The sequence below is a fragment of the Macrobrachium nipponense genome, chromosome 45 (assembly GCF_015104395.2).
Source record: "Macrobrachium nipponense isolate FS-2020 chromosome 45, ASM1510439v2, whole genome shotgun sequence".
Lineage (NCBI taxonomy): Eukaryota > Metazoa > Arthropoda > Malacostraca > Decapoda > Palaemonidae > Macrobrachium > Macrobrachium nipponense.
The window spans coordinates 10070749-10142058 of NC_061105.1; the positions used below are offsets into that span (position 1 = coordinate 10070749).

The window sequence follows — 71310 nt, forward strand, 5'->3', positions numbered from 1 at the left end:
AGCCAAACAAAGACTCAAGCAGCAACAACAAAACCAGGATGTGAATAAGTATAAGAAACAAACTCAAGTAGCTTTTAAACTCACCCTGGGCCACACGGTTGCCAGCATAAGAACCCCATACAGAGATTCCAAGAATAATGTGATGCCTGGCCAGCATGGGGAAGTCATGCTTATTGCTGAACAGGGCACTATATTTGCAGCTATTGGGTACAAAGGTGATCCTGATCTAGGATATACTTGTATCTGGGCAGATAAGGGTCATTTGTATCACAAAGCTTCGAATATCACTTCTGACATGCCGGTGATTTTAGATCCTTCTCTGCCGCTCTCTACTTCACGTTTAGATGCCATTTTCTATCCGAATGATCCCGGAGTCGTTACAAAACTAGGTGCGGGTGCCTCTAAATCGGAAGAGGCCCAGGATCAGATCATGATTTCCCTGCAGATGGAGTTCGACGTGATTCGTAACATGAAGACCATTATCCTGGCCGGGTGTGTGAGGGGAGCCACTTTGCGCCATTATATGTCAGCTAGCCCAGAAAGCTGGGTTACACAATTAGGAGATATGTTTGATGTCCAAGATTATCCCATCGCTGGCTATGTTTTGCCTGATGTCGTCACTGAAATGAATTTTCACCTTTGGGGCTGTGCCTTGGATTACAGGCCACTTTATCTTCCCATCAGAACAATGCTGACAGTTGATGCTTTTTCAATATCTAGCAATCTGACGATATCAAGTGATACTAATGTTCTTCATTTTATCATTGAGGATGCTGCTCTCTTTTTATCTGACAAGTTGTCATTGCACACTGTTGATCTGAAGAAAAATTATGTTTGTGTTGCAGATATTGGAGTTTTTGAGTTGTGTTTAAGAATGGTAGAAGATTTGAAGGAAAAGAAACCCAAGATTGATCTTGTGGCATCAAATAATATCATCCACATTCGCACGTGTGCAGACTCATGCAAGGCATTATTGGAACTCTTGATTTATCTTGCAAGTGATGGAGACCTTACGAAAGAAGCATCATCATCTAATGCTAGTTTAGCAGCACCAAGTGTCCTGACTCCTGGTACTTCAAGCGCAGCATCTTCACCATCAAATGAATGTGCCACAATGAAGCCGACGGAAACTCAGGAAACTCTGTTCAACCCAAGGATCCGGGAACGGGATAGTCAGCAGCTGGAGATGGTTCGTGGCATGATGGATGATGCTATGGTTGAATCAACTCACTCATCATCCTCATGTGAAGAGGATGAGAATGACCCATCCCTCTATTTAAAGAAAGGTGTCGAAGTATTCTTCTTTCCTGATGATAACTTGAAGCAAAAATTAGCATCTGCTACCACGGGCCAAAAAGATGTAGCTAAGGCTGAAGAGACAGGTGGAGAGAACACCCTAACAGATACAGAATGTGCATTAAAGGAAGCATTAAAAGAACCCCTAGATAGTCATTTTGAAGAATATAGCTCTGGTACAGATGAAGAGTTTTGCATTTTAGATGATGCCCCAGGCACAGGTATAAAGTCACCATCAGGGGAACCCCAGGTGCGTGTGTTGACGGAAGACCCCGTTGTTATAGTTGATAACCATTTTTCAGTACCTCTTGGGAAGGTTGACCAGCTAAGGGCACCAAAGCACTTCCCTGCTGCTGTTCTAAAGTACACGCTACAAGAGTTGACCATTGTCTGGCACATGTTTGGAGGGGCAGATTTCAGGCCTTCACAACCAGGGCCAGTGTCTGCTCGTAAAGTAACCATTCGAGATTCAAATGCCAACGCGGACTACGATTATCCAGCAAGTTCTTTAGTGTCACCTAAAATGGCGTATATTCCCAAAGAACCATCAGTTACATTAAGAAGTGGTGATGTCCACTATTCTTCAGGGCATATATCTCCTACAGTTTTCAAGAAGTCTCCTCCCCAAAGCCCCCAGCAGCGAGCTCATTCTGTGTGGCAGGGAGTTGGTGGGCCAGGCCGTCAGCATGATACACTTCTTGAGTTGCAACTCAGTAAAGTCCGTTTCCAACACGAGATTTACCCGGAAAGTGCTCGGCAAGCCTCGAGGAATGTCCTCCTTATTCATGATGTAGAAATTCGAGATAGACTTTCATCATCAAAGATCAACAAATTTCTTTATCAGTTTTCGTCGGAGTCGTGCCCTCGCCAGGCCCATGCTAACATGGTTCAGGTGAAAGCTTTAACAGCACGACCTGATGGTCTTCATGGCCCTCAGGAAACAAGTCTCAAGATATCCCTGCAGCCCATAAGACTTCACATAGATCAAGATGCTTTGCTGTTCCTTTTCCAGTTCTTTGAGGAATTACTTTCTTCCGACAGAGAGGGAGAGTTTGGAGAGGAAGAGAAGCCACAGTCTGCTACTCAGGTTCAAGCTCCCATAATGACTGTGAATCTAAATCAAGCTGCTCAGCTCTCTCTATCAGAAGACCAGCAGCTTCTGGTCAATTTAGAAGAAAGATCTTCCTTGTCTGAGGCCAAAGAGTGCAGTTCAATGGATGAAAATGCTCCAGTTTACTTCAAGTCATTTGTATTTTCTCCAGATGTTCCAATAAAGATTGATTACCACGGTAAACACGTTGACATTAATTCTCAGTATGGACCACTTGCTGGTATATTGATAGGCATGGGTCAGCTTAACCACTCAGAGTTGACTCTGAAAAGAATAGTGCATAAGTCTGGACTGTTGGGTGTGGACCGGCTAATTCAGTATGTGAGTAATGAGTGGATTAATGATATTCGCCGCAATCAGTTACCATCTGTTCTCGGGGGCGTTGGACCAATGCATTCTCTAGGAAAACTGCTGGGTGGGATAAGGGATCTGTTTTTGCTACCCATCGAGCAGTACCAGAAGGACGGCAGAGTAGTGAGGGGCATTCAGCGTGGCGCAGCAGCATTTACTACGTCGTCGGCACACGCTGCCCTCGACCTGACGGGACGTTTTGTCGGGTGCATTCAGTCGGCTGCCGAGACCATGTACGACATGGTTTCGTCCGGGCCGAGAGTGAGGCATAGGTATAGGCTGCGTTGTGGGCAGCCCCAGGATATTAGGGAAGGTGTTGCAACTGCGTATGGGTTGGTTTGGGACGGTCTCGGCGACACAGCCACAGCTATCTTTCAAGCAGCTTCGGAAGAACATCAGCATAAAGGTGTGTCTGGTGCCATTGGAGGGGTACTCCGCCAGATTCCCCCGACTGTGGTGCAGCCCATAATTTTGGCGTCGGAAGCCGCCGGAACTGTTCTCGGTGGCATGAAAAACCAGTTAGTACCTGATGCACGCAAAGAAGCAGCTGACAAGTGGAAAGCATGAGGGAATGGGCGTTATAGATATTAAGTGATATTGTATATAAATGGTAATGCGAGCTAATTGCTTTCTTTTCATTTTGTGATATATATAAAAGAATTTTATATATTTTTGTTCATTTTTCTTGCACTTGAGAGATGTCCCCTATTTGGGGTTAGTGAATCTTTTATCAACTTGAAGCCATGTAAAATGACCCTTCCAAGAAGTAGAAAGGATCAACTGCTCTATTTAACGTGATATTTTGAGAAAGTCCTCATTAAGGATTACAATAGCAGTGGTATACATGCAAATTGTGCCTCACTTTAACTGTAAGATTAGGATTAATTGGGTGTTGACAGATTACTGAATATAAATGATTATGGTACCACATTATTTTCTCATGTAAACAATATAGTACTGTATTGTGAATTTGTATAGGGAAAATATGCTTTCTGTTACATGTGTGGTGCTTTGTAGGCATCCTCAACACTTCCTTTCCTTTTTTTTTTTACTCGAGACCATTATTTTATACTGTATGTCTGTTCGTATGTCAAGTAGCAGTATTGATAAGATGCTAAATGATCTCATCTTTGGAGCCTGGTTCAAGGAATGGATTGTGAATTGCCTTTTAGTAATTTAATTTTTCTCTTGTCAATGGAACGAGTTTGCCTTGTGTTCCACTGATAAATTTTGCTTTTAAATGCATTGATATTTTTGCCTCAACAAATTGTTCTGACAGTATTTTGATGTTACCGTTTATTCTTTATTTGTGAAATGCAGTTAACGTCTTTACATTGGATCGAATGTTTAAAATTATAAGACATTATTTCACTTTGTACATGTTATGTGGTTGGTTTGATTGCTGTTTATTGGCACATACTGTATTGTGGAAAGTCACAGATAGTGGAACAGTTTGAAACAAGACCCCATCAGGCCTGCCAGAGTTTGAAGACAAAAACATTGTTGGATCTGGTGGGAGATTCACTCCTGAGGTGTTAACGTAAGTTTCTGTTTTGTAATCTTTTGTTTTAGTTGAAAATGTATGATTTAGGAAAAGGTATTTGGTGTGTAATATATATATTTTTTTTTTCATACAACAAACAGAACTCTTGTTATGGTTTAGCCATAAAGTTTACGCAGCTCAGGAGAATGGTGATATTCTGTTATGTATTGCAGTGCTGTCTAAGCGTATTATAGATCAATAAAATGAAAAGTATATTGTAGTAACTTTTCCTATCACGTAAATTTAATTCTCGGACTGTACATTTTGTTTTACATTTACTAATTGTGCTATTTTATGTGGCTATTTGAATATTTTTATCTCTCTTTACAGGTTAAATCAAAATGCAACAGAGGCTTCTTTCACAAGTGATTTGTCATGCCCACAAACATTATTGGAAAGTTTGTAGATGCAGCAGCATTGGTTCTGAAAAGACGATAAATATTGATAGACGAAGGTGAGGTAGTTGTTGATCGTTGTCATCATTAATGATTTTATGTCAGCATTTCCATCGTGGACTTAGATGTGAAATGAGATTGAGAAACTGTAAATTAAGTCAGATTTATATATATATTTCTTTTGGTACTTGCAGGCTTCACAGTTCCAGTTTGCTTTGCCGTAAACAAAGTAATGTTGTGAACGTATTTGATCGCCACACAAAATTGCTCCAGAGGGAAAGAGCTGCAAAGAATCCAGATGTTGCTGTGTACGACTATTTGAAAGAAGAGGTGATTATGCAATATCAGTGACAAACTCTTTAGTGTTAAGGTTATGTTTTATGTACTGTGCTGCGTGTGTAGTTTGAAATGTAAGTGTCTTTCATTTAATTAACTCTTCAAGATAGTACCATGCTTTGACTTTCTCTGTATATTTTATGAAAAGATAATATGTAATTACTGTACCATATTTGATGCCATGTAATATGCACATCAATTTTAGTAAGGTATTTGGGGACAAAAACTTTTAATGTACTATGGCAATAAAGCATCAGACCATACATGTTAGTTTGTACATCTGACCCTGGATGGTGTACTTTCATATCTTTGCACAATGTTTATTGGAAGTTTTTATTTTCTTTGTATTAGAGATTAGCACTATAACATTAGTGTGATTTATTTTTATATTTTGATGGAGTATTTTTGTGAATGTTGTGTAATGTATGTATTCATTTATTACAGGTGGGATATCGTCTTTCTGACAGAATCTTAGATATCAAAAGAGAATTGAAAGTGGGTCTGGATCTTGGTACTGGTCGAGGACACGTTGCTAAAAACATAATCCATGTGAGTACTGAGTACTGTCAAGTCTGTAGCTCTCCCCCCTGTAGGGGGTTAGTTCTGTCTGTGCACTGTAGGCATTACTTCAGATTCTTTGCAGCTACCCTTCAACCTCTTAGCTGGAACCCCTTTCATTCCTTTTACTGTACCTCCATTCACATTCTCTTTCTTCCCTCTTACTTTTCACTTTCTCCTAACATTTTTTTCATAGTGCAACTGTGAGGTTTTCTCTTGTTACACCTTTCAATTTCTTATACAGCGCTGAATGGCCTCATATGTCCAAGCGCCCTGTCTTTGGCCTAAATTTTATACGTTTTCCATTCCTGTAGCTCTTGTCTCATTTTTTATGCTTTCTGCTTTATATCACAGTGATATCAAACTCTGTCACTGTACATGACTTGGATGGGTTGAATGTTTAAGATATGTTATAGTTGGCTAGCATAATTTGGCATTGCCCATACTCCTTGTGGGTATAGTTTGGTTCAGAATATATTATTATGATGACTTCTTAAATTGTAATGTACTGTAGACACATATTTGCTTGGTTTGTTTTAATTTATACACATTTGCTATGTCTGGTAATGAAATTTACGGCATAATTCTTCGTTTGAAGGTTCTGTATTATTTTCAGGGTACTTTAGAATATCTGTACATGAGTGATATGTCCCCGGCTATGGTAGAGAGTGCACAAACTCCAGAAGATGTCACTTTCAAGAAAATGGTCTTTGACGAGGAAGAGACCTTTCCATTTGATACGGAGTCCTTAGATCTCGTTATATCCAATCTGAAGTAAGTAATAGGTTCTCAACTAGCTGCGCATGATTGATGAGGTACCAAAAAGCATTAAATTATAATAGATCATTGTTTTTATTATTATTCAGAAGATGAACCTTATTCATATGGAACAAGCTCAAATGGGCCATTGACTTGAAGTTCAAGCTTTCAAAGAATATGAAAGTAGAAAGAGAAGGTAATAGGGAATACAGAAAGAGGCGGTCAGTTGTTAGAAAAGAAAAGATTCAGGTAAAGAAATAATGTTAGTAACAGATATTGTCTCCATTGGTTTAGAAACATTTTCCTGATGCCAGCACAGTATAGGAAAAGATGACCGAGTTTGGAAGTGCCTGTAATTAATGTTGCAATGTGTGGCATGTTTTTGTATTTTACAGCCTTCATTGGGTCAATAATTTACCTGGGTGTTTGAGGGAAATCAACCGAGTGCTGAAGAAAGATGGTGTATTCTTGGCTTCTGTTTTTGGTGGGGACACGCTGTACGAGCTGCGGTCGTCCTTGGTCCTTGCAGAGTTGGAAAGAGAAGGGGTGAGTAGCAGTGACAGTACTTTAAAGTAATTCTGGTTTGTAGTTTAGTTGTGGTAACAAATTCACACAATTTTAGCGTCCTCTCCTTGTTTTATAAAACCTTTTATAAATATTTTGCTGCTAGTTCGTTTTTGTGTTCACTCTTTATCATCAAGGCGAAGATATATGTTGGGTTCATATTTTTGTTTGCCTGACACTGACAATTGTTAATTTGATATGATTTAAGGCTACCTACTTTTAAGTTTATTTCTTTAGACAATTAAAAACCTCTCTTATGTATTCAATGGGTAAATAGCGATGTTGCTAAAATGTTTGATTTTGTCATTGAGATATTAGTATTAATCCAACATTGAGTAGTTTTTGCTTTAAATTCAATTTCTTGGTGAAAGTTTATTATGAATTGTATTTTACTGCTTTAAAGCCTTTTTCTAGTGAAATCATTACATATTAAGATACATTTCTATTACAGGGTTTCGCTCCACATATATCGCCATTTACCGAGATACAGGATATTGGAGCGCTGCTGAGTTCGTGTGGCTTCACAATGCTTACCATAGTAAGACCCTGAGTGTGAATGATGGTTTATAATATGTGTAAATATTGTGAACATTCAGTTTACTAATATTGAAAGTGGATTGATTTCGTGATGCAGAAGAGCATGGCTTGCTACGTGACTTTCATTAGTCATGTCCTCAAGATTTCATGTAGTAGTCCTGAAGGTTGATCATACTGTATTGCCTTTACTGACGCAATTGATAATCATGTACTTCTGCTCTTCCGTGAATCCTTTGACTTCACAGGAAAACATCAAACCAATTGTCATAATCCTTTTAGTAATTTTGCACAGGTTCAGTATTGTTATGCAGATAGTAAGAGTTTTTGTTATCCTTGGTACAGGACACGGATGAAATTGTAGTGGGATACCCATCCGTCTTTGAACTGATGTTTGATCTTCAGGGAATGGCAGAAAGCAATGCCAACATTAAAAGGAAGGCTCTGATTCATCGAGACACCCTCCTTGCTGCAAGTGCTATTTATCAAGGTAGGAAACGCATTTTGGTCTATTTGTTTATGAAAGGACCACTGGTTACTGATTGTGTTGTATGGAGCAATGTAGACAGCACTATCTTTTCAGCATTCATCCTGTTTCACTTTTGTCTCTGTCAAAACCACATTTTGTGCCAACCACCTTCTCATTGATGACCATTTCTTTATGAATTATTATGGTACTGAATGGCCTTTTCATCCCCATATCCATACAAGTAGATTTCAGTAACATATGGAGGTTCTGCTTTGCAGTACAGAAACATTTGGACTCTTACTGTGATACAAGAAACATTATGTTGTCTTGTAATTTGCTCTTAATGTATGATTAATTGCAATTACAGTAACTTGAAAACTATAATCTCCCGTTAGTGGCAAACTCTGTCGAGTAAATGATGTAATAATAGAAAATTGAAAAAGAAAGCCACATTGAAATGGTACTTGTATGTATTATGCTGTCTTAAGTTGGTTACATTTGCTGACAGTGACTTCAAGGAATTTAGGTCAGCCCTGTGGGAGTTTGATTTTAACTTGGTGGTCTGGTCAAGCTATTTTTTTTCCTAAATGAAAATAATGTTAACTTTTTCAGAAATGTATGGGAATCAAGATGGAATACCAGCAACATTTCAAGTTATATACATGATTGGTTGGAAGCCGGATCCTAGCCAGGTAAAGATGAATATGTATCCAGCACTTGTCTCGTATGTTTTGTGGGATAAATGGTTTTGAATAGCATTATTTTAGTTGTTTTATATTTGTGTTATGTGTAGTATCAGTTTTATTGGAGCTAAAGACATTTATTATAGTAGGCTGTAATTTTATCCCCTTTTGCAAAGATTTTTTTAGATGTTTTAGCAGACAGTTAGAGTTGTGAAAATTGTAGACTAGTGATGGGGTCTTTGTTTAGGCCCAAAAGATGAGAATACTATTCTTGTGTTAGTTATGGTGTTATGAAGCTAATGATAACAAACATAAATAAAGTTTGTGAAATAGTATATTAGTGAAGTACAATACAAAACAAAAACCTTGTTCTGAACAAAGTACTATTTGAAATATAATTTCTTACTGTCATACTAGCTACACTTTTCTGTATATTCTTTGGTACAGCTTTGCTACACTAGAGTTGCTTAGGTTTGATGTGACAAATGCAACACCTCGACTAAATATATACCAGGAGATATGACTTGATATCTTGAGGAATCTCATTTTCAGGTTGTTTCTCAAGCAGAGCGTGGATCAGGACAAGTGTCGCTCAAAGACTTGAACAGATTGAACGAAATGGTGAAGGAAGCAGGGATGGAAGGTCGAATAAAATTCATGGAAGAACTGACTGGAGACAAGGATAAGTAAAGTGAATAAAAAAGTACAAAAATCTCCATTGTTTACTACTATGAAAAGTGTGAATTTGACTTAATTTTGATGGCATTTTGAGTTTTGAAACTACTATCTGCATTTCACAAATAAGAAAAATAGTCCGGTAAAAACAATATGATTTCGGAAATTGTAATTTAAAAGCTTCTAATACCAGGCAATTTTAATTTAAAAGCTTCTAATACAGGCATTTTTTTTCTCTTTTTGCAATGCTGAAAAATATATATATGGCATGAAACAGATCATGGAGACTGACTGGAACTGTTGTATCATATTGTTGTATTTAGTACTTTGTACGCCACATGTCTGATGTGTGTAGTGGTTGTAAAAGTCCTCTGTAAATACAGTATATTTTATGTGCATGTGTAAAAAAAACATTGTGTACAAATGAACAAGGCTTTACATTTTTTTTTAAATACGAAACTTATACATTACGTGTAGCTTTGTTGTACTGTATAGCACAATGTAACTTTTCTCACTATAAAAAAGTTTTCAATTACGTATTTAACTGAAGTTTTTTATGTAGGATTTTCAGACATTGTTAAGACTCCTATTTTTTCTCCTTTTTCTGTAGGTACCTACGTAATGTATATTTTTGCTCTATACAGTCCATTGATTTTTTTACGGAAAAATAAAACTGTTGAATTATTAGCGTATTTTCTGAGTGTGTCCTAAATATTTTGGAATTTAATCCTCCTGACATCTTGTGGTCCCGTGTCTCCAGTTATAAAAAATCCAACTATAAAGTCACTGACGCTTTATTTTCAGCACTATAACTTGTCAATCTCTCGCTTTGTTTTAGTGGTTTGCTTTTTTGAACATACCATAATAAAGTAAAAGTATTGTGATATGGTAAGATTGGTAACTACAGACTTCCTAAAAGTACAATCTTGGTGATCACATCATGTCTTTGGGATAGACAGCTACCAAAGCCCTGTAGAATGAAGGGTTGTCTGGCTGTGGTGAGACAAAGGATATTTAATAAGTTAACTTGGGTCTTGCTAAACCGTGTAATAATTATAAAAACTATGTACATAGCTGGTTGATTTTGATAATAGGAAGAGTAGATGCAATTGGTTGCAATAGTACCCACTGACCTGTTAACTATTTCAGGTCCAGTCAGGTCATACTTTTCATGTCTTTTCTTTGGTATGTCTCTAGTAAAGGTATCTTTCAAAATGTAACCCGTATTATTACATAAACTGGTTATCTTACATATAAACACGCAGTACTTTCAGCACTCAAGATAGTTTCCTTTTCCTGCTGGGATAGTTCAGTAAATCCTGAATTGTCACCCACCATCATTAAGTGCCATTCTCAAATTCAAAACTGTACCTGATCTCCAGAATACGAATTACATCAAACCTAGTATAGGTTGTTGACAGTTTCATGAATGTATTGAATGTTCTTGAAAATTGTCAAACATTTTCTCCAGTTTTGAATTAAACTGTGTTTCAACCTGTCACTTTTATTAGTTTCTTGACTGACATTCCCTTTGGGCATTGCTTAGGTTTTTTTGCAGTATCCCCTCAGCCCCTAGCTGCAACCTCGTTCATTCCTTTTCTGTACGTGTGTTCATATTCACGCTTTTCCATCTGACTTTCCACCCTCTACCAAAGTTGGTCCATAGTGCAACTGCAAGGTTTTCCTCCTGTTACACCTTTCAGACCTTTGTGTCAAATTTACTTTTCAGCACTGAATGACCTCACAGCTCCCAGTGCTTGACCTCTGGCCTAAATTTTATAATCCATCCATCCATCCTTACAAATCCTGTCTACGGCCTTCCATTGAAGAGACTTCTAAAACATAGGCAAGAAAAATGTAACGAAAGTCCTTTGGACGACCTCCAACTTGTATGACACTTGCATGTTAGGCCATCAGAGAGTATTTTATCTAAATCTGATTTATATAACCAAGTATTTACAGATAAACAGATTCAGATTAGTTATAGAAAAAGTGTTCAGTAGAGGTTCCCACAAACAAAGAATTGTCCAATTTATTTTCGCGCGAAAATAAAAAGTATTGCAAGCTGATGCAGGGAGGAAGAACCTATAGGGTGGAACCAAACCAGTTGTCAGAAATTTGATTGATTTCCATCAAGTAAAGGTATGACCACGCACAAAGGATGGGAAGAGGCATCTGGACCCAAAAGTATATTGCCAAAATTTGCTTTTGGAATAAAATCTCTAGGTCCAACTAAAGAACACTTTACACTCCACCAAGCCAAGAATGTGTGGATTATTAAATTAGCTAATTCTGTTAGGCTAGAATAGTTGGACAATGTTGGCCCTTGTGTCTCGAAGGAAACCCGGAGACGTATTCAACTGTTTATCGGTTTGAAGCTGGAGTATACTATTTTATGTGGTTCTTTTAATCAAGGAATATTCAATGCAGTTATACGCGAAGAAAGAAGTATACAGACAAAGCACTGAATAGCTGTATATCAGTCGAAAGTGTGAGCGTAGGCTACCACTATGGTGTCATTGTCTGTAACATGCTTGGATGACCATGTGACATATTTTTCAATATATAATGTATAACGTGTGTGTGTGCAACCATACTGATTGCAAGAATGAAACAATTTCCTATTTAAGCCTTTACTTGAAAAACAACATATGTAAAAAAGCATCAACAACAATTCCAGAACATTTTGTTGCAAAAACAAGCACGCGTATCATTTAAATACGCAGACCATGCTTTTATAATCTGTATATCAAGAACATGCTTCTGCATTCTATATATCAACAGAGAAATCACAGCTTTTGAGTTTGAAAATCGAGCCATTTTCACTTCCAAATTTAGTGTAACTATTGGCTACCATTTTCGTAAATAACTACTTATTTTATCAAAGTTTTTATCAGTTTGAAATAAAGTCTTTATGCTTTGTAATTTCCACGTAAAGAACTGGGTATGTATGACTTACACCACTTATATATGTGAGAAAAAAATCAACAATTATTTTCGGTTTTCACTTGAAAATGGTTTCTGTTTTTTCGTAAACTTCCTCTATCACAGTTTTATTTTTTTTAGTTTGAAATACAGCTTATATATGCGTTATAATTTCCTTATAACGAACTGACTTTATTTGGTTTACATAACGCAATTTGTTCTGTGTAAAAAAAAAAAAAAAACTTATTTTCACCGGAAAATGGTGTTCCACTATCACAGATTTATTTCTAGTTTCAAATACAACGTATATATGCGTTATAATTTCCACACAAAGAACTGTCTATATCTGATTTACATAAAACACGCTTTGTTGTATATTGAAAAAGTTTTTTTTTTTCATCTGAAAATAAAATAGTTGTAATTTTCGTACATTAAGCGACTTGTTCTTCCTCCACTTCTTCTTCTATCACGTTTGCGTATTCGATCGGGTCTCGTGGACGTCGTGCAGACACAGGGCTTCAGAATCCATGTCGATCAGATACAGGACGTCGTCGGCCGACGGCGCGTTGTCGGATCTCCTTCCATTTTGAAGGGGTTCGACTTCGATCGCCGCCCGCTTTTCAGAAGACTGTTGGTGGGCGGCGCTGCTCGATGATTCCCCCGCGGAACATGTCGTAGCAGCGGAATGACGAATCATCACGCCGGAGTGATGATTATTATCATCTTCCTTCTCCATCGTTCCGAAGGGAGTGTGTGAGGTCTTCTTTCCCCTCGGAGGACGGACGTTTCGTCGTTTCGAGGGCCCGACGAAAACTGTGTCATGTCCCTGGCCTACTGAGGAAGGGGAACGATGCAATGGAGAGAGGTTGTTTCCCCCTCCCCCACCCGCCTCTCTTCCCTCCACCCCCATCTGAACCTTTGCCAAGTCCGTCGTTGCGTCTCTGTGACGTTTTTCCATGTCCGTCGTATCTTTACGGCGCCGCCGATTTCTTTTAACATCTTCTATCAAAGGGAATTAAGTCATTTCGCTAAATCTTATCGCTGCGTGACACGCGTCTTACGGTCCTCATAAAAATAGACAAAAGGGCGAACATTAATGGGACTTAATTAGAATATCCAAAAAGTCGGTTATCTATTTTTCACATTTGTTAACAAAATGGGATTTCAGTTGCTAAATATACTTTAGCTATGCGTAGGGTATGATAGGGGGACCATTGTATGCACAAACCATTTCCTTTGTCATTCGGTTTGTACCCTGAACTATATAGTTGATACAAAATATACCGCTTTATGGAGATAATATAGTAGACAGGGGTGTAATCCACGCTGCTATGTCTAATTATACAACGATTCTCCGAATAAATATTGGCCAGGGGCCAAGTTCAGGAGAGCAATTCTCTCTCTTGAGGAACGTTAAAGTTGCGTTCATCTTCCGACGGGGTAAGGGAACCTCGATTATAGGCTCTACATAGAGATTCGGCGATGTCGCCCACTGGCTGTGTATAGTACTATTTGTCGTTGCTTTTAAAAACAAGCGTTGTTGCCGTTTTCCGTTGTTGTTTTAAAGCGTCGTTGTTGCAGCATTTGTTGCATTGCGACAAGACGTTGGTGGGTGGCTTCGATTCGATGTTATTTTTGATGTTAGATCCCAAGAATGGATCTGAGCTGCATTTTTGCAGTAGTGTTTGTCATTGTTGGTAAAAAAAAAAAAATAGAAATTAATTACAATTTTCCATTGTTATTAACGGCTTTATTTTTTAATATTTGTTAGGATGTACTATTTGTTGTTGACTAGACCATATTAGAGGCTTTCAGTCGATGTTATTTGTCAATTATGTTAAATACCATGAATGGACTTGAACATTGTGCTGTTTTGTTGTTAGGCATAATGCCTGAATGTTGACTATGCTTCGATGTTGCCATCTTTTCTTGTTAAATTGACAATAATGGCTTTCTTTGAGTTACATGATTTGTTGTTATTGAAACTAATGACTTTGATGTGTGTATTCGCTGCTGCTAAGATGCCATTAATGGCTATGACCTTGGCCTCTTTCTTAAGTTAGGCCTACGGCTTTTAAAGAATCTCCGGCCATTGTTTTAGGCTTATGTGGAAAGAAGCATCCCTGAGACTGAATGTACCACGAGGAAATAACTTTATCACGCCATCTGTGGCCCTTTGCCTCCTTCTTTTTGACCTTCTGACCTCAATGGGTTATTTTTACCACATGTCCAAACCATCTTATACTAGTCTCGAGTCTCATCATAGAGTCTTTACCAACTGGGCATTTTTCCTAAATTGATGTAAGTCTAAACCAATTCGAGCTATAACTATTTTGTTGCCATAGGCTGTTATTGTCGCCGTTATTGTTCTATTTAAACAGTATTCCAACCAATTTGACCAATTTTTCTTGCATTTTCCACGTTCTTAAATAGCGAATGCCTTTCATCGGTCTATAAATGTTCTACAGTAGAGTTTTCTATTATCTCACAGACTTTTCCTGCAGCTCTCTCTCTCTCTCTCTCTCTCTCTCTCTCTCTCTCTCACACACACACACACACACACACACACACACACCTATATATATATATATATATATATATCTATATATTATATATATATAGATATATATATCTGATATCGACCTCCAATGGTAGTAACGAGATCATCACCGTACGTGACATGTCTTAATAACATTGACAGTAATAGTACCTAATAGTAGTTATGCTCATATTATTATCATCATTACAATTATTAGTAGTAGCAGTAATGCACTATACACAACTGCATGAATGACACCAATGCAGGACCGAAAGTCTGACCGGAGCATAAACATACAGTACAGTACACCAAACTAAAGACGAAGTGGCGATTTTCATATCTCAGCTTTAGTCCAATTCTTTCTTCTCATTCTTCTTCTTCTTCTTCTTCTTCTTTGTTTTCAGATGAACGTAAACCCCCCTCTTCCTCTCTCTCTCATATGAAAGGCGCATATTATGTCTTCTCTGTCCGAGTAGTTATTCGAAGACAGAGGATCGTAAAACGGGATATTTCTCTCTCTCTCTCTCTCTCTCTCTCTCTCTCTCTCTCTCTCTCTCTCTCTCTCTCTCTCTCTCATGAAATGGTAGGCACGGCTGATTTAATGTATGCGCATTAAGCCATTGTCACTTTAATTTTCTTACACAGTGGTCAGACGACAAGGACATATTTATACCTATAGGTCTAGTTGCTTATGAGGAGTTGCCTATTACCATTCATGCTGCATTTTCGATGCTGTGGGCAACCATTAGCTACTATACTTTTTGCCCAAATCAAGAGAATTAACAGTCCCCCTCAACAAATTGTTTCGATATTCAAAGAAATGGAAGTCAATAGACTAAGCCTCCCAAAAATTTACGATATAATTACAATTCTACAGAATAAGACAAAGAAAGTATTGGCATGATTAAAAAAAAGTAGTATAAAGAATAATTACCAGAAAGTTTTGGTATTCAAAGAAATAATTCAAAGAAAGGAAAGTCTAAATGGAACAAGCCTCCCAAAAACTGACGGCATAGTTAAAATTCTTCAGATTAAGGCAAAGAAAGTATTGATATTGTTAAAAAACAGTATATAGAGAATAAGTCCCCCAAAAGTTTGAGCAGCTATTCAAAGATCTCAAGAAAAAACCTCCCAACGTTGCGATATAAACAAAACTCTACAGAAAAAGATGAAGGAAGTATTGATATTGTAAAAAAATAGTATATGGAGAATAACCCCCGCCCCCACAAAAGTTTAGGTGAAATATAAGTCAACAAACGTCATGCCAGACCAAAAGAAAAAAAAAGAAAAAATGTTAATGAAATCCCAAAAAGACGAAACCCCCCTATAAACGCCCGAACGATGATGATGCCGTTCGTTGCCCCCTTCGACCCCAAAATAAAGTTTAGGTTAAAATATATGTCAACAGATGTCATGCCAGACCAAAAATAAATATATAATATAAAAAATGTTAATGAAATCGCAAAAAGACGAAAACCCCTATAAACGCCCGAAAGAATATAGCGTTTGGTGCCCTTCGAGCCTCCTCAATAAACGGGAGAAACGGAAAGAACGATGCTCTTTTGTCGCAGGTCTGCCCCGTCCTCCCCCCGAGGCTCAGTCGTCTATAGATCCCCTCCAATTGTTTTGGTTTTACAGCTGGACGTCGTCGTCTTCAGGAGGAGTCTCCGTGATCCGCCGAAGGAGAAGAACAAACCCCCCCAGCCCCCCCCTCAGCGCCCGTCAAAGCCCTTTACCATGAGATATGACCTCGGGGATGGATTCCTTGAAGAAGAGGGTGTACCATGCCGCTAAAGAAGGGCTGGCCATCTCCCTGTATGCCCACCTGTCCGTCAGGAACCACCAGGACTGCCAGGATCTCCTGGGCCAGGTGAGTGAGCAGCGGGACGTTTTTCTTCTTCTTCTTCTTCTTTCGTTTGTTTTGACTTCTATTCTAACCTCTTTGTCTCGTCAGAGTGATCTCCTTCTGGGACTCCTTTCTTTTTGGCTTATAACTCTTGCGCCCTTGCTTCTTTCTTCTTCTTCCGTTTTTTCTGACCTGTTTTCTGACCTGTTTTCTGACCTCTCTTCCGACCTTGCCTCGTCATATTGACCTCCTTTCTTGGGTCTTATAACTCTTGTTTTTTTTTATACGTCGCCAAAGTGACCTTTTTTAGCGTTTTTGGACCTGCCTTCCTATTTCTTTCGTTGTTTTACCTCCCTTCCTATTTCTTTCGTTGTTTTACCTGCCTTCCTATTTCTTTCGTTGTTTTACCTGCCTTCCTATTTCTTTTGTTGTTTTACCTGCCTTCCTATTTCTTTTGTTGTTTTACCTGCCTTCCTATTTCTTTTGTTGTTTTACCTGCCTTCCTATTTCTTTCGTTGTTTTACCTGCCTTCCTATTTCTTTCGTTGTTTTACCTGCCTTCCTATTTCTTTCGTTGTTTTACCTGCCTTCCTATTTCTTTCGTTGTTTTACCTGCCTTCCTATTTCATTAGTTTTTTTACCCTTCTTATTTCTTTCGTTGTTTTACCTGCCTTCCTATTTCTTTCTTCGTTGTTTTACCTGCTTTCCTATTTCTTTCGTTTTTGGACCTGCCTTCGTATTTCTTTCGTTGTTTTACCTGCCTTTCCTATTTCTTTCGTTTTTGGACTGCCCCTTTTTCGTATTTTTCCTTTCGTTGTACCGCCTCCTATTTCTTTCGTTTTTGGACCTGCCTTCGTATTTCTTTCGTTGTTTTACCTGCTTTCCACCTGCCTTCCCATTTCTTTCGTTTTTGGACCCTTCTTATTTCTTTCTTTTTTTACCTGCCTGCCTATTTCTTTCGTTTTTTTACCCTTATTGCTTTCGTTTTTTTACCCTATTTCTTTCGTTTTTTTACCTGCCTTCCTGTTTCTTTCATTTTTTGACCCTTCCTATTTCTTTTTTTTTTTACCATTCTATTTCTTTTGTTTTTTTACCTGCCTTCCTATTTCTTTCGTTTTTGGACCCTTCTTATTTCTTTCTTTCTTTTTTACCTGCCTTCCTATTTCTTTCGTTTTTTTTACCCTTATTTCTTTGGTTTTTTTTACCTGCCTTCCTATTTCTTTCATTTTTTGACCCTTTCTATTTCTTTTGTTTTTTTACCCTTCTTATTTCTTTCGTTTATTTACCTGCCTTCCTATTTCTTTAGTTATTTTACCTGCCTTCCTATTTCTTTCATTTTTTGACCCTTCCTATTTCTTTTCTTTTTTTACCCTTCTTATTTCTTTGGTTTTTTTACCTGCTTTCTTATTTCTATCGTTTGTTTACCTGCCTTCCTATTTCTTTCGTTTTTTTTACCTGCCTTCTTATTACTTTTGTTTTATTACCCTTTCCATTTCTTTCGTTGTTTTACCTGCCTTCCTATTTTTTTCCTTTTTTTACCTGCCTTCCTATTTCTTTTGTTTGTTTACCTTTTTTCTGACCTTGCCTCAGCAGAGTGACCTCCTTCGGGGAGTCCTTTCTTTGGTCGTAACTCTCCCCAATGGCTGTCTTTCTTTAGACGTTCGTTGCTTTAGTGACCTTTATTTTGGTTTTTGACCTGACCTTATGTGACCCCATTCTTTGAACTGACCTCATGTGACCCTCTTCTTTGACCTGACCTTATGTGACCTCCTTCTTTGACCTTAACTAGGTTGAAACTCTCCCCGAGTGGCTGTCTCTCTTTAGCCATACATTTTGCTTTGTCAAAGTGACCTCTTTCAGTGACCCTTTTCTCTTTTTTGCCTTAACCATGCCAAAGTGAAGTCGTTCTTTTACCCCTTTTCCTTTTTGCCTTACTTTGTCAAAGTGACTTTTTTCTGTGACCTGTTTTTGGCCATACCTTGTCCGGTTGACCTCTTTTGGTGACCTTATTTTATTGCCCCGCTAAATGTGACCTCGTTTCGTGACAATTTCTTCCTTGCCTTGCCAAAGTTACCTCTTTCCAGGACAAATTTTTTTTTGCCTTACATTTACCTTACTTTGCCAAATGTGACCTTTTTTGGATTTTTTTTTTTTTTTTACCTTACCAAAGTGACCACTTTCTGGACCTTTTTTTTTTTTTGTAGCTTGCCAAAGTGACCTTTTTGGTCTTGCCAGATTTAACTCTTTCATAACTTTTTTTTTTTTTTGCCTTTTTGAAGTGACTTCTTTTGTTGAACCTTTTTGTTATGACCCCGTTTTTATTGATGACCCATGTTTTGTGACACAGTTTTTGGGTGTTCGTTTTGACATTTACTGGTTTTAGGGCTGGTGGACCAAAGAGGGATGTGGTTTGGCTTGGTTCTAAGCATAAATGTGACTGGTGAAAAGAAGTTGGTTAAATATATGGGGGGGGGGGGGTGGGGGGGGGGGAGGGATCATAGCTGACTTTGCTATAGGCTACGGCATATAGCCAAGTAAGGGGAACTACAGCAAGGATCTATATGTAGTAGATCTGTAGATCAGAAGATATTATATTTCACTTTAAACTGTTATTTGTCACTGAAGTTATGACAGAATAGCTCAGCAAGATGGAAATTTGCCAAAGTAGGCTAGGCTCTCAGTGGATGCAAGAAAATTAAGATCACTTCGATAAATAGGCTCTCAGAAACTGCTCATGCAGCTAATCTGCAGTTTTACCCAAAAATATTTATTGATCACTTGGAAGTGTCATCGTAAGCATATGTATTATGTATTTAACCTCAAGCCTCAGGATTCATGGTATGATATCAGAACACAGAATATAGCAGAACACAACATTCTGCATGAATAAAAATATGAAACAACCTATAAATAGAATTGCTAATAATTATATGTTACCATTTCTTTTGCAGGTAGAAGAAAAAGGCTTTAGAATTGAATAAAATAAACATTTGTCACACTGCTTTTGATGTATTTTCTTTTTCGTTACAGAACCACATTAGTTAGGCATGGGCCGTAAGTTCTCATGATAAAGAGATTTCTTGCACAGGTTATAGTAGGTCTTATCAAGTAGGCTAGCCTACCTTGACAAGTTGATGGTAGAAATAGATACAGCATTTGTACCAGAAAAGTTCTATTTAAATTTATAGTGTTTCATATGGATTGCCAAGTACTAATGGTGGTTCTATAGAAATATTGATGCCTTCTTGTCATCAAAGTATTGAACTTTTTTACCTACTTGGTGTCTGGGTATTTAAGGAGTCATGCAGAAGTGCGATAGGAATTTCAAGTTAAATTGAAGGTATAGGAGTTTGCGGTAGTATATGCTGTTTAAGTCATCGTTCTGAATTCATGACTTTGGTAAAGAGATATGATTACTTTTACCTGAAATCTGTCAGATACAAGTTTTTCTTCACATTTATATTTCACATTCTTTGAATTTTATGTGGACGTCAATATATACATCACAATTCTTTGAATTTTATGTGGACATCAATAGTATATACAATGACCAAACACTTTAGAATCTAAGACTAAACAAGTGGTTACTTTAAACTTAAAGCCTCTTAACCCTATCTATGAGTTCATGGGTAACCCAGTATTTGTTTGTTTCTTCCTTTCCAACCCTGATTTTTATATCACTCACTTCCACCTTCTAAATTTACATAAAATTTACTTTTTGTCCAAATCCCTAAAATAAACTGAACACTTAGCTTATAGTGTACCTTTAATTTCTGGTTGCTACCACTGCGCTGGTCAGGTTAGACATGGTGCCCCTGGGTAAGTTAGGATAAATTCTAGCACAGTTATGACTATTGTTATAATTTTTAGGTGATGTCTAGGAGTTGGAGTCCAGCTTGCTAGAGACTCCCTTCTTGGGTAGGATGCCCCACCAAGCCAAGGTTAGGTTAGGATATATTACTGTAATTATCATTGATACATTTTCAGTAAGATGAATTTTAGATAGTGCATTTCATAAATGATATAAAGAATGCATAAGTTTCATATCAGTGTCCGATGTGATGTTTAATATCTCCATATTGTTCATACTTCTCCATGTTGTACTTTGAAGGTTTCCATGCAATATATTTTATTGATTTTGTCTATATATTTTTTGTGGACTTAAATATTTATTCAAAGTGAGTCTGTCTTGTGCAAGATTATTTTATATAATGTAAATGATAATAATGTATTCCTCTAGCTTTGAAAGCCTATTATAATATTTAGTCAATAAAGTAATAAATATGTGGGAGAGTAAAACTGCAAGTCTTGTAACATGTAACATTATCACCAAAGGCGATGTGTAAGCGAGGGTGGTTATTATATTCAATGCCAGTCCAGAGTTCCAATGTACAATATAAGAATCACGTGTTAAACCACACTTCATGTTTTTTATGAAAGACCAGAAAGAATAAGGGGATTTGTATTTTCTGTAGAATATTGTTTGGAGGAAAAAAATAGATTTTTTTTTTTTTTTTTTTGCAGTTTCAAACTGCAGAGGACAAAGTCTGATATTATTAATTGTCCACTGATTTTGAAGTTGTTGAGCAGTAGCAAGTTGAAATTATGAAAACTCTCTTGTTAGAAGTATTGTACTTGGCATGCTTGCAATATCTCTCTTACTGTGACAAGTTTGATACAAATATTTACTATTATGAATATGATTAGCAGTATGTACATCCTGTATTTTGGCTGAATTTTATGTAACTGCATTCACTGTTAGACTATTCATATTGTAGATATGATTTTTATTGGAAACCTTTTGGAAATTTGTGGCTAAGAATTCTGCATGTAAGTGACTTTTAATGGCAATTTTTTTAAGTAACTGTTGCTAAAATTTACTTAGGTTGTGGAAGAAGAAGGCCAGAAATGCACACCTCTTCTTATAGCTGCGAGGAATGGCCACGAAAAGGCTGTCCGGACACTCCTGAAGTTTCATCCAGATCTTGAACAAGAGGGAACGGTCAAATTTGATGGCTATGTTATTGAAGGAGCGAGCCCCTTGTGGTGTGCTGCTGGTAGGTGGTACTGTATTGCTTTTAACTCGATGCCCCCCCGTTGGGTGCGGCCGATCTCCATTTTGATCTGTAGTGTTGTACCTATGTAATTCAGTTTTGTTCCTCTGTTTTGAAGAGATGAAAGTATCCGAGATAATGTTCATTGTGTTGTATGACTTAGTGTTTTTGTGGATGGTAATCATAGTGAGGTTGGATTGCTTTGGTATTTTAGGTGCTGGTCACCTGGCAGTGGTGAAGATGCTTGTGCGAGCCGGAGCTGATGTGAATCATCCGACGAAGACAAACTCTACCCCCCTGAGAGCTGCGTGTTTTGATGGACGGTTAGATATAGTGAAATACTTGACTGATCATAGTGCAAATATACATATAACAAATAAATACAATAACACTTGTCTCATGATTGCTGCCTATAAAGGTCACGTGGATGTAGTGCAGTTCTTGCTTGAACTTGGTGCAAATCCGGATGAAAAAGCCCATTGTGGAGCCACGGCTCTCCATTTCGCTGCCGAGTGCGGTCATGTGAAAATAGTGCAAGAACTTTTAAATCACGGTGCAAAAATTACCAAAAATGAACACGGCATGACACCGCTAATTGCCGCAGCGGAAAGGACAAGAGGTGATGTTGTGGACTATTTGATATCGAGGGCAGATGTCACCCGAGAGGAAAAAGTGGACGCTCTAGAGCTACTCGGAGCATCCTTTGCCAGTGATAAAGATAACTACGACATAGAGTTGGCATATAAATACATGCTACAGGGAATGAAGGAACGATATAGTGATGCAAACAATGTGATATGTAAGTGTCTGCTGGTGTTAATCTTGTGTTACATAACAGCGAATGTTGTATTCGGTCAAGAATGTTCAAAATATGGCGTACGCATTATACTTAACAGGAATAATTTATTAGGTCAAGAATATTCAAAATGTGGCGTGATCCAAGTTTATTTTTTATTTTTTTTTATTTTTTAAGAATATTCAGTACCAAATAAAAGATTTTAGGAGTTATTGAGAGAATGTTTCAAGCTTGCATTGAATATTTGTTTTTATTAAGTTCACCTTGTAGCATTTCATGCAATGATCAATTGATTTGTCTTTGCAAGACTAGTGCAATGATGACCATTAGTAATTTGTTATTATTAAAATATGAATCATCACCTTTTAATGTAGGAGTATTCCAAGCCTGAGCATAAAACTGGAGTTGAAGCTTGGTGACACACTTCAACAACAGAAATGTGTGTGAGGGGAACCTCCCACTCTCCTGTCTGAAGCCCTGCACTTTTCTTTGTTTGTTATCCATGGTGAACTTTGCATCTGAGTGTGTTAGAAGCTGTTCCTGTTGATGATTGGTTTGTTCATTATGGATGTTGTTCAGAAGGACAAGGTTTTGATTGAGAAACATACGTGACTTCGCATTTAGTTACCGTGTGTTCTCTGTTCTGTGGATCCCCAACATTTCTGTTTCTTTTGCATAGATAGGCCTGCAGTTCCAGTTTACCCTGCAAGGAGCATGCTGGATGGTCTCCTTCACAATTGAAGGGAAATGGGAAGATATGCAGGAAAGTCAAGATGCGTTCACTAATTTCTTCATGTGGTAACACTCCCCTTTTGACATTGGTGAATCATTTTGGTTTTTGGCAATCACCAAATCCTTATCTGCTCCTCTTTCTTCCTGCTCAGTCCAAGGTAGCTAGGCACATGGGGAAAGGTGCACAGCACATGGTCCCTGGCAGTGACAATGTTTGTGCGTAGCTGTGTCTCTCGGATAAACACTTCTGTCAGTATTTAGTGTATAGAATTGTTTCTACCTTGTCTTACAGATATCACTTTGTTTGAATTTCTAAATCTACTTCTTCAGTAAGAAATTGGTATTAGTTTTTGTTTATCCTTTGTGCAGCAACCTGTTCATGTTCTGCTCTGGTCTTACATCATGCTTACCAGGTATGGGTTTTGCAATAAGGCCCCATACGACCTAGTTGCTGTGTGTGCAAGTGCCAGTACACCATGTGTAACACAACTGCACCCCTTCCTGGTTATGACTTGTTGCCAGGTTTGTCTGTTTTCAGTGCTCTTTGTTTCCAATACTGAGATCCTTCGTGGACTGCATTCCAGTGCCTGACATGGTTGGTAGTATAAAGTGCGCAGTTTAGCAAATAATATTTGGTGTCCTTGTCTGGCTGATCAGAGGTCTGTCCTTTGTGATGCTGATCTGTAAGCTGCTATACTTTCTGAGCAGTGCTTTAATAATAACCCATAGGAAAGTAAGAGAAATTATGAAAATTCTCAGTGTTTTACAGATTTACTGTTGTGAAATGTCTTTTAACTGTGCACAGGATCGTGAAGATGATTTTTTTTAGAGAAGGTACTGCTACATCATGAAGTATATCAAGTACTGGCAGTATATGTGCTCTTGGTTTGAAGTAAGTCAGTTCTTTTTCTTGCAGATAAACCAAAAACTAAACCAATCGCTGCCTATGAGAATAGAGTGGAATGTGCGACCGTAGAAGAACTGGAGGGAATCAGACATATATCTGCTTCCCTCCACATGGAAAGTCTAGCCATTAGAGAACGTATTTTGGGACCACACAATCCGGAGGTGAGTTAATGAATACACTGGAAAGGAATTGGGCTCAGAATAATTATGTTTTGTTTGTTGAGACTTCCTATAACTCTTTCTTAAGATTGCATCCCAGTGAAGTTTCTGCAGTTCAGTCATATTTGCTGCAGCATTGCGCATTGCATGTAAAGTCAACATTATATGCTTATATCAACAGGTATGGGTGCATATTCTCTATTTGGAACTGTCACAATGGGTATCCTACAACCTAAAATAATAGACTTCTTTCATACTATATTATTTTAAGGTGCCACATCCAGTCATATTCAGAGGGGCCGTGTTCGCTGATAATGCCAGGTTCGACAGATGTCTGCAGCTTTGGACGCATGCACTTAGACTGAAACAGCTCAATAAAGTCTGTGTCATGAAGGATCTCTTGAGATTTGCTCAGGTAATTATGATTTTGTTTATACTATACGTAAGTGATTGGTGGTCTGTGTGTGTGTAAGTGTGATATTTCATCCATTTTGTTTAGGGTAAGGTCAATCTACTTACTGTTAATAAATTGAATATAAGTTAAATTTGCTAAGGTATTGAAATGTGCATTGACGTTCATGCTCTATTCATGTTTTAGGTCTTCTCTCAGATGTTGCATGTGGGTGTGCAACTTGAGTTTGAGGCTGTACATGAAGTCTTGGTCGCTACGGTCTTGGAACTGAAGCGAAATCAGGAGAAAATAGTTTGTCCCGGTCCAAAAGATGACGTAGAAACTGTAAAGGTTAGCCATGATTCTCAGTATGTTGAAAAGAGCGTCAAGAATTGAATGCTGTGGATAGGTTATGTGGTTCCAGCTTGTATCCTTGAATTTATATTGGCTTTTGATACCTGTATTGTAATTATCTGAAGATTGATATCCTTATAAGCAGAGGAGACTTCAGTGTTGTATAGACACCAGTGTTTCAAGAAAAAAAAAAAGTCATCTATTCTTATATGAGTAACACTTTTACATTAAGTGTGATTATTATTTTTATTGTATTCTTTTATTATTCCACTGTAAAATGAGGATGATGAGCAGAGTACTCACGAACTCAATAATAAGCTTAGGGAAGAGAGATTCACTTAAATTTGCAAGTTTGCCTTTTTTTTTTTTTTTTTTTTATCAATCCCAGGGGATTGTATGTATTGCCCAGTATGAAATTTTAAAAAAATGTCTCTGACAATAATGGTAATACATATTCGTGTTATTTTCAGGATGAAATGGAGAGCAATATGATAACTGCTCTCTACTTAATCATGATAGCCATGTGCGTTGCCAAGGGCAGAGGGTCTCCAGGGCACCTGAACAGAAGTAACGGAGGGAATTACACCGGCACTTTTGGAAGTAACTCAAATGATGAAACTAATCTGATGAACCAAGTTGTAGATAAAGAATCTCAGATTCATCACACAGTTTATGGGTAAGCAGAAATACCAAGTCAGCTCCATTAAGGTTTTTGGAACAGGATTGTCAATCATACAATGATCCGATAGCTAGTATGTACTAATTCTTAGTCATGCATCCATGAATTTGATTTTAAGGGGCGATCTGTTTATATCTGTGTTCAAGGTACTGTACTTTCATACTGTGACATTTACACCTTTTTAATCAGGTTGGTAAGAGTGCAACCGAGAACTAAGTCTGGTCAGACTCTGCTGCATTTGGCGGTTAACCCAGAAACTCCTGTGGACGATTTCCACACTAACCATATATGCAGGTATGCTGTTATCAGAAGTGCATATTACTGACACTAGATTACTTTTTTTCTCATGCAGGATTTTTTTGGAAAAATATTTCAACTCAGATTTTAGAATATATTGTGTATATAAATATGTATGTCAGCGATATATAAAATCTTACAAAAATATACACATATTTTTTTAAAAATAGTATATACCTTTTTTATTATTAATAATAATCAAATTTGCTTTTCAGATTCCCTTGTGCCACTACAACGAAGCTTCTAATAGCATGTGGGGCTGATGTCAACAGTATGGACAACAACAGGAACACCCCATTGCACCTTATAGTTCCTTATCAAAAACCTGTCAGGTAGGCACAGTGTTAAGGCTCATTTGTGCATTTGCTTATTTTCTTTCCAGAGGTGTTTCTTGTATTTTTTTTTTTTAATTGATCAACATTAAAATTTTCCTGGTCTAGGGATACATATTCTTAATGTATATTTAGCCCATTCAGTAAAGGTTAATATAGAATTTTTTCAATTTCTTTTTTCAGTGATTTCTTGACACTACATAATATAATCATGGCATTGATAGAGAATGGAGCTCACATGGATACTGTTAACCAGATGGGAGCTACACCGTTTGATTCTGCAACCACAGGTATGCTTTATGCGTAATTACAGGGGTTAGCACGTTTACTTTTTAGAATAAGCGCATGTTTAGGTTCAATCTCCAACAATATGGTACACAATACAGGATGAAATTACATAAAAGATTAGCCAGTTCTTGGCTGATATCCTCTCGCAAAATGGGAGAACTGTTTCAGACGGATATTAGGGAGGGATATGATAGTACTAGCAACAATAGTAACAGTTTATTCTTTAGAATATACGTATTTGTTATATTGAAAAGCTAGATTTCTTAGCTCATTGTGAGGTATAGTGCTTTTTAAAACATCTTTTTCCATTTCAGTCCACTGGATTGTCATTGTATCTAAATGTATCTTGTAGTAATATGTATTCAATATAGTGTGGAAAACTATGAATTGTAGACTGTAATTTGATCTTAACACATGACAGTGGTCTTTGCAATTTGGTAATGTAATGTTAATATACAGTTAGTAAAGTAATACCACTTCCCTTGCTCTGGTCAGGGAGTAATTCAGTGATTATGTAGTTGCATGGAATTGCTCTCTGGAAAAAAAGAATTCTGACATAAAAGATAATGTATGAAGTTTTAGTCATTTTGCGCATGATAAATTCTACTGAGTCATGTACTTGCTTCTAGGCGTTGCGGAGATCATACTTCGTACTCAGAAAAAGCTAAGCCTGAAGTGCCTGGCGGCCAAGGTTGTCAAAATCAATGGGATTCCATTCAAGGGTCAAGTTCCGTATCACCTGGAAGCATTTATTGAACTGCATGGTCCTGGCCATGTCGATGGACTCTCCAACAGGCCGTCCAGAAGCGAACATCGACTTGCATAAACTGTTTTTTGCTCGGTTGCCGCATCTGAAGCTCTTATTCTGTGAATACTGTATACTACTTATGGAGGTTTTTAGTTTATTTATTGAATTTTTTCAGATAACAATTTTTGCCTTGAGTTTGTTTTTATATTGACAAGTCTGACTAAGGGACACAGCTGTTGCTCACCAAAAGCTGCAGGGTTGTCTGCCTTTATTTGGAGCAAGAAAAAGGCCGTCACAAATGTTGACTGTCGTTTTCTGGTTTAGGCTCGAGTTAGGTTCCCTATTTGCTCTCTTTGATCTTGACATATCTAGCAATTTCCCCCGTGATCACAGGGAATGGCGAAGTTGTAAAATTGTAGTGTCTTCCAACCTCTCCTTGATACTTCAACTTGTATTTGCACTCGGTGATAAGTGTGCTTTGAAAGATTCTATAAAGCCTATAAAGAAGGTTCTTTTGAAACAGGCGAACTCGTATTTTTACTCATAGTATACTACTATTGATTTCAGGGTATTTTGTGATACAATTTTGTCATGTGGATAGCTTTCCCAGAATGTATTATATCCCACCAGTGAATTTAAATATATCAGTATGTACACAGATATTTTATATTTTGTCGTGTAGTGACACTCTGAGCAGTACGTAGTGTGTTTTGTGGCATTTATTCTTGATGGTTTTCGCAACAATTTGTCCACTTCGAATTTCTCCCAGCGTGCCCAGAATACTTACTTCATATATTGATGCTTCTTTACTTAAATTGTCAATTGATTTACAGAGGAAAACCTACATTTAGTAGTTAGTACTCTACCTTTGTGGAAACACCTTACTCGAGAAGTCTTTATAACTGGAAAGAATTTACTTACATTTGTCTTTGGTTTTCCGGGTCACTTCAGTTTACGACGGTTGGAAAGGTAGTGAGAAAGTGTAGCGTACATGTGAGCAAGGGTCAAATTTATGAAACATGTCAGACTTTACTGTTATTAAGCCCAAAAGTTTTTATTGTAAATATTACCATATAACCAACCCTTACTTAAGGCATATTTCTTTGACTTTATACTAATGCATAAATTAAAATTTGTATGGCTAGTTTGTCAGTGGTTGTTTGAAGCTCAAGGAAGTGTACATCAGATGGAGGTTCTTCAGTTTATTTTCAGGTTACCAAGTAAATGATTGATGTAGTGATTTTTTATATCCAAATCAGACGTTGACTGTTTAGCTTGCATTTCAGTAGGATCATTTGGATTTTGCACATGATTCAAACTGTCATGGAGAAGAGTTTATACTTTTCAGGTTAAAAATCATATTTGATATCTCAGTCAGGTGTGAAAGTACAGTTTGTGGTAGAGAGGGGCGTTCGGGAACAAATCCATCCACTTTGGGTGAGTGCTTTCTTGGGGAATTTGCTAAAAGCACGATAGATCTGACAAAAGCTTGAAGTTTGTTGATGTGGTTTTTTTAAGAAATGGTAATCTCGTTTGCGTTTATATAGCTTCCTTCAGTAGTCATAAGTTTTGATTTCTTGTTAAGTGTCTCAGTGGAAATCTTGGCATGTTTTAGATATGCCACACTTTCTTCTTGTTTCAGGATCAAATTTTTGAAAGGTAAAGTTTTTAGATTTCTATGTTTTCTATTGGGGAATTTTTGAAGTTCCTTTGAAATACAGTTTACTCTAATATGGTCTGCATGGCACCTAACATCCAAAGAACAAGATCGCCATTAACATCAGTTTTTCTTTTTGGCTTTTATCACATACGTTTGCCGTTTTGATTGTGACAGAAGTAACGAGATAGCGTGAGAAGAGGCTGGAGACATTGGAGAAATCGAGTTTTGTAATACAGTATACAGTCAGTTATTATATGTGATGTGTATTGCTCCAGATATGTTGCATTGTAAGTTTTATCAGACCTGCCGTTGTCAACAACACCTTTGCTGACATTCTGAGAGCAAATCTCGAATCGGACTCATAGTTTGTTTTCACTGGCTCAAACTTTATTTATTGTAACCTTTTGTTCTGCTGTAATTATTAGTTTATTCTACCAGTGTATCCAGCAGTGCTCATTCCTAAAAACAATATGATTAAATAATAATTAAGTTCCTTATTTCCCCCCCACCCTCCTCGTCATCTGCTTACGTCATCAGACTAAAGTATTATGGTTTGTAGTATGTATTTGCTTTTATCTCGTTGTGGAATTATGTTAGTTGAAGTAATGTGACGAGAGAAAATTAAAGACAATGCCTCTGGAAGACAAAGATTATAGTGAATTGGGTTATTTGACAAACCTCAAGCCTACAGATAAACCAGGTAAGGGAGATGTAGATGAAGTACCATGAATGTAGGAGGACTCAAACTTATACTCAAACAACCAGAAGGGGGTAAAGTGAGATGGAAAGGTAAAAAGTCGGACCAGAGATATACTAGCCTTTTAATCATCTGAAAAAGTTGATAGTATCATATGAATATAAATGTCATACGGAAATGTAATATATACAATATAAACTGGTAGATGCAAGGTGAAGATTGGAGCCCTGGTTAGTTATTTGCTGTGTATATAATATTTCAAGTACCTCAGCCATAATTCAAAGTAAGGATACCAATCGTCAGTAAATTCATTTAACATTTTTAATAGCGCCTCAGCGGCGTGGTTGGTATGGTATTAGCGTTCCATCTCTGTGGTCGCGGGTTCGATTCTCGGCCATCCCATTGAGGAGTGAGAGATGTGTATTTCTGGTGATAGAAGTTCACTCTCGACATGGTTCGGAAGTCACGTAAAGCCGTTGGCCCCGTTGCTGATTAACCACTGGTTCCATGCAACGTAAAAACACCATACAAACAAACAAACAATTTAACATTTTTAATAGTTTATAATTGTATTGTGGAAGGGTTTATTGACCAAAAGCTGGTTGTCAAGTAGTTAAAGTACTTTAGAGTCATGTAAACCAACAAAGGTCATGTCATTTGGCAAATTAGATGAAAATTTTGGAATTAAGACCTCTGTCCTGAATTATATGTGTTCTTAAAAGAATACAAACCACCTCCTATCGTACAGATATGCCATCAAGCTTGGTAATTTTGTAGTTGACTGGTAGAGGGTGAGTTAGGGGGGTGGGGAACCATCCTCTCACTTAGTAATTAGTGTCTTGCTTTTTCTCTTTCTCGACCAGAGAACTTTTTCCTATATCCGTTCTTCCAAGGTGTTTCCCCTGCCCTCAGACATGAGCTGAAATACTGAAATACTGCGGCCCCCCCCTCCTCAAGACCTGTCGACCGGTAGGTCAAGATGAGCCTTGCTTTGGAAGGCTTTGTGCAGAAGTAATTTCTTTCGTGTTTGTGGTAGCTGTTCAACATGTTACGTAAATGCAATACAGGTATGCAGTATTTCAGATTATGGCGCACAGAAAATAGAATACCAGGAAATGTGCAAAAGATTAAGAGGGTCAATGATATCTGGAGGTGTTACCTGTATATTAAAACTAATTAGTTTAGTGTTCTTCCACCAGAACAGTGCTTCAGAACCTTGCAGCCATATTGGAAAACCTGGGAACTGAAAATTGAATAGGATTCTTAGTAAGATTGCGTTTTTTTTTTGTCTACATTATCCCAATAATGGTACAATCGCCAATGATCATAGGAATTGTTCAAGAGAAACTAGAATAACGTTTCACAGGTAAGCAAACCACAATGAATTATATTCACTCATTATTCTGTGCTATATGATGTAAATACGTAGTAGATAAGTTCTACTTTCACTCAACAATACTTATATTTGCTGCACATTATTTCAGATGAAATGGCAATGTAAGTGTTGATAACAGTACATCACTAATATTTTATATGCTACATAATAGAGTAAGGAAGATCTAACTCGTTATTAACAAGGCTTGGTGGTAAGTAGGCCACACGGATGCAGGCTGACTCGGACCCATACTAATAATTTTATATTATAGCAATGGGTATTTCTATAAAAGCATTCCGTATCGTTCGTCCCCGCGAATACGAAAGCCACTAGGAATTGGGGGGTCAAATGTATTTCGCCGTGTTTAGTACCAGCCCCTGGGGATTAATTACAGTCAGCCGAATAAATATTACTTTAAATTCTTGTTCAGGAGGTAAAACTGCATGTAAAAATCGGCCAATCATATGAAGGTCATAATAAGCCTGGATAAAGGTCCGAATGAGCCAGTACATGGTCCGAATCAGCCTGTTCCCGGCCACACATACTGTACTACTTAAAATAATAACAGTATTTGTGTTTTATATGCAAATATATATAGATATATATATACACAGTAATAGTGGTTTGCTGTTGTTGAAACAATCATTAACTAAGCAATTTTTTTTACTGATAATGATTAATAGCAAGAAAACAATGCTCTACTATTTATAAGAAGGGGGAGGGGGAGAGAAACTTGACTATGTGCCCCCCAATCCCCACCTCCCCTTAAATCCGTCAGTGATCGCAGCTGTTCCAGGTGAGCTTCCCACCGCTGAACAAACTTCTAGCGGGAAATTGCCTTTACCCGAAGGCAATTCGATTCCTTGTTATCGGATTACGCCTCCATGCGGTTGTAACGTCAAAATGTCGTTTTATTTAATGTTCCTTTTTTAAAATTCTTTTGTCGTTCTTTTTTCGAAGGTACAGCTCAGTGTAGTGCTGTCAGTTCTGTGGTTGACGAGTTGGCAAAGCGGTCCACAGCTATTCTAGACCCAAGCGTTAAGTAAAATTATAGTTTGTGCACGTGAATTACAGGAAAAAAAAACTTATATATATGACCACACGTGACCTAAGGATTTAGCGGTACTTTAAAAAAAAAAAAAACAAGCGTCCATTCTGTCATGGCGTCTCCATTTCCTCGTCTGATGTTTCTCTCGACGGCGTTTTTGTTCTCCATTCTTGTCGTGTTCTTTCTCGTGCGCGTTTATTCCCCTTACGAACTCCCCTTCCCTCTCGTGTTGTCCATATTCGTCATGTACATCTGTTCGTTCGCGGGTTTCGCCCTCTGCACGATCGGCTCGTCTTATTACGCTCTGCGGACGAGCCAACGCTCTCAGCACCGTCAGTTTTTCCATTGTCCCTGTCACTGTCAGAGTAATATGTCTGCCTCTCCTGTCCCTGAGGCTCATTGTCCCTTCCCACTGACGCCCTTCCCTCCCGCGGCTGGTACTCCTTTCCTTCCGGGGAATCCCTAACAAAGAAAAGGATAGTTTTGGTGGTTATATAGGATGTCCATAAAGTCCCAGTACCATTACAAGCAGTAAATGCTTATAAAGGTACTAGGACTTTATGGACACCCTGTGTAATTTATCGCACGTCTTTCGTGTCTGACAGCTTTTCGATGGTTAATTTCGCTTTACGAAATTCCGACGCAATTCGCAGAACGTAATTTATCGCCACGCAGAACGTCCGTTTGATGATAAAAATCGCCCTGTGAATTAATCATCAAAGCAACAGCAGACCTTTGGTGGCGTTCAAGATGGCTAAAGACGAGGAAGTGTCGTAAATCTCGATGATTGGTGAACATTTATTACTGGTTTCCATGAAAGTATGGCTGCTGTACAGCGCGTTTGGCGAGGAAGGATATGTGAAATTAATAAGCTACAGTTTACCTCGAAAGTGACAGTCCAAATTATCTTTTTTGTAATATTTTACCGGTGATTTAGCTCTCTTTAATGCCCAGAGATTACTGAAGGCAAACAAATCTAAGACTGGACTCATACTCTGTTTGCAAACGGCGTTTTCAAACATTCCTTAAACTTTTAAATTTACAGAATTATCCGATGTAGTGTTTAATTTTAGTTTTTGGCTACAGTATCTTCAAGTTGGCCTAAAGCTAGTTACTATAATACTAATTCGCTAACGGTAGTGATTCTAGACTTATGAATGTGCTGGGTGTGGTTACAACTTAACCTCGAAACTGAAGGAAAAGATAACCGTACTACAAGAGACAGATTAAGTTAGGTTTATCTAAATAATAAAAAAACTTTCTTTTTCGGTTTATCAGATAATACATCGAACTTGTTTGCAATTTCATCAGAGGTTTCTGATGAGATTTAGATCAGATGAGTTGTAGTATCAGCTAATCTATTTGAGACTATTAGGCTAAAGAGGCCAGTTAAGTGACTCACGGGGTAGGAAGCGTAACGTGTCTTTTAAAAGAGAGAGAGAGAGAGAGAGAGAGAGAGAGAGAGAGAGAGTTTAAAATTAATATAGTATTACGTGTTTATAAACAGAAGTAACACTGAAAACGTCTTTGAACAAAAAACTTTTGAAGTAAACGGATAAAAAACAACATTCAACCTTCCTCTCCTATACCACTGATGTGACAAATGGCCCTTTGTTATCTTCTCCCTTCAAGGGACTTCCCTGCCTCCTATTGTACTGTCAGTAACAATTATCCTGGAATAAAAACATTGTCAGGATATTATTCAGCGATCGATACGTCTGGCTGACACTTCACTGCCTTCTTAGGAAGGGACTACTAGACCCAGACACATCCTCCTCGGCTTCCTAATAGTTAGATGTTCTTTCATTGTCATCGTATGCTCACGAAGTCTATTGAATGGCGTTTAAAAGTGTCTTTAGAATTACATTTTCGTTACTGAACACGTGAATACGTATTCGTGTGAAGTAAGGTGAAAGGACCGGTCATTTACGAACTTAAGGTGAAAAATTTCGTGATAATTTGTGAAAATCGTGATAAATTAAACTGAGAATAAAAGACAAATAAGTCAAGGTGAATCTGTAAGAGTGAATACACGCATAAACAGCAAGAAGGAAAATGGAAAATGCGTATGATTGAATAGGACTATTTACGAAACTATTCCTTTTTTTTTCCTTTTTGAAGTATAGTGTCCGCATAACTTCGTTGTGTTTTAATTACGTACTTGGTGATCCTGCTTAAAGCTTCCTTACTAAAGTAAATATTTCCATCAAGCATGTTATGCTTTTTAATAATGCTATCGAGTTGAGTCTATTAAAAGAAATATGTTTCAAGTCCAAAATCATACATTACGAATGCCGAAGTCAGTGTCATGAAACGTGTTTCGGATACACGGTTTTTTGCACAGAACATTTTTTTCTTATACACTTTAACGCAGATTCGAACAAATACATCCAAAATTTCAGAGAAATTTGTAATTATAAAATCTTTTTAAAAAAGTAAATGCTTCTTGCAACCTAAGAAAATGAAAATTACAATTGAAACTTTTCGGGTGAGTAATTTAATCGGAACAGCCGCTAATGATTTAGTTCACCCCATTACTTTCAGTTAATTATGTCCCACCTTATTAGGCCATGGTGATATTTTTGCATTGTTTTTCCATGTATACCCACTCCCCAATTAATATATTATCTCGTTTTCCCATCACCCACTTTTTTAAAACTCTTTGACAGATAAAAGTGTGTTTGTGTATAACTAGGCCTATAAGATGTTTCTTTAACAGAAAACTATTAAAGAAAGTTTATCTGTTCGCGTAATTTATGTAATTCTGTGTTATATGTAATCTTAAGCCTATTTTTTTAAAATGTATATATGCAAAATGCCAATATACATCATGGGCCTACATTTAAATCTAAACCAAAATGATTGAAAACGCATAAAAAGTTCAGCGTGAAAAACTGTATCCGAAACACACGGCAAGACGTTGACTTCGGCGGTCATGCTGTTTAATTTCGGACTTAACATATTTTTTCATGGTCTATCAACTCGCTAGTATTATTAACAAGGAATATTTTTGCGAGAGAAGTGCTAAGTTTATCAGTATGCTTTTATCCGTTTATCCGTATGGTCAATTACTTATATGAAATATAACGATGTTATTCGGACATGTGACGTTCAACTAATCGTCGTCAAGGTACCGCCCACTTTTATGTGTATTTGCGGCAGAATAAAATAAATGGCGTATTTAGAGACTATATATATCAGTATTTTGACTATATATATATATATATATATATATATATATATATATATATATATATATATCAGTATTTTGACTATATATATATATATATATATATATATATATATATATATATATATATATATATATATATATATATATATATATATATATATATATATATATATACACACACACACACCACACACACACACACATATATATATATATATATATATATATATATATATATATTATATATACACAATGAATATATATAATGAATTGAATTGAGTATCCAATATAGGTGCGTTTACTCCTATTTACCTGTGATTGTAGCTGCTCAGAGCAACCTATTGACAGCTGCTATGTTATTTTTTGTTTCTGTTTTTGTTAGGAGTTTTTATTTGTTCATGTCTCCGTCTGTCTGTCTGTCTGTCTGCACATCCTGCACGCACGTGTTCCACTTCAATTTGGTTTCGTTTGAATTTTTAAGCAGAAACTGGCACACATTATAGAAACCAAAACAGCAACCTCCTTGGAAAAGGCGCCTGGAAAAGCAAATAATCGTGATGAGATCTGACTTGAGTAAACTGAAAGAGATGACAGAAAAAAGGCTAAGAAGCAAGAAAACAAGGGAGGAACTGAACGAGAAATACAAAGTACAAGAGAGGGGACTAAACAACACAATAGAAGATGTAAAACAGAGGCTTAAGGCCAAAGCACATAAGATCCAACGGTACATGAAAAGGAATAAGGGATACCAACAGAACAAACTATTCGGAACCAACCAGAAAAGACTATACAGCCAACTAAGAGGGTAAGACAACCACCAAGAAATTCCTGAAGCCGAACCAAGTAAGAGACATATGGAGCAATCCGGTATCACACAACAAACATGTAACATGGCTCCAGGAAGTCAAGGAAGAAGAAACAGGGAGAATAAAACAAAGATTCACAGAGATCACGACAGACACAGTCAGACACCAACTAAAGAAAATGCCAAACTGGAAAGCCCCAGGTCCCGATGAAGTCCATGGATACTGGCTCAAAAACTTCAAGGCCCTACACCCACGAATAGCAGAACAACTCCAGCATTGTATCTCAAATCACCATGCACCTAAATGGATGACCACAGGAAGACATCCTTAGTACAAAAAGACAAGAGTAAGGGAAATATAGCCAGTAACTACAGGCCTATCACCTGCCTACCAATAATGTGGAAGTTACTAACAGGTATCACCAGTGAAAGGCTATACAATTACCTAGAGGAGACAAACACCATCCCCCACCAACAGAAAGGCTGCAGAAGGAAGTGTAGGGGCACAAAAGACCAGCTCCTGATAGACAAAATGGCAATGAAGAACAGTAGAAGAAGGAAAACCAACCTAAACAAGGCATGGATAGACTATAAGAAAGCCTTCGACATGATACCACACACATGGCTAATAGAATGCCTGAAAATATATGGGGCAGAGGAAAACACCATCAGCTTCCTCAAAAATACAATGCGCAACTGGAATACAATACTTACAAGCTCTGGAATAAGACTAGCAGAGGTTAATATCAGGAGAGGGATCTTCCAGGGCGACTCACTGTCCCCACTACTCTTCGTGGTAGCCATGATTCCCATGACAAAAGTACTACAGAAGATGGATGCCGGGTACCAACTCAAGAAAAGAGGCAACAGAATCAACCATCTGATGTTCATGGACGACATCAAGCTGTATGGTAAGAGCACCAAGGAAATAGATGCCCTAATCCAGACTGTAAGGATTGTATCTGGGGACATCAGGATGGAGTTTGGAATAGAAAAATGCGCCTTAGTCAACATACAAAAAGGCAAAGTAACGAGAACTGAAGGGATAAAGCTACCAGATGGGAGTAACATCAAACACAGATGAGACAGGATACAAATACTTGGGAATAATGGAAGGAGGGGATATAAAACATCAAGAGATGAAGGACACGATCAGGAAAGAATATATGCAGAGACTCAAGGCGATACTCAAGTCAAAACTCAACGCCGGAAATATGATAAAAGCCATAAACACATGGGCAGTGCCAGTAATCAGATACAGCGCAGGAATAGTGGAATGGACGAAGGCAGAACTCCGCAGCATAGATCAGAAAACCAGGAAACATATGACAATACACAAAGCACTACACCCAAGAGCAAATACGGACAGACTATACATAACACAAAAGGAAGGAGGGAGAGGACTACTAAGTATAGAGGACTGCGTCAACATCGAGAACAGAGCACTGGGGCAATATCTGAAAACCAGTGAAGACGAGTGGCTAAAGAGTGCATGGGAAGAAGGACTAATAAAAGTAGACGAAGACCCAAAAATATACAGAGACAGGAGAATGACAGACAGAACAGAGGACTGGCACAACAAGCCAATGCACGGACAATACATGAGACAGACTAAAGAACTAGCCAGCGATGACACATGGCAATGGCTACAGAGGGGAGAGCTCAAGAAGGAAACTGAAGGAATGATAACAGCGGCACAAGATCAGGCCCTAAGAACCAGATATGTTCAAAGAACGATAGACGGAAATAACATCTCTCCCATATGTAGGAAGTGCAATACGAAAAATAAAACCATAAACCACATAGCAAGCGAATGCCGGCATTTGCACAGAACCAGTACAAAAAGAGGCATGATTCAGTGGCAAAAGCCCTCCACTGGAGCCTGTGCAAGAAACACCAGCTACCTTGCAGTAATAAGTGGTACGAACACCAACCTGAAGGAGTGATAGACAACGATCAGGCAAAGATCCTCTGGGACTATGGTATCAGAACGGATAGGGTGATACGTGCAAATAGACCAGACGTGACGTTGATTGACAAAGTCAAGAAGAAAGCATCAGTCATTGATGTCGCAATACCATGGGACACCCGAGTTGAAGAGAAAGAGAGGGAAAAATGGATAAGTATCAAGATCTGAAAATAGAAATAAGAAGGATATGGGATATGCCAGTGGAAATCGTACCCATAATCATAGGAGCACTAGGCACGATCCCAAGATCCCTGAAAAGGAATCTAGAAAAAGTAGATGCTGAAGTAGCTCCAGGACTCATGCAGAAGAGTGTGATCCTAGAAACGGCGCACATAGTAAGAAAAGTGATGTACTTCTAAGGAGGTAGGATGCAACCCGGAGCCCCTCCAGTCGAATTGGAGGACTGTGATAAAGCAAAAAAAAAAAAAAAAAAAAAAAATACTAATAATAATGCGTGTGTGTACGTGCGTAGATTTTTACATAAGTTAGCCACTCTCTTTAGAAAGGGCCCACTCAAAGAAAACGGAACAACCTTAACAATTCTGCTAATTCCTTTACTCAAGTCTCATCAAGTTTACCCTGTCTTTATCGATCTAGTCCTTTTGTGTATAATTGGCGCATGGGAGAACTATCCCCTTTCCCCTAATTGATGGATGAGGCGAAAGTATTGTATATTAAGAAAGGACGCCTTCAATAGGCATTGTCGTCTCCTTCCCGTGTCAAAGGGATATGGTACTATGAGATAATGAATGACTGGTTCCCTGTCCTGTCTCGTATTCACAGAAGTAGTCATTGATCATTTCCGTTTCAGGCCTAATGGAACCTCTGTAGCCTATAACTTGCTTGTTTTTTTTTTTTTTTTTTTTTTTTCACTTTCTTGTCCTCGTCAAGTTTCCACTTGGCAAATCACGTGATAATCCCACATTTACAGAGCTTGCTGAAGGTTGCGTAGCTTTTACAAAATATGAAAGTTATGGCTGTATGGTAGACATCAAATGTTATTGGGTCTGTGGATAATATTAAAGTTCCATAAAGGAGAAAATATATATCGGTTTTAATGAAGAGCTAAAAATTGCTAGGTCGAATGTTCAGACTTAATTCCTGATTTTTGGAGAGTTAGGATAAATATATTTGAGTAAAAGTTAAGTATATCTTAGTTTTCCAGACCACTCGGCTGATTAACAGCTCTCCTAGAGCTGGCCCGAAGGATTAGATATATTTTTACGTGACTAGGAACGAATTGGTTACCTAGTAACGGGACCTACAGGTTATTGTGGAATCCGAACCACATTGTATCGAGAAATGAATTTCAATTACCAGAAATAAATTCCACTGGTTCCGCGTTGGCCGAGCCGAGAATCGAACTTCGGCCCACCGAAATGGTAGCAGAGCGCCAAATGCACTTGGCCAACGTGGAAATGTATATGAGCATAAAGCATACAGAAATCTGTCTGCAAGAAATATAGGCCATAAAGGAATTCTATCAGAGCCTGTAGGCCTTAAAGGAATTCTGTCAGAGTCTGTAGGCCTTAAAGGCATTCTGTCAGAGTCTGTAGGCCTTAAAGGCATTCTGTCAGAGTCTGTAGGCCTTAAATGCATTCTGTCAGAGCCTGTAGGCCTTAAAGGCATTCTGTCAGAGCCTGTGGGCCTAAAGGGATTCTGTTAGAACCTGTATGCCTAAAGGGATTCTATCAGAGCCTGTAGGCCTTAAAGGCATTCTGTCAGAGTCTGTAGGCCTTAAAGGCATTCTGTCAGAGCCTGTAGGCCTTTAAGGCATTCTATCAGAGCCTATAGGTCTAAAAGCATTCTATCAGAGCCTGTATAGGCCTAAAGGCATTCATTGAAGTACGCCACCCAGACCAAGAGCAATGTGCAGGATTACTCCCGGAGCAATGGTTCGAAGCTGCTACGCCATTTTCCTCTTCGCTCTGTGCCTCAGAGGAATCGTGGCCTTGGGTGAACCTTATTCCAGCGAAGACGTCTCTGGGATGGCGAGATTCATCTCCGAGTTTGTCCAGCATCTCAGGATATATTCGCTCTGCATTTCGTCGACCTCAGGTGAGGAGTTCGTCACAGCTTTCTTCCTATCTGTTAGGGCGTGTCCACACTGCAGTAAGACGTGTTAAAAGACACACTGGTAACTTAGAAGTTTGAATACATGCATATCTGTTAGGGTGTGTCTACACAGCAGGAAAACATGCTATAAAAACATTCGTAACTTTAGAACCTTGAAAACGTGACCCCATGCATTGTTAAACTATTCCGTAGTGATTATAGTGATATTTTAGAATGTATTTACTTATTTATCTACCGTTGTGTTTATAAATATAGTATATATAAATATTCCCTCAAGGATCAGCTAATCTCGCCAAGGAAGTGCTGGCGTCCATCTCCAGCTATCTGGTCTTCACGTCCCCTTGCTGTGTGTTCAAGCGAAACCAAAACCGCACGAAGATCTGCTCCGCCTACGATAGACACCGCCCTTCCTCCTCCTCCTTCTCCCCCTCCTCCAACTCCTACCCTATGAGTCAGCACCTGGAGACTTCACCGTCCTCGTCAGCCCCTCCTACGGCAAAGACGCAGAAGAGGAGTAAGAAGAAGTCCCTTCCAAACTTGGCAGAAGTCCACTTGACGTCAGAGGGTGAGATGGCAGAGGCAACAGATGACGTCCTTGAGAGGTACCAGTTGACCCAGGGCGCTATCGCGCTGGTCATCGTCGGTGTCGACCTGAAAGTGTACCACAAGAAGGGGGTTCGCACCGCCAGGTGGATTGCCGCTTCGTATAAGGTAAAGTGGAAGTTGCTATAGCTTTCTCGCAGAATATCTCAACAGTGACCTATTGGAATTTGATCAAACTTGGCAGATGCGTTCTTCAGACGCTCTACTTAATGTGAACCAGATTTGGGGAAAAGTGGCTCAGAAATAAGATAGCTCTTGTGACGAAGAAGTTAGCGAACTCAAAATGATTTTTTTTAAAAGGAAAGGTTCATCATCTGGAGAAATTCCCTTAATGGCGATATCTGTCAAATTTCGTCTAGTTTCGTTCTCTCGTTTTTTGAGATAAGTTATTACGCACCACACGAAGGCAATTTATACACTTATACATATATAAATACGTATATTACACACATCACTAGGACATATGTGACGTTTTTAAATATAAAATTCAAACAATATGAATCAACTGCCTCTTACAACACCACCCACTGATTCGGTCCAAATCTGTTTCCTCTCTGCCAAAAAGAACCATTCGGCCTCCATTTCCGAAGTGTACAGTTTCAGCGACTTCAGGGAGGACCTCTGGCTCGAGATGGGCCAGTGGCAGGCCTCCAGGGGCGTCTCTCTCAGACACTTCCCTGGGGAAGCCCTTCGCGACTTCCAAGGACACACGATCCGTACGGCCTTCTTTCCTGTGAGTATCGGACGAGTGGATTCTGATCAGTTGGATTTTCTTAAATGAAGGGTATTGATTAATATATCTAACTTCTGTTACCATGGCAACCACCTTGCACATTATTAAGGCATGATTAATATCCAATGAATATACATAAATATACATGATATGCATCAATGCACAATATCTATAAAGAGACAAAACAAAACGTTCTTCCTAATTTCAGTTTTACTCATTATACTAACTAAAGCCTAAATCATTTCAGTACGCGCCTTACATCATGACGGGTAGGAAATGCCCTAGGGCATCTGCTGACCTGTATGGGTCAAGCACTACAGCCTTTCAGTATGACCCGACGTGTGCATCAGGCCCACCCAGGTAAGTAAGTAGGATGTCATCGGCGGATTATGACGTCTCATGGTTCGGAAGGTGGCATTTTGATTCCGAGGTTAATTTTTATAGACTCATTGTTTTTTCATTGTTTTTCTTCATTATTATAGACAAATAGTTCAAAATAAACCGTTTGAGAGATTGTTTTGACTGTACGTAAGTATAGTGTCCTTAGATATGACGAAATAATTAGATAATTTGAAATATATGCATCTTTTTTGTCAGCCCTCAGACCTTTCAAAAACTACTGAGGCTAGAGGGCTACAAATTTGTATTTTGATCATCCACCCACCAGTCATCAACCATACCAAATGACAGTGGTTTTTAAATTTTCTTTCAGGTTAAAGTTAGTCATATTTTGTGTTGCTTCTGTCAGCGAGAATAGCCATTCATTCTTATTGTGTGTAGCTTAAACGTCCTCTCTCTGTATGTGTGTACGTCTTCAATGCTTGTATTTATTTTATTTGCGTTCACAGGCACTCGACTGCCAAGGACCTCTACGTCGGATACCTGATCGATGTCGTGGAGGCATTGGCTGACAGACTGAATTTCACGTAAGGATTATTATTATTATTGCATAACATCACTGCCAAACTAGCGTCGTTAACTGTTTCCTCCTCTTGTCATTAATGTCAGGAGTTTTTATTTTGAGAGTTTTAATGCAGTTTCTCATTCAATCCATTTTTTTTAAGTACTGACTCTCATTACTCTTTCGCACGACCAGGTACGAGCTCATTTTGCCGAAGAACAAAAGCGATTACATCTTTGGCGTCGGCGAAGACGACAACTTCCAAGGACTAGTGGGGATGGTTGTCAGAAAGGTGAGGAGTGGGGGCGTGTTTGTGAATGAGCACGTGTGTACTATACTCATTCCATTCATGAATTAAAGGCCGATCTATTATTTCCTTCGTTCTTCTCACAGGAGGCGGACATAGCCTTGGCGAGCTTGAGTTACTCCAGGAGTCGAATCAGATCCATTGACTTTTCCACGAACGTTGACTATTTCGAGCGGAATCTGTACATACGAGAGGGAGCCACGCATTCGGCAATCGGGTAAGAGTAGAGAGAGAGAGAGAGAGAGAGAGAGGAGAGAGAGAGAGAGAGAGAGAGAGAGAGCATATGGAAGGTTGTTCCAAACCCATCTCTTTTTCCCAGATGGGGCACATACGCCATGTCTTTCGACAAATGGACCTGGCTAAGCATCGTCTTCACACTGGTCCTAACCAGCATCACTTTCTGGATTCTGATGGGGAGAGAGAGCGACCCTCCCGAGGACATCGTCAGGTTCAGGGACATCCTCTTCATGTTCTTCAGCTGCACCGTGCAGCAAGGTACGTGTGTCCAGTGCTTGATATACAGTGGTGTTTCTCATGAAAAATGAATACAGTTGTATCTAGAAAAATCCCTTGTATTGTCTCACAAACAGCATTGCTTCTCATTATAAACCCATTAGCAATAGTTTTCAAGAAAAAAAGTAGTATACAGTGTCGTGTAAAAGAAAAACACCAGTTCTACTTAACAATAAAACACAACAGACTCAAACTTCTCACCCTCTGGAACCCCAAACCAGGAACCCTGAGTGCCCCGGAATCCTATCGCGGAAGGACCGTCTTGTGGAACTTCTGGTTCACGTGCGTCATTCTCTACGCTGCGTACACGGCTGTCCTGACGTCCTATTTGACCGTCAGCACAGAGAGCTTCCCCTTCACTACTCTGCAGGGCGCCATCAATAGCCACCCGGAGTGGGAGGTTGGCATTTTGGAAGGGACGCCCCTCAGACAGCTCATTGAGGTAAGGGTCACGTGATCTTTGAGTATTTATTTATGCATCTCTGATATTCATCTGTTTGTTTCCTCAGTTTGTGTAGGAGCATTTTTAGTTATTTAGTTTGATGACTTACTTTTTCCTCCCCTAAAAAAGGACTCCGACGGTCCCTATCGCATCCTGAGCCATCGCCTGGCCAGCGACCCGAGCCTCCTGGTCACTTCGGACACCCACGGCATTGAGAAGGCCCTGACGGAGAACTTCGCCTTCTTCGCGGACACGCCCTTCCTCCAGTACATGCTGAGGGACAACTGCTCCATCAGCGAGATCCCGGTCGGCCTGTTTTTCACCTACGGGCATTTAGGCCTAGCCAAAAATCTCCCCTACGTCAACATACTCGACAGTGAGTGAGTACCTCACCACTTTCTCAAGCATTTTGTAGATTCCTTGAGGATTTGGGGATTCACGAGGATTTAATTTCGTGCGTCCGTTTTATGAGCAATATAGTATGCCTCCTGATCTATCCCCTCAAACTTACCTAGGCTGTTTCTGACGCCTTCTGTCTGTCTCTCTCTCTCCCACATCGCCAGGCTCCTCAAGATGAGCGACGCCGGAGTCATGGACCGCATGTACCGCAGGTGGTGGGGCCACAAGACGCCCTGCAAAGAGCCGGAACCGTTCACAAAGCTCGATTTCAGCCACACCGTCTCCGCCTTCCTCCTCCTCCTCCTCGGAGTCGTGATCTCCGCCCTGTCTCTGGTCTTGGAGATGCTCTGGTTTCGCTGGGAAAAGAGGAAGAAGAGTAAGAAGAAGAAAGTCAACACAGCAGTTAGCGCGCTTGTCGGGAAGTCTGCTGCAAGTCTTCGATTGGATTGATTCTTGAGATCACAAGAAAGATTACTTGTCAATAGGAGTATATATATTAATATATATATATATATATATATATATATCTATATATATATATATATATATATATATTAATAATTACACTGATAAAAATTACAAATTACGTCTAGACTGTATTCATCCATTTTCTTAATAGCAATCTCTTTCAAACACTGTCAGTAATAAAGTATCCAAACGCATTCCAAGTGTTTATTACCAGCCTTGTGATTTTGCTTAATTTTATTTGCTTACCAAATGCCTATGGTAATGGTTATTAGTAAGTAGAAATGATGCCGATGATAAAAGATACCAACAAAAACTGCAAATCGTGATAGAAATTGAAAGAAATTTTTTTTTTATTGTTAAAGAGTTAGGCATTATGGGTCTCAGCTAACTGGTTTACTCAGTAAGCGTGATTTTTTTTTTTGGTGGGGGGGTTGCTAAACAAACATTTTAGAGGATCCTGCTTCAGACTGGAAGACCTTCGCACAAATTCGAACCATATTTTGGACATTTTAGTCTCTGTTAACTGTCTTTAATGAGTGTGAACTGACGCAAGTAGATGAATTTACTTAACAACCATTTGCTCTTAAAGGTATATTTACGGAAAAAAATTTCTATATTTCTTGATTATTGAAGCTTTTTTGTTATCTAGTAATTTCTGAAACGCCAGATGCGTTATAGCCTTCCCGGACAGTGGTAGTAGATACCTCATGGCTATCGTAGGCCTACCTCTGAGACTAACACTGATTTCACACAATAATCGATAGTGGACAAGGTTACTGAAGCCATATATTCTGTAAAAGTAGGGGCGGATATAAGGGGGAGACCATAGACCTGGTCACGTGCCCCCCCCCAACCATTGATATGAACAATTGAACATTGTTTTCTTTCGATAAATCATTATACGTAGCAAAAATTTGCTGTTAATTATCATTTCAACAAAAACAGCAGCAGATATGTGTGTGCATACATATATAACTAATGGTATATATGCACCATATGTGTGTATTTGGTCAACTAATGAAAACAGTCAGAATTGCTAAGTATTTATGAAAGGGCTGTTGCCTTATATAATAAGGCGCCCTATGAGGTTATGTTAGACTTGCGATAATCTTACGCTAAGTCGGTTGGTTATGCACTTCCATACTCATTGGAGTGTCTTGGGGTTTGAGGATAATTTATGAAGTCAGTATCTTCTTTCGTTATGACGACGGAGATGCTTCAACTCATGATATCTTCTTTCTGATGTGAGGTTTCTAGTAGAAAACACGAAGTATAAAAAATAGTTCTATTCTCTGAGATTACATGATGAAGATCAGAGGAAATTTGTACAGGTCTGCCAATGATGATGGCTAATTCAAATCTACATGATGAAGCTTAGGTAAAGACGTACAGGTCTTCTAATGACGATGGCTTGATCGCTTCTGCCAATGATGATGGCTAATTCAACTCTGACTACCATCTCGGTTACAAATCATAAAGGAAGCAGACAGTAGCTCGAACATATGAACATACATACAGATGACATAGTTACAAATCATGTAGGCCGTTTGAATTATAGGTCGTGGTAGTTGTCTCAAGCAGGAAGCTTGGACTAATGTTTTCAAAACAAATGAAGGACCACAGGTGACGGCACGTCATCTTAGCCTACTTTATTGTATACGTCATCTTAGCATACTTTATCATCTCTGGTCTGATCACATTCCTGCAAGCAATCTGGTTGACCTCTTTAGTTTTAGTTTTTTATATATATGGAATAACATTCCATATTTTTATTATGTAATACTTACATAAAAGCTCGGTCGGCTACAAAACCAACCACTGAATATTACTCAAGCTTGACTTGCATTTGACTTATAGGAGTGTGATACAGACACTATGTGAATATATATAGATATATAGAAAATACTTATAAGTAAAAAAAATTCATGGTGTACACAAATACAGATTCAAGTAATAAGATATAAGACATATGCATATGATGATATTCGTAAATGATATTGATCACGTGATATATAATGATACAGTTTTCACTTCATCTCATTAAGATACATATGCTACAGAAAATACTAATGTACCCTGATAATTGCATAGGATAAAGATTAACATGATAAAAATAATATTTTAACTGATAAAAATTCATATGAAGTGATAAAAATTATTAATTTTTATGCAGATTCATTGATTTTTATGCCAACTTTTATATAACTGCAGTTATTGGTAAGATAAAAGGTAACAGATTGATTATAGGCTACCTGATTTGTTTATACATATATATATGGATTCATATAATTATGATCAATATATGTGCACTTAATACAACTGATTAACATAAACGACTAATCTAAGTGATTAATCTAGGTGCACTTTAAATAGATTCCTAGTGCGTACACGCACAGATATATTTCGATTCTGTTATTTATGATATATTTCGATTCTGTTATTTATGATAATTTATATATATAGGATACATGATACTTTATATATAGGATACATGATACTTTATATATAGGATACATGACCGAGGTGATACCCACTGCACATTCTAGTGTTTCGAACAACTTTTCGTCCATTACACAGTTCCAGACAACCACCTATAGCCAAATGAAATGGCCAATTCCAAATGGTTAAAAACAAGGGGAATTGCCTGGGCAGGGTCCAACGTTCTATTTTGTGCTCATACTTTGTCCTCTGCATCCTATGCCATACGAATACGTTCGCGATGAATAAAATCATCCCCAACATGAGTCCTGCGCCAGCAACGTAGGGTTGAATATCCTCTTCGGTCGTAATTGTCGGAAGTATGCCCCTTTTGTAGTCGATTTCTGAAAGCCGCCAGAGCATTCTGCATTAAAAACGAGATTAACGACGGGATACGGGTGTCGGTCCTAGAAGTCCACGAAATAAGCTTGTTCACTTGTGATGGTGCTTATTCCTTTTCACATTGTAGGCGGTTGATACTTCACTGCAGTCGTCCACAGCGACGAACGGGTTTTTGAAGTTGCGATGTGAAACTCTCGTACTGCAGGATACTGTAACCAGGTTCCATTAATCAGCCTGTAAGTGAAATTATACTTGTGACAAGGGCAAAGTAAATTCAGACAACATCCAAATACGGGAGGGAGAAAGCCATTAAGAACCAGACTTAACCCACATGAATTTGCTGATATTTTATGGAATTCAAAAGAGTCAGTTGTACAAACTTTTTTATCCATGGCATTATAACAATGAGTGAACCTATCCAGGTCTCTGATGACCGTAAAAATATCCATAATTATAAAAAATAAACAGATATCAATACGAATCCCAAAGAAAATTCGATATTACTGGTAGTAAGTTACTAGACAAAGAAGTGGAAAACGGAGCTATTTGTAAGATTGCCAGGCAACATAAGAGTCAAAGAGAATATTAAGCATGATTCTGTATATCTCTACGCTTACTGAAATTAAGCTGTGATAAAATCCGATCCTATGTGCCCCTAACAAAAGGTTCATATTCAATTTTCTCGCGCTCATCCTCTGAGGTTAATTTTTAAACTTTAATAGGCAGAAGTTGCAACGAAAAAACCCACTATGTAACTAATTTCTATATAAACTTTGGGTTTTTCAAGAAAATGTGACATTTTCCCATGAATGTGATTTACTTGAATTGTAATAGGCTAATGTTGCAAGTAAATTTTTCATATCCATGACCTGATACTTCTAAATGTCCGTTTACCAATATCATAAGCTGATTTATTGACTCTAATTGTCTATGAGGTTCAGAAAAAATTAATTCATTTTGATGTTATAGAAATTCTGTTTGCTTATTTTGTTCATTAATTTTAAAACGATTGCAATTCCTTAACTAAAGTTGCATTGCACACACGGATAAGAATAGGTTATGGCTATGAACCACATGTGAAGTTCATGAGCTAAGCATTCCTCTCTCCAGCCAACCTGCTTTGCAAGCAGTTTATTGAGGTTAAAAGGAACAATGATGAATAGGCAAACGTGCCAGGCACCTTCAGGACTGATGACGTCATCACCTGGCAGGAGATTGCTCTCAGCCAGTTTAAGAGTTATGTTACTTGCTGTAATAAATACGACTTTAGTACTTCCAAATGATCTTTTTTTGTTTTAATACTCCACTCACACGAGAAGAATGTCTGAAAAAACAGTACCAAAATTGAACAATATAATATTAGTTTCATGTTGGAAATCTGCAAGATTGTAAAATAAATGTAATTATGTTAAATTAGATATTCCTTATTCAAACTAATGAAAAGGGGTTTCCATACAAATTTTATATATACTATTTACCCTGTATTCCTGACTTTAAAATCTCTTTTATTTTTTTATTTATTATTTATTTATTTATTTATATTTTTTTTTCATTGACTACGAATATAAATCACCGGGACAGACAATATGTCAGTAGGTTTTGATATGTGTTTGAACTTTTAGCTTATTTGTCATTAATATCCCTAGTATACTGAATGGACTACTAAACTAAAGCGTTCAAATCTTTACGCATATATATTTGGATATTTTATTAACCTATGGTTACGTTTTGCTTATTGATTTTATCATGATTTCTTTTTTATTATAATTTGTAACCCTTCCAACTTCTTACGGAGTGTATTCTATCGACTCCACTTGTATCCATACTTTTTTATTTATTTATTTATTTATTTATTTATTTATTTATTTTATTTCATTTTTTTATATTTGATAAATTAATGGTTGGCTTGAATATGTGGAAAAGTGTTCTAGCGGCATACCGTATAAGGGTACTTGCAGTATCAATTCTATAGATACAAGATATGAATGATAAAGGTATTTAAAACCGCGAGAACCGCTATAATCCAGTTCGGATCCATTATCACAAGTTTAACTCGTAAGACATGACACTTTCTTATTTATCCGTTCTACCAAACCTATTGACTCTGGGTGATAAAATATGGTATTGGTTTTCTTAATGGAAAGGAATTCACACGAGTTAAGATTATTATTGATTTACACCACCCGAGTCAGAGATTATCATGTGTTGAATTCCATGTTTACTGATTTAGCACTCATAAATATTCCTAGCGCACTCAATTGCGGTGTTTGTTTTTTAGTGCTATTAATTCTATATAACGTGTCAAGGGAACTATTAACACTAAGAAGTGTTTATTTCCTCTGTCAGACTCTTAACTCTGTTAATAATTCTATGTGTATTCTTTCAAGGATTGATTTGGCACGGGATAGGCCCTTAAACTGACAGGTGTCTTAGTGTGTCCCTTGTTTTCATGACACGTGTTACAATTAGTTATGTGCTTTTTATATCTGTAAGCATTGTAGGCCAGTAAAATACTGATTTGGCTTTCTGTGACATAATAGAGAACCCTGGATGACGGAATGCAACCAGTTTAGGACGATTGGTATGAAAGAGATTACTACTACCTGGTTGTTAGTCACCTGCTGTGTTCTTCGGGTTTTCCTCGTCACGGACTTACATATAATATTACATTTGATTACATAATTCTGATACACATACTTTAAACATACTTTTGCTTTAGGGTTTCCGTTCGAAGTGTTTATTGTTTTGCTTAGCTGCTGACCCTGTTTCCGTTCGAAGTGTTTATTGTTTTGCTTAGCTGCTGACCTTGTTTTGTTAAAAGTGTTTATTGTTTTGCTTATTGTTTTGCTTTTAGTCCAATGAATGGTTCTTTGCAGTATGGTGCGGGATTGCGGGATAATGCGTCAGCTATGATATTTGCTTTCCCAGGTATATATCTTAACTTGGCTCCAAAGACTGAATGATTATATGCCAACGAGTTCCTTTGGGATTGTGATTAAAGCCTTTGAAAAACTAGGTAAGTGACTTATGGTCAGTAAGGATTTTAACAGGATAGCCGTAGATTATAAACTTAAAATGTACTAGTGAGTTAACGATACCTAGCCCTTCCTTGCCTATTACTGCATATTTACTTTCAGAGGGCTATAGTTTACGTGAATAAAAAGCTATAGGGAAGAACTGTTTATCATATTGTTGAAGTAGTACCCCTCTTACCCCTTGGTCTGATGCGTCTGTTGCAAAAAAAAAAAATCCTTATTTAAATCAGGGATTTTTAAGGTAGGTGAACTGCATGATTACAATTTTAAGATATCGAACGCCTGTTGATGCTTTTCAGACCATAATAAATCTATGCCCTTCTTCGTAAGATCTGTTAAAGGAGCTATCATGATTGAAGAGTTACATATTTACATACGATTGTAATACCCGCTACAGCGCAAAAGTGCTGTATCCCCCTTTTACGTTAATAGGTACCGGAAAGTTATGAATAGCCGACACCTTACCATGGACTACTTTAAGACCTTGACTAGACACATAAACATGTTCGATTTTAAAAACTCATATTTAGATATTTTACTCTGAGATTATTTTTCTGAGTCTCTATAGCACTAGCTCTAGTTTATGTGAATGTACTTCTAAGGTATTAGAAAAGATTACAAGATCAACCATATAGGCATGTAGGGTATCCCCTAAAAGTCTCCAAACACTATATTGTAATTGGGGCGCAACATAAGCCGGAGGCATACGTAAAAATTGATAATGTCCCCTGAGTGTGCTGAAGGCGGTGTATGAGGTACAATCACTTAGGTAATGGTATCTGGTGAAAGCCTTTAAGTTAGTCCAGCTGGTTAAAAATTTGTTCTGATCTAACAAAGATAAGATATCGTCGGTACATGGCACTGAAAAACGATCGGAAATCGTTTCCTTGTTTAAGCGACAGAAATCTACGCAGATACGCCAAGTCCGATCTTTTATGGCATGATGTTTGAGGGAAAAATTATATGGGCTATTTGATTTCCTAATGACTCCTATTACTAACATTTTTTCAACTTCGTCATTTATCTCTATTTTGAAATTTCATTGGGAGTCTATACGAAGGTATGTATATAGCTTTATGTTTGTCCTTAGACCGTATTCTGTGTTCGATGACATCTGATTCCCCCAGAGATCACTCGCTAGTGGAGAAACATCCTGGTATTCAGATAAAAGATAAAAAAAAATTTCTGCTGAATCACCTCTGCTTGAATGACTTTACGGATATTACTTTAGATAGAGTATAAGAGAGATTCATCTACAACTGGTCGGGCGTGATTAAAAATTAGCAACAATAAAAAATGCGATATTTATATGTATAGGTTTTGTGGATTACTAGATTAACTTGTTGCTGCGAGTCAACCGTGTATAGGGCTTTGTTCGCGGAAATCGTTATATTTTAGAGTGTCGGGAAGGATTAAAATTTCAGGTCCCAGCAAAGTCTTTTTACAAGCACTAAGATATTCGAGGGTGCATGCGTCTCGAGGTTTTTGCATGCAAACTGCGACTGCGGCTGTAGGAGAATTCTGTTGGGTCGTTGAACAATATCACGATTTATGAGACAAATGATTGGTTCTTCTATATAAGTTATTTGATTAACTGTCTCTTTTTGTTCAAAACGGATTTTAATAAGTTAGAAGGTTTATAGAATTTTCCTTTGATAAACATGCCTTATTTGGCAGGAAGTAAGATAATGTTTTTTATAACTATAGAGGTATCTGTAAGCGCTCGCTTATTGTATTAAAATTACGAGAACCTGCTCTGATTACTTGATACAGTCGTGATTCATAGGAAAATTCCTTTTTAATTCAAAAAGGTATTGGCATGAATGATCCAACCTCGCATTTCCCCGCTCTGCTAGAGTCGCTTATTGTGTGGAATGTGCTATGCTTTGAACACTTGGCAGATTTAACTGACCCTGACCGTCTGACTAGATGACACAGTAACCAAGTTTGCTTAAGCACGATTTGTTTGATTCTGATTTTTAGGGCTACTGTTTACCTATTTCTTTTTATAATAATTAGGATTCTTCTCTTTATTACCATCGGCAACGTATTGTGTTTTTAGCATTATGTTGCTGTCGGATACGTAGAAAGCAACGAACATAAGAATAGCTTGAAGTATAAAGAATTGAGCGATTACTATTAAAACATGTTATCTCTACTGCGTTCAATATTAACTGTTTGTACTTGCTGTTGTTTACTTCATTCTTTGCTAAAATTTGAAATAGTGAGGGATCCAGGTCAGCGCATTTAGACATTTTGTTGATTTGTTTATATGAATATTAAGTATGTTAACCTAATGAAAGTGTTTATAGACATGTTATTCCTTGCAATCCAGCCGTATTTTTTAAAGTTGAGTAATTGAGATTCGATTTTTTACGCATAACTAAAGGCTGAAACTGCGATCGGGACTTGCAAAGGAGCATTTATTGTCATGACCCGAAATAGTGTTACCTCTAATTTATCCAGATTTGTGCGGGTGTTCCACTTGTTTTGTGTGTTTTCTTATCACTACGGTGCCTAACTATCCTATCCATGCATCTGTATAATTACAGACGTCCACTGCGTAAACGCATATTCACTGTTTAATATGATTTGTTACGTAAAGAATTAATAATCACCCAAAATGATAAAATTAACACAGTATATGATTATGATATTTCAGTAGAACTTCTGGAAACAGAAACTCAAAAATAAAAACTCGCAGAAGCGAAATCCCGATGATGTAGATAATTTCTACAAAAGTAAGATTAAGAATGTCTCGTAACTTCAGCCACAGGAATAACGAAAATTCGACCTGCAAAGGAAACACTCAGTTACTCCAAATGAATAAAAAAGGTTGTACTTAGCTTGATTTTGTGGGAAGTCACGGTGTTCCGATAACGACACACGGCCTTGGCCCTCCTTCTCTGTTTAGCGGATGACCTGGTTTGGCTTGAGTTTCCCCCGTGCGCGTTGTTCGTTTTTTGGATGATTCGATTCCTTGAAGATCCGATGCCGCAGACGCGTTCGGTTTGTTTCTTGAGGTGCTGGAAGCGCTCAATAAATGATGTTTTCTTGAATGATTCTAATGAGAGACGAAGCTTGCGTTGCCGTAGGAAGAAGACACGTCGGGTTTGTTTCTTGAAGTTATGCACTGCTGAAATCGCTCACTAACGAAAATACTAAGTTGCTTGAAGAATCTGTTGCTTTCGTAGTCGTTGATTTCTGATATGATACATTATTTGTTATTATTCGGAAGACGTTGAAGAGTTCTTGTTGTTTTCTGAAGTCACTCACTAAACGATGATACTAAATTGCTTGAAGAATCTCTTGCTTTCGTCGTCGTTGACTTGTGATATGATACATTATTAGTTATTCTTCGGAAGACGTTGAAGAGTTCTTCTTAGATGCTGCCACCAATGAAAGGGCTGTTGCCTTATATAATAAGGCGCCCTATGAGGTTATGTTAGACTTGCGATAATCTTACGCTAAGTCGGTTGGTTATGCACTTCCATACTCATTGGAGTGTCTTGGGGTTTGAGGATAATTTACGAAGTCAGTATCTTCTTTCGTTATGACGACGGAGATGTTTCAACTCATGATATCTTCTTTCTGATGAGAGGTTTCTAGTAGAAAACACGAAGTATAAAAAATAGTTCTATTCTCTGAGATTACATGATGAAGATCAGGGGAAATTTGTACAGGTCTGCCAATGATGATGGCTAATTCAAATCTACATGATGAAGCTTAGGTAAAGATGTACAGGTCTTCTAATGACGATGGCTTGATCGCTTCTGCCAATGATGATGGCTAATTCAACTCTGACTACCATCTCGGTTACAAATCATAAAGGAAGCAGACAGTAGCTCGAACATATGAACATACACACAGATGACATAGTTACAAATCACGTAGGCCGTTTGAATTATAGGTCGTGGTAGTTGTCTCAAGCAGGAAGCTTGGACTAATGTTTTCAAAACAAATGAAGGACCACAGGTGACGGCACGTCATCTTAGCCTACTTTATTGTATATGTCATCTTAGCATACTTTATCGTCTCTGGTCTGATCACATTCCTGCAAGCAATCTGGTTGACCTCTTTAGTTTTAGTTTTTTATATATATGGAATAACATTCCATATTTTTATTATGTAATACTTACATTTATATATACATGAGATAAATGGAAGTGAGTTGTGGAAGATAAAACGCATATGATTTCAGTGAGTCCTTTTGACTAAGAGGTAAACAACTTAAATCTATAGGCCTAGACTTTTATAGGCCTACCTATTAGGCTAGTATGACGATGCTTTCAGAATCTGCACCTAAGCAGTAATGGATCTAGGTCTGGAACTGTTTAATTTAGGCCGATAGTCAGATGTGAATTTCTTACGTTGACAAGTTTTGGTTGTAAGTTTATATAAATATACTTAATAATGGGTGTTGAAAGTGTTTGAAATATACGCTGTTCCAGTATAGGAAACCTAGAATGTCAGTTACCTCCCTCATTTCATATTAAATGAATAAAATTTCTGCTATTTACCACAAATACGTGAAGATTACACTTTACACTAGTTTACGTATGAATTTTTAACGTCAAAGTATAAAGAAAATGTAAGATTTAGGTATAACTAAAATTTTCTTTTAGCTTTTTTACTGCCATACGATTGAATAGGTATTATTACTTTAAATATGCAATCTTGATTTCTTTTTAAGAGAGTCCACTGTCATTTTAAATCAGTTTTAAATAATATCAAGACACAATACATAAAATCTAAGTGAAAATGCGCTTATAGGTTCAGTAAATATGGGCAAATTTAAATATTTCAATTCAGCTTAACTCTCTAGTGGTTAACCTCCAGTTAATGGTATATGAACGATCTGGAATTCTGGAAATGATTTGTTTACAGCGTATACCTAATTAATAGGAAGATTTTTTTTTATAAAACATATTGTCGTCTCTCCTTAGATAGTTTAGTTAGAAAGAGAATAATAACTATTAAATACTATATCTTTCATGCAAAATTGCTGAATCTCGCAGTTAGTCCTTCCGACTAACAGATGTCGCTGCATGACGTCACGTAACACCTACTGGAAAATATGGAGTGCATTCCTCCAGACTCCCTGTTCACCTTTCAGCCAATCAGGAGTGCTTCCACAGCAGGAATTGACACGCAATTACTCGTGATTGGTTGAAGTCTGGCTAGAGGACGTTTGTCTAACTGGCGACTTCGCCATTTTTGTGTTTCTTGGTGTTCCTTGAAGGAGAATAGGACGAAGATATGAAGTGAAAATTTTAATTTTTGTGTGTGAAGGTAAGGACTCTTTGATGGTTTAGTTTTTGAGTAGTGGTGAGCTGAGTATTAAAGGGAAATATATATTTTTTTTGGGAATGAAGGACATGCATTTGTGGCAAACTGGAACCATTTTTATCATTGTTACGTATTGAGAGGTAATTTTACGTGGTAGTATTAACTGATTTTAATTTGTGACTAGTGATGTCTAATTGTAGTCTGTGGCAATTTGTTTATAAAAATAGAGCGTAGAGCAGTCTTTTGAATGTAAATTTCCTAAAGTTTTAGGATAATAAGGATTAATACACTTTCCCGTCGTAAATATTTGCCAAATGCTTAAAGTAATGGTATTCTTTGGAATAAAACTCCTACTGGTAAAGTTCGTAATAGTTCAGAGTTTGTAATGGATTTTAGAATGTTGTGGGCTCATTTTGCTTATTAAATGTGATCAAACTAAAGGCCTGTCTACACGAGTGGGCCTGATCGGCGTGCTCCGGGGTCGAGTGGGCCTGATCGGCGTGCTCCGGGGTCGAGTGGGCCTGATCGGCGTGCTCCGGGGTTGACGGGCAAATTCTGGTGGGCTTACGTGTGAATGTTGAGGCGATGGAGAGGTGGGCGTGCCCGACGATGCCAGTTGTGTGTTCAGTGCAGTCTGAGAAACATAGTGTAGCATGATAATTGTTTTGTGTGTGATGAAAAAGAAGAGAATATGGTGCAAAGAATGGCTCGGTAAAAGAAATTCATATGGTTAACGTACGTCTGCCAGGGTCGAAGCTCAAGCCATCGGGCACCACCATGGTGATTTTGCTCCAAGACCCATCGGGCAATTTGATGGTTTGCCCGTCAAGTGTGCCCGTTAGAGGGGAGGTCCGCCGATCAGACTCGGTCGTGTGGACAGGCCTCAAATAATTGGGTAATATTCGTACGTTGAGGTGAACCAGGCTTTTGGGTTTATGAATAACCAAAACATTTTGATTGCAATTTTACACTGTTATTTATGAGTAAGCTGGCGTTATGTCAACACGGGCTCTTTTTCAGAGAGGAGCCCATAAGTGTAGTTTCTATGAGGTGAAGTTGATATGGAATAAATTTCTTACGACTGATGGTCGCGCTAGTGAAGTGATTGCAAGATTGCAAACCTTTCAATCTTGATATGTGATAGTTTGTCAATGCTTTTGCAAATAATTTATTGCAGATGGTCGCACTAGTGAAATAAAGGATTCTGGCAAGATTGCAAACCTCTTTTAACCCTAAGGTGCCAGATGGAAAAAAGTGACTGGTCCTGGATAATCAGGATGGAAAAATGGATTTGAGTTTTAAATACGTAACGAAGCTGACTGGAAGATAGTTAAAATTTTCGGAGTTGTGCTTAGTTAAAAGCTTTGATACTTTTGAGCCTGTTGGGGCGGGGATGGGTGGGGGCTGGTACTAGACCATATGGAATAGTGAAGTGAGGGTGATGTGGAATAAAAGGTAACTTTATGACAATGTAAAGGTTCTGTTAATACATTGACTTTGAGCACAGTTAATATTGTTAGTATCCGAAGACTTGCAATAGCATTTGAGGACTTACAATAGAGTTACTGTTTTGGGCCTTGCAATCAGGTTATTAACTGAGGTCGTGCAATCAGATAGTATATGTGGACTTGCAATAGTTCGTCTGAGGTCTTGCAGATCTTCACTTTCGTGTTTCAATATGACTTGTGAATTCTGTATCAAAGTTAATGTTGTTCTGGTCAAGCTACAACATTTCAGTGGCGAGGCTGAATTCTTCTGTTATTGCGTCGATTAAACAATATTTTGCCGACACCAATAACAGCAATTCGTAGCTGTAACCAGAATGATCCCCCAGAGGGTGAAAATCTTATAATTAATAATGATTGTTTTATATCCATCTACTGAGCAATTTTGTGACTCATACCTCATTGGGCTAGTGGTCATATACGAATGCAGGACAATGAGTAAAGTAACCGATATAATAATTATTGCTATAATGTGGTGCAAATGGTGATATTCGAGGGATGATAAACGGCACTGTAAGTCGCATATATAAGGGAAAATGGCGTACGCAGGCTTACTTTCCGCTGTACAGAGAACTTTGCGAAAAATCCTGCTGGCTCGGTATCTGCTGAGGGAGTGTTAATTAACCACTCTTAGCCTGGTAGTTTCTGCTATTTCTAGAGATCTCTGTAGTCTTCAACCCAGCATTTTATGTTTGGAATTAGATGTAAATACCCATACCGTTTAATCTTACCAGCTTAGATTATATAACTGTTTATTGATAGGCTTATTTAAAAAAAAATTTGCTTTCATACTTTCTTTCATACTTTCTTTCAAGTAACCCATCCGTCTCTTGTGAATTAATTTGCGTAGCGTATGGTAAAGCTTACGTAAGTTATTGAGCTCAACTTGGTGGTTGCTGCTTTACTAAGCTCAACTTGATGGTCGCTATTTTTTAAAAGCTTAATTGTGGTGGTCGCGATTTTCTTAAGCTTAATTTTGGCGGTCGGTTTTTCTTAAGTTTAATATTGGTGGCGCCTCTTTTTCTAAGCTTAATTTTGGTTGCTGCAGTTATCCTAAGATTAATTCGATGCTGTTCCCCTAAGCTTAATTTTGGTGGTTGCTGGTTTTCTAAGCTTAATTTTGGTGGTGTTTTTTTTCTAAGCTTAATTTTGGTGGTTGTTTTTTTCTAAGCTTAATTTTGGTGGTTGCTGTTTTTCTAAGCTTAATTATGGTTACTGCAGTTTTCCTAAGATTAATTTGACGTTGTTCCCCCCAAGGTAAATTTTGGTGGTTGCTGTTCCCCTAATGTTGAATTTTGTGGTCGCTGTTCCCCTAAGCTTAATTTGGCTGTTTGATGTGTTTCCAAGTTTAATTTTGGTGGTTTAACAGCTTTTGCAAATTAGTTTTGGTGGTTTTAACAGCTTTTGAAAGCTAAATTTTGGTGGTTAAAGATTTCAAAAGCTTAATTTTGGTGGTTGACAGCTTTTGCAAGCTAAATTTTGGTGGTTGACAGCTTTTGCAAGCTAAATTTTGGTGGTTGACAGCTTTTGCAAGCTAAATTTTGGTGGTTGACAGCTTTTGCAAGCTAAATTTTGGTGGGTAAAGATTTCACAAGCTTAATTTTGGTGGGTGACAGCTTTCGCAAGCTAAATTTTGGTGGTTGACAGCTTTCGCAAGCTAAATTTTGGTTGACAGCTTTCGCAAGCTAAATTTTGGTGGTTGACAGCTTTCACAAGCTAAATTTTGGTGGTTGACAGCTTTCGCAAGCTAAATTTTGGTGGTTGACAGCTTTCGCAAGCTAAATTTTGGTGGTTGGACAACCTTTTTGCAAGCTTGAATTGTGTCTTGACAGCCTTTTCAAGCTGAAATGTTTTGGTGGTTGACAGCTTTTGCAAGCTGAATGTTGGTGGTTGACAGCTTTTGCAAGCTGAATGTTGGTGGTTGACAGCTTTTGCAAGCTGAATGTTGGTGGTTGACAGCTTTTGCAAGCTGAATGTTGGTGGTTGACAGCTTTTGCAAGCTGAATGTTGGTGGTTGACAGCTTTTGCAAGCTGAATGTTGGTGGTTGACAGCTTTCGCAAGCTGAATGTTGGTGGTTGACAGCTTTCGCAAGCTGAATGTTGGTGGTTAACAGCCTTCCTAAGCTTACATTTGCTGTCGTTGCTATAAATGTCCTTATTTCGGAAAATATTTTTACCAATTTTAACCAGGCATTGCATATGGTACCTTTTGTTCAAAATATCTAACAATAAGCCGAAATAAATTAATCTGAAATTAGCCAAATGCAGTCTTATAAAATGTAGTAACATTTTTTAGTTAAAATTTGAAGATAGTTTTACAAAGTGTGGTACTTCTAAGCCCTCATTTCGTGGTAAAGTAGACTATGGCAGTTTTACAAAGTGTGGTACTTCTAAGCCCTCATTTCGCGGTAAAGTAGACTATGGCAGTTGACGTTTTCCTACGTTATTTTACTTACTGAACAAGAATTTAAAGTAATATTTATTCGGACGACTGTAATTAACCCCCAGGGGCCAGTACTAAACACAGCAAAATACTTTGGACGCCCCAAATTCCCAATCCTTAGTGGATGTCGCATCCGCGGTTACGTTCCTTGCAGTCCGTGCGGAACTATTCTTTAGAATTACCCTGCAAGGAACGTAACCGCGGATACGACATCCGCAAGGGATTGGGGCATCCAAAGTATTTCGCTGTGTTTAGTACTGGCCCCTGGGGGTTAATTACAATCGTCCGAATAAATATTACTTTAAATTCTTGTTCGGTAAGTAAAATAACGTAGGAAAACGTCAACTGCCATAGTCTACTTTACCGCGGAATGAGGGCTTAGAATTACCCAATGACACCCAAATTAATGTACATTGTACTTGTGTGTATCTGGATGAGAATGTCTAGATTTGTGCATTTATCAAGGTCCGTCAGGTTGGTCTGAAATGCCATGCGGGCTACACTATAGCTTTTGGTATTTTGGTTAAATTTTGTAGCTTTTGTTTTGGAAGAATTTCTATAAATCTCACCACCTCTCAGATGTATCCAGACTTCGCAGAAAATCTCCACGTTTAGTAGGTGTCTTGGAACCTCTATTGCTGTAGGGACTTGATTGTAGTTTGCTTTATCCAATGTACCCTTTAGCACTGCCTTTTAGTGGTAGGTCGTTTTTGGAGCAAAAAAATTTACCAATATAGATTTAGCCTGATTCTTCTGCATTTAGCAAAATAGTTCCTTCAAAGCTCATATGCCTAGCTGCTGCTTGTCAGCAGACTAATGAAAATTGCAATACTGGATGTTTTTTTGTCAGTCTTTGATCTATTAAGGAAGCCTGATGTGAGTTACTAAAAATTCTTCCAAATTTGGGGTCTAATTGATACCTTTGGTTCTCAAGCTTAAGAATTGCAATAAACCGTTCCTTATCTGCAACTGAACTGGATTTAGATTAACTGTACATAGAGGGTAGGTACTCTATGGAAAATTAATACATTAAACGAAGGTTACCTCTGTGTCGAGGTTAGACGACTAGACCTATTTAAAAAGATCGGTCGCTGGTTCTGTCATAAAATGACATGTCAGTTCATGGAAGTAGTGATATCTTAAGCAAACACGATACCTAATGTTGCTCTGCAAATTTGAAGTATTTTGGGTGTAGGTACTCGTAGATTTTATCAATAGGCTTTAGGTTAAATTTATGCTAAAGAATTTACAGACTCAAATAGCTTTTTCTTTTCGGATGGTGACTGATTCCACCAGACAGTTCCAGAGGAGTTTTCTGGAAAGCTGAATCTTCCAGTTACAAACAAATTTACCAGACAGTTCCAGAAGAGTTTTCTGCAGAGAAATATTCCAATTACAAGCAAGTTACCAGACAGCTCCAGAGGAGTTTTCTGTAAAGTTAAACCTTCCAGTTACAAGCAAATTTACCAGACAGCTTTAGATTAGTTTTCTGGAAAGCTAAATCTTCCAGTTTCAAGCAAATTTACCGTAGATTATCTCTTGTCCAGTACATATTTAAACTGGAATAATGATGATTAACCCTGAATCGAAGAAATGGCGACCATGGTTTTGGTTATGCATAGAAATGTGAATTTTATGAATAAACAATTGTATTTCAAACTTAAGTTTAATAAAGTTGACCCCAGTGTTCAACCTAGGGACAGTTTAATTCCCAGAGCTCGACATGAGTTTCATTTTTGTGGGTAAAATGATGTAAATAAGCTTTCAATAGGATTTCTCTACACTTTTCGAGGAAAGCATGACAACTAAGTTTTTACTGCGAGACTAGCCAGGAGTGAGCATACATTTTATGATTAGTCAGTATTGTTGGTGAAAAGTGTATTTTTAATCTTGTTTCTGGTGGTAAATGTAAGTATGATTAATCCAGGCTGCTACCTTAATTCAAGTTGTTGTTGTATAGATTTACTGAAGAAGTGCCAGATATAAATTGAGTAGCTGGCTATATCGTCAAATTGCATTAAAGCATTTGGGTTAATTAAATGTAATGGTTACACGATACACTGGAAAGAATTTAAACATAACATGCTACACTGGAAAGAATTTGTTGGTAAACTCTGAATGTCTGGAATTCTGTAGTACCCCTGTTTTCCAGAGTCTTTGGTTATGGCCTTCAATGCACTGTCCAGATGGAGGGTAGCATTTGACTTCATTCCCACTCATGAGCTGGGAACTTTTCCTTGAGGCAAGATAGATGCATAGGTGAAGTAAAGTACCATATCAATGCTAGACACCTCGTCAAAGATTTGACTAGTTTTGGCCAAGTCTGCGTGCCCTTTAGTGTCTGATGGTATGCATTGGCATTGTTCCTGTCCTGTGGTTGTTTTTATCCAAGGTCCCTTGATGCTTTATCATTCTTACAACTTGATGCCCCTTTCATTTGAGGTTAAGTTGGCTGTTGGATTTGAGATAAATATCTCGTCTGTACATGATTGTCTTCTGATTTGGGAAGTGTGGTATATTTGCCGTTTCAGACTTTGTACACATTTCCCGCCACTGTGTTCGGTCAAACTGTCTCAAATCTTTGTTTTATTCTGAACATTCAGGGTTTCTGGTTAAGTTATCAGGAGCACAGACACACTGTTAATTGAATGTACGGTACTGTTTTAGTATCTATTATGGCTCATTCACAAGTGTTTCTGGTTATTGATCACTTCTCATTTGCTACTGTCGTACTAGGCCTACCAATAATTATTTTTCCAGACTTCAGTCTCTCATATAGGCTCCTCTCGGGCTGGCACTAGGCCTACTGGAGACTATTTTACTCTAATAAATTTTTGGTCTATACTTTTTTGGTCATGTTAGTTAAAATGTGCAGGATAAGAAATAAATGAGAAATTCAAAGACTTCATTCCTTAAATATTCCTACACCACTACCTACTACTACGTAGGATGTTGAATTCTCTCTGTTGGCAAAATTGAGATGCGATGTGGTTGTATAAAGTTCTGGCTGCCTCTGGACCTTCAAGTAGGGTTTGGTTTTTGCTCCATAATCCAAAACAGTAGATTGTTGTCTTTAATTGAATTAAAACTGATGGAATTTTTCAAGGTAGATGACCGAAAGGCTGAAATTACTTGGTATGCAATGGGGCTAGGGCTGAACTATTTATAGGACTAATATAGGGTATACAATTAATCATTGATGAAGTTCATTTGATTGACCTCAATGCCATATTCAGTTTAGCAAAACTTGTAAATTTTTAAGTGTATATTTGATTAATTACTGATCTAATGTTGTAGGTGAATGCTGAACTGTAGGTGAATGCTGAACATTATAGTCAGCAGTGGAGTTTCATCTAACTACTACAGGTTTCAAGATGGGAAACTGCACTAGACATTAACCCAACAAGTGTATTGAGCCAGGTAAGAGAATGAGGATGGCTTAAGTTGAGAAACTTGTGGTAGTGCTTTTCACTCTCGAAGTTGGGCTAAGTTTACCAAGTTAGAGTATTTTTTATTTAAAGGTTACCAGATTTGACTTTTCACTTTTGATGTTGGCAAAGTTTTTGATTGATTATGAAATCTTTTAGGTCTTGATTATTCAGCGCCCTTTACCAAGTTCAGAGTACTTTTGTTTAATATATATTTGTCCTTACAAGTTACTAGACTTGATTATGTTCGTAGAGAAAGTGTCACGTACTACATCGTGTATTTTCCGAGTTACTTTTAAAGGCCTTTCCATTGTGTTGCGTATTTTTGTTACTTTTAGAGTCTACATTAAATTGTGCATTGGCTACCTTTCTAGTCAATGTAGGGCCTATTACATTGTATTTGTCAAGGTTATTTATTTTTCAATGTTACTTTTAAATTTCAACGTTACTTTAAAGTCTTTAAGTATGTGAAGTAATTCAAAGTATGCTGCTTGAACAGTATCGACCTGATTAAAGCACTTATTTAATTTTTCAGGAACGTGAAGAATCCAGGTGGGTTTCAGTTTTTATTTAGTGGACAACAATCAAGAGCAAATTCACCAGTGTCTCCCGTACATCAAGATAAATATAACTATGTTGAATGGATGGTTTTATCAGTCACTGGTTCCTGTGCTGACAAACCAATTGAAACGGGCCGGGTTTAAAACTACTTCAGAAAAGAGTCGGCCGAATGGTGTTTAAATATCCAGATATGAAGGGTGATCTAGCGAAGGGGTTCAAAACTTCATAAAGAGTCTACCAAATGGTGTCAAAATATCCAGATATGAAGGGTGATCTAGCAAAGGGGTTAAAGAGTCTACCAAATGGTGTCAAAATATCCAGATATGAAGGGTGATCTAGCGAAGGGGTTCAAAACTTCATAAAGAGTCTACCAAATGGTGTCAAAATATCCAGATATGAAGGGTGATCTAGCAAAGGGGTTTAAAACTTCTTCATAAAGAATCTACCAAATGGTGTCAAAATATCCAGATATGAAGGGTAATCTAGCAAAGGGCTTTAAAACTTCTTCATAGTCTGCCAAATGGTGTCAAAATATCCAGATATGAAGGGTGATCTAGCAAAGGGGTTCAAAACTTCATAAAGTCTACCAAATGGTGTCCAAATATCCAGATATGAAGGGTGATCTAGCGAAGGGCTTTAAAACTACTTCATAGTCTGCCAAATGGTGTCAAAATATCCAGATATGAAGGGTGATCTAGCAAAGGGGTTCAAAACTTCTTCATAAAGTCTACCAAATGGTGTCAAAATATCCAGATATGAAGGGTGATCTAGCAAAGGGGTTCAAAACTTCTTCATAAAGAGTATACCAAATGGTGTCAAAATATCCAGATATGAAGGGTAATCTAGTGGAGGGTTTTAAAACTTCTTAAGAGTCTGCCAAATGGTGTCAAAATATCCAGATATGAAGGGTGATCTAGCAAAGGGGTTCAAAACTTCTTCATAAAGAGTATACCAAATGTTGTCAAAATATCCAGATAAGAAGGGTGATCTAGCGAAGGGGTTTAAAACTTCTCCATAAAGAGTCTACCAAATGGTGTCAAAATATCCAGATATGAAGGGTGATCTAGCAAAGGGGTTCAAAACTTCTTCATGAGTCTGCCAAATGGTGTCAAAATATCTAGATATGAAGGGTGATCTAGCGAAGGGGTTTAAAACTTCTTCATAAAGAGTCTACCAAATGGTGTCAAAATACCCAGATAAGAAGGGTGATCTAGCAAAGGGGTTCAAAACTTCTTCGTAAAGTCTACCAAATGGTGTCAAAATATCCAGATATGAAGGGTGATCTAGCGAAGGTGTTTAAATCTTCTTCATAGAGTCTGCCAAATGGTGTCAAAATATCCAGATAAGAAGGGTGATCTAGCAAAGGGGTTCAAAACTTCTTTATAGAGTACCAAATGGTGTAAAAATATCCAGATATGAAGGGTAATCTAGTGGAGGGGTTTAAAACTTCATAGTGTCTGCAAAATGGTGTCAATATATCCAGATATGAAGGGTGATCTAGCAAAGGGGTTCAAAACTTCTTCATAAAGTCTACCAAATAGTGTCAAAATATATCTATGAAGGGTGATCTAGCGAAGGGATATAAAACTTCTTCATAGTGTCTGCCAAATGGTGTCAAAATATCCAGATATGAAGGGTGATCTAGCGGAGGGGTTCAAAACTTCTTCATAAAGTGTCTACCAAATGGTGTCAAAATATCCAGATATGAATGTGATCTAGTGAAGGGGTTAAAACTTCTTAAAGTGTGTACCAAATGGTGTCAAAATATCCAGATATGAATGGTGATTTAGCGAAGGGGTTCAAAACTTCTTCATAAAGTCTACCAAATGGTGTTAAAATATCCAGATATGAAGGGTGATCTAGCAAAGGGGTTAAAAACTTCTTCATAAAGAGTCTACCAAATGGTGTCAAAATATCCAGATATGAAGGGTGATCTAGCGAAGGGGTTTAAAACTTCATAAAGAGTCTACCAAATGGTGTCTAAATAACCAGATATGAAGGGTGATCTAGCAAAGGGGTTCGAAACATTCATAAAGTCTACCAAATGGTGTAAAAATATCCAGATATGAAGGGTAATTAGTGGAGAGGTTTAAAACTTCTTCATAGTCTGCCAAATGGTGTCAAAATATCCAGATATGAAGGGTGATCTAGCAAAGGGGTTCAAAACTTCTTCATAAAGAGTCTACCAAATGGTGTAAAAATATCCAGATATGAAGGGTAATTAGTGGAGAGGTTTAAAACTTCTTCATAGTCTGCTAAATGGTGTCAAAATATCCAGATATGAAGGGTGATCTAGCAAAGGGGTTCAAAACTTCATAAATTCTACCAAATTGTGTCAAAATATCCAGATATGAAGGGTGATCTAGCGGAGGGGTTCAAAACTTCTCCATAAAGAGTCTACCAAATGGTGTCAAAATATCCAGATGTGAAGGGTGATCTCGTAAAGGGGTTCAAAACTTCTTCATAAAGAGTCTACCAAATTGTGTCAAAATATCCAGATATGAAGGGTGATCTAGCGGAGGGGTTCAAAACTTCTTCATAAAGAGTATACAAAATGGTGTCAAAATATCCAGATAAGAAGGGTGATCTAGTGAAGGGGTTTAAAACTTCTCCATAAAGAGTCTACCAAATGGTGTCAAAATATCCAGATATGAAAGGTGATCTCGCAAAGGGGTTCAAAACTTCATGAGTCTACCAAATGGTGTCAAAATATCCAGATATGAAGGGTGATCTAGCGAAGGGGTTTAAAACTTCTTCATAAAGTCTCTACCAAATGGCGTCAAAATACCCAGATATGAAGGGTGATCTAGCAAAGGGGTTCAAAACTTCTTCCTAAAGTCTACCAAATGGTGTCAAAATATCCAGATATGAAGGGTGATCTAGCGGAGGGGTTCAAAACTTCTTCATAAAGGAGTATACCAAATGGTGTCAAAATATCCAGATAAGAAGGGTGATCTAGCGAAGGGGTTTAAAACTTCTCCATAAAGAGTCTACCAAATGGTGTCAAAATATCCAGATATGAAGGGTAATCTTGCAAAGGAGTTCAAAACTTCATGAGTCTACCAAATGGTGTTAAAATATCCAGATATGAAGGGTGATCTAGCGAAGGGGTTTAAAACTTCATAAAGAGTGTACCAAATGGTGTCAAAACACCCAGATATGAAGGGTGATCTAGCAAAGGGGTTCAAAACTTCTTCATAAAGTCTACCAAATGGTGTCAAAACACCCAGATATGAAGGGTGATCTAGCGAAGGGGTTTATAACTTCTTCATAGAGTCTGCCAAATGGTGTCAAAATATCCAGATATGAAGGTTGATCTAGCGAAGGGGTTCAAAACTACATAAAGAGTCTACCAAATGGTGTCAAAATATCCAGATATGAAGGGTGATCTAGCGGAGGGGTTCAAAACTTCTTCATAAAGTGTCTACCAAATGTTATCAAAATATCCAGATATGAAGGGTGATCTAGCGAAGGGGTTCAAAATTCTTCTAAAGAATCTAAATGGTGTCATCAGAATGTAGGTTGATTAGCAAAAGTGGTTCAAAACATCAAAGAGTCTGGCCAAATGGTGTCAAAATATCCAGATATGAAGGGTGATCTAGTGAAGGGATTCAAAACTTCTTCATAAAGAATCTACCAAATGGTGTCAAAATATCCAGATATGTAGGTTGATCTAGCAAAGTGGTTCAAAACTTCATAAAGAGTCTGCCAAATGGTGTCAAAATATCCAGATATGAAGGGTGATCTAGCGAAGGGGTTCAAAACTTCTTCATGAGTCTACCAAATGGTGTCAAAATATCTATATAAGAAGGGTGATCTAGCGAAGGGGTTCAAAACTTCTTCATAAAGAGTCGGCCAAATGGTGTCAAAATATCCAGATATGAAGGGTGATCTAGCAAAGGGGTTTAAAATTTCTTCATAAAGAGTCGGCCAAATGGGGTCAAAATATCCATATAAGAAGGGTGATCTAGCGAAGGGGGGTTAAACTTCAGTAAAAGTCTGCCAAATGGTGTCAAAATATCCAGATATGAAGGGTGATCTAGCGAAGGGGTTCAAAACTTCTTCATAAAGATTCTACCAAATGGTGTCATAATATCCAGATATGAAGGTTGATCTTGCGAAGAGGTTCAAAACTTCTTCATAAAGAGTACCAAATGGTGTCAAAATATCCAGATATGAAGGTTGATCTAGCAAAGGGGGGTTAAACTTCAGTAAAAGTCTGCCAAATGGTGTCAAAATATCCTGATATTAAGGGTGATCTAGCGAAGGGGTTTAAAACTTCATGAAGAATCGGCCAAATGGTGTCAAAATATCCAGATATGAAGGATGATCTAGTGAAGGGGTTTAAAACTTCTTCAGAAAGATTTGGCCAAAAGTTGTCAAAATATCCAGATAAGAAGGGTGATCTAGCGAAGTTCATGGCAACAGGTTATGCCGAAGATTTCTTTATTTATATAGAAAACTAATGCTGCTGTTCAAAAACTTGAACGAGAATATTCGAACTAGGAGGACGAGAAGTAACTGTCACAAGGAAAGAAGGTGACATGGCAAGAAAAGTAGTGATTTTTTTAAGAGATTCTTCAAGCACTAGAAAGGAACCGGATAGAATGAATTCTGAGTATTCATAATTTATTTATACTTTTAAGTTTCAATGTTAACAAACAGATACATCAAAGTGCTTTCTTTTTATTTAATAGTACACATTAAAAATTATACTGCATGAATGAAATGAAATGCTGTTGCATAATGATGATATGACTGAAAATATTAAATCCCTCTCAAAGTTACATTCCTTGAAAAAAAAAACTTATCTAGTAAAAAGCGTTCACCTACTAGATTTACATAACCTAACAGTAGATTTGTCTGATACCTCTAAGTGTGATTGAAGTAAATCTGACAGGTAAACTATTAGACTTTGAACACAAATCTGGATACTTTCCTTTTCATAGAACGTACACTGGATGAGATTGAACTTATTGAAATTGTCTCCATTTTCAGTCATAACTTGTTTCGAGATATCCTCAACTTGTTGGTACGTAGTCTTGTTCCTTTCAATTTTTCGTCATATCCAGTTTCTCAATGTCGAAGCTAATCACTTAAGACAACTAAACTTAAGTCCTCGTGCGTGAGTTTATGACGTATGTGGGGCCAAATAGATGTGTACTCTTAGCGCATGAGGTTTCTCCTCGTAAACAACCACCAGGAGTGAATGTGCGGCCAATATCTCCACAAGCCACTGCACCCGTGGGACTACAGATTAATACTTCCATCTTCCCTCATTTTACACAGCTGCTTATTTTCCTGCAAAAAGTATTTTAGTGATGTTACATACTCACTTAAAAGTACATAACCTTTTGTGATCAGGATTAAAATATGAATAGAATTTTATGGCAGTAATAAAACAAATATGGTAAGATTAGCTTCCATAATGAAAGCATAAATTACGTAAAATTTAAGATAGAATTACAACAGTTCTAATTCCGACTGATTATTAACTTGTTGATATGTTAAAAAAAAAAAAATTTAGAGCAGTAACAATTCTGCAAAAAGAATTTGGAGTGAACAAACTCAAAATCTGAAAACAAAATTATAAGCTATCTAAGCCATTTATAGTTGGTGGAGTTTACCACTCAAAAACCAAATTGTATGATTCTTCAATGTAAATTGAGTTGACAAGCCAAGTATGATTTAAACTAACTTATACCAGACACCTTCAATTGAAGGTACACGAAAGATTTAGTTTTAACGATCTCATTGATCTTTTAAAAGGCATTTGATATTCTAAGTTAGATTTATGCTTCATTTCAACCCTCCTAATCTTTAAAGGCCTGTCCACACGACCGGGCCTGATCGGCGTGCTCCGGGGTTGACGGGCAAATTCTGGCGGACTTATCCATGAATGTTGTCCACATGGGCATGGGTGAGGCGATGGAGAGGTGGGCGTGTCCGACGATGCCAGTAGTGGGTTCAGTGCGGTACGATAAACATGGTGCCTACCGCAAAGAAGAAGATAGTGTAGCATGATAATTGCTTTGTGTATGATGAAAAAGAAGAGAATATGGTGCAAAGAATGGCCCAGTAAAAGAAATTTATATGGTTAACGTACGTCTGCCAGGGTCGAAGCTCAAGCCATTGGGCACCACCATGGTAATTTTGCTACAAGACCCATCGGGCAATTTGACTGTTTGCCAGTCAAGTGTGCCCGTTAGAGGGGAAGTCCGCCGATCAGGCCCGATCGTGTGGACAGGCCTTAACAGCCATGAAACACCACAGATGTAAAGTTGTTTCATGCGATTACTTGTTAAATTAGGTTTAACCTATGTTCAAACAATCAGCCCCTACATTTTCAACTTTCAATATTACAATAAATAACCCTGTAACACTGACATTGTCAAGATCCACTCACATACCTTTGTCACAAATATCTCCAACTCTTGAAGGAGTCTTAGCCTCTCTACTTCTAACGTTTGACAAAACACATTTCATTTGCTGCATACGAAACCCTCTGGATCCTGTAAGAACACCCCCCGTCAGTTACAATTCAATAATGCTCCTTGCTCATCGACCGGTCTATAGTCTTACTATTTCTACATGTTATAACAGGTCAAACTTTTGTTTAATCTCGTACTTTGCATTTATGGAAAACCTAAAACTGCACTCTGTAACATGTAACAAGCCACTTTCAATAATGAACTAAGAAACCACTTTCAGTAGTTAAAAAGTATCAGTTGTAACCTACCGCACATTATTTCAGAAGCCACATGGTTATGAAACCTACCAACAATCAAATGTTTTTTGTGAAGTTGCTTTTAACAACCCTAACTATTACAACCTAAATATTACAGAGTAAAAAACTTATGAGACAAGCACTTGGGCTATAAAAAGGTCTCCTTATAACCTTTACATTTTGTTACTAAACTCTAAATTGACAGTTCAACATTCCAAAAAATTTTAAGGAGTTACAGGGAAGCATCATAACCTAACCTAGGGCATGAAGGCCCTTAACTGACAAGGTGGTTTGCCCAACCTGGCCCCCAAAACCTAATCTGATCTTGAAAACCATACAATGGACACATTAGCGTTACATAGACTTTCAATATTTCTTACCTTAAATCTTTTCCGAAAGTTCCCTTACAAGCAATTAGGGGATCACTTGCATATCACTCCTTCAGAACGTAGCCCAAATACACTAGTTCAAAGGACACTTATAGGCTTTATGATAGAAACAGGGCATTTGGCAGGTGGGGCAATGTACATAGCAAGGGACAACTCCTCTGGCCTGAAAGAATATTAAGGACTTCATTATTTCTGGGGAATCGAGATCTCGCCTAGCAATCTCCGACAGCACTACACTCGTACAAGGCACCCATTGAGCTAAGCTTAGAAAATTTTTTGAACGACTGGCTTAAAACTATAAACTGGCTTAAAACTATAAACATCTGGTAATTATTTACCATTATTGTTTATGCACAGAAAACCTTAGCAGGACACTGTAGTACCATCCCCTTGAGGACTAAATATAAAAAAACTTAATTTTTACAAACTGGTAAATATCACGTTATCCTGAACACATACTGCATCATATACACCCTTTTCTACATTCATTCAAATTTGATTATAAATTCAGTGCTCTTTAAAACTATCAAATTACATATCAAATTAAGTATGTGTTAGGGACACATCTGGTAGAACTAGGTTATAACTCCAAGTCAGGTATTTCT

General features: G+C 37.8%; 4 protein-coding genes and 2 long non-coding RNA genes across 10 annotated transcripts in view; 5 read left to right on the forward strand and 1 right to left on the reverse strand.

Annotated features, from left to right (window-relative positions):
- The window catches only part of LOC135214373 (autophagy-related protein 2 homolog A-like), a 7547-nt gene extending 3247 nt beyond the window's left edge, over positions 1-4300 (forward strand). Inside the window, exon 1 of the mRNA XM_064248608.1 lies at positions 1-4300. This exon is cut by the window's left edge and continues 3247 nt beyond it. Coding sequence (XP_064104678.1) covers positions 1-3325 — 3325 coding nt within the window. The 3' untranslated portion in view covers positions 3326-4300.
- LOC135214375 (arginine-hydroxylase NDUFAF5, mitochondrial-like) overlaps positions 1-9959 on the forward strand; it is a 19094-nt gene extending 9135 nt beyond the window's left edge. For 2 of the 3 annotated variants that reach the window (XM_064248612.1, XM_064248611.1), the window contains exons 2-10: positions 4632-4755; positions 4891-5026; positions 5477-5581; positions 6207-6364; positions 6745-6895; positions 7365-7451; positions 7793-7937; positions 8529-8608; positions 9152-9959. In XM_064248612.1, the coding sequence (XP_064104682.1) occupies positions 4643-4755; positions 4891-5026; positions 5477-5581; positions 6207-6364; positions 6745-6895; positions 7365-7451; positions 7793-7937; positions 8529-8608; positions 9152-9289 (1113 nt within the window). In that variant the 5' untranslated portion in view covers positions 4632-4642 and the 3' untranslated portion in view covers positions 9290-9959. Of the gene's footprint in view, positions 1-4078; positions 4299-4631; positions 4756-4890; positions 5027-5476; positions 5582-6206; positions 6365-6744; positions 6896-7364; positions 7452-7792; positions 7938-8528; positions 8609-9151 lie in introns of all 3 variants that reach the window. The other variant, XM_064248610.1, reaches the window with a different exon arrangement.
- Positions 9960-16383: 6424 nt separating this feature from the next.
- On the forward strand, positions 16384-29464 carry LOC135214376 (protein fem-1 homolog B-like). 2 transcript variants are annotated; one of them, XM_064248614.1, is made up of 12 exons: positions 16476-16608; positions 20454-20524; positions 21469-21640; positions 21852-22436; positions 24082-24233; positions 24502-24645; positions 24829-24972; positions 25446-25651; positions 25844-25948; positions 26167-26283; positions 26467-26573; positions 27201-29464. In XM_064248614.1, the coding sequence occupies exons 2-12, from the start codon at positions 20507-20509 to the stop codon at positions 27395-27397; spliced, it is 1947 nt and encodes a 648-aa protein (XP_064104684.1). In that variant the 5' UTR covers positions 16476-16608; positions 20454-20506; the 3' UTR covers positions 27398-29464. The 2 variants fall into 2 exon arrangements, with proteins under 2 accessions (XP_064104683.1, XP_064104684.1); XM_064248613.1 differs by lacking the exon at positions 20454-20524 and having other exon boundaries at positions 16384-16608.
- Positions 29465-35599: 6135 nt separating this feature from the next.
- On the forward strand, positions 35600-44693 carry LOC135214377 (probable glutamate receptor). Of its 2 annotated transcripts, none has more exons than XM_064248616.1 (11): positions 35600-40124; positions 40420-40853; positions 41311-41478; positions 41726-41838; positions 42327-42404; positions 42575-42671; positions 42773-42903; positions 43006-43181; positions 43421-43641; positions 43771-44021; positions 44205-44693. In XM_064248616.1, the coding sequence occupies exons 1-11, from the start codon at positions 39935-39937 to the stop codon at positions 44488-44490; spliced, it is 2145 nt and encodes a 714-aa protein (XP_064104686.1). In that variant the 5' UTR covers positions 35600-39934; the 3' UTR covers positions 44491-44693. The 2 variants fall into 2 exon arrangements, with proteins under 2 accessions (XP_064104686.1, XP_064104687.1); XM_064248617.1 differs by having other exon boundaries at positions 43771-44017; positions 44205-44349.
- A 10785-nt stretch (positions 44694-55478) lies between these two features.
- On the forward strand, positions 55479-63759 carry LOC135214378 (uncharacterized). The gene is made up of 3 exons (XR_010314330.1): positions 55479-55655; positions 62898-63020; positions 63564-63759. It is a non-coding gene; the product is annotated as an uncharacterized LOC135214378 (long non-coding RNA).
- A 4502-nt stretch (positions 63760-68261) lies between these two features.
- Positions 68262-71310, reverse strand: part of LOC135214096 (uncharacterized) — a 5726-nt gene continuing 2677 nt past the window's right edge. The window contains exons 2-4 of the long non-coding RNA XR_010314259.1: positions 70697-70868; positions 70000-70101; positions 68262-68890 (exon numbers count right to left, since the gene is read on the reverse strand). This is a non-coding gene — a long non-coding RNA (uncharacterized LOC135214096). The remainder of the gene's footprint in view (positions 68891-69999; positions 70102-70696; positions 70869-71310) is intronic.

Excerpts from the sequence above, each read along its gene's own strand:
- LOC135214376 (XM_064248613.1), top strand. The coding sequence starts at position 16,483 with ATGACCTCGGGGATGGATTCCTTGAAGAAGAGGGTGTACCATGCCGCT. Across the intron at positions 21,641-21,851 it reads CCCCTTGTGGTGTGCTGCTG|GTGCTGGTCACCTGGCAGTG; the intron begins GTAGGTGGTACT and ends TTGGTATTTTAG. Across the intron at positions 25,652-25,843 it reads ATTCATCACACAGTTTATGG|GTTGGTAAGAGTGCAACCGA; the intron begins GTAAGCAGAAAT and ends CTTTTTAATCAG.
- LOC135214377 (XM_064248616.1), top strand. The coding sequence starts at position 39,935 with ATGTGCAGGATTACTCCCGGAGCAATGGTTCGAAGCTGCTACGCCATT. Across the intron at positions 41,479-41,725 it reads TCCGTACGGCCTTCTTTCCT|TACGCGCCTTACATCATGAC; the intron begins GTGAGTATCGGA and ends AAATCATTTCAG. Across the intron at positions 42,405-42,574 it reads GCTGACAGACTGAATTTCAC|GTACGAGCTCATTTTGCCGA; the intron begins GTAAGGATTATT and ends TCGCACGACCAG.